This window comes from Nymphalis io, chromosome 8, assembly GCF_905147045.1.
Source record: "Nymphalis io chromosome 8, ilAglIoxx1.1, whole genome shotgun sequence".
NCBI classification, from domain to species: Eukaryota; Metazoa; Arthropoda; class Insecta; order Lepidoptera; family Nymphalidae; genus Nymphalis; species Nymphalis io.
The window spans coordinates 6181782-6250040 of record NC_065895.1 but is presented as its reverse complement, the minus strand read 5'-3'; the positions used below and the strand labels follow the sequence as shown (position 1 = coordinate 6250040).

General features: G+C 34.5%; 1 protein-coding gene across 1 annotated transcript; it reads left to right on the top strand.

Annotated features, from left to right (window-relative positions):
* The first annotated feature begins 21452 nt into the window (after positions 1 to 21452).
* Positions 21453 to 47271, top strand: LOC126770306 (G-protein coupled receptor dmsr-1-like). The gene is made up of 4 exons (XM_050489664.1): positions 21453 to 21671; positions 35985 to 36860; positions 37924 to 38101; positions 46660 to 47271. The coding sequence occupies exons 2-4, from the start codon at positions 36063 to 36065 to the stop codon at positions 46830 to 46832; spliced, it is 1149 nt and encodes a 382-aa protein (XP_050345621.1). The 5' UTR covers positions 21453 to 21671; positions 35985 to 36062; the 3' UTR covers positions 46833 to 47271.
* Positions 47272 to 68259: the final 20988 nt, after the last annotated feature.

Here is a 68259-nt window from a genome sequence, read left to right as displayed (position 1 = left end):
CACGTACTAAGATTGAAATACAGCAGTATTTAGTTGCTTACGACTAGTAAGTTTAAACCATGTTGATACATTGACGTTCATAAATTTCAATACAATCAAATATTTAAAATAAGGCAAAATAATATTTTCGTCTGTCAATCCGCCTATGCATTCGTAGATTTATTTAATCAATTTAAGCTTTTACGTATTATTAATATACCTAATTAAAAGTTTGCATGATATAATTTGTGATTAAATATCTACAAGTAAAATTTTAGTAGAAGCCATTTTATTATTTATAAATTTAATTAAATCAGCGACGCATTCCAACATCGCACATGTTTAATAAAGTTTTTAAAATATTATATTGCTCTCCTTTTTTTTGAATTCACGCAAAAATACTAAGATATAAGACCTACAGTTTAGCAATAAAAGTGCAATAAAATAATCTAGATAAATCCATTAATGTTATTCCATTAGACTTAAGACGTTAAGTAATCTTTAGTTTATGTTTGCATGACATATATGTAATATGAAATTAATCACATTTTTTCATCTTGCAACAATCCTTCCTTTTTTAAGTAGTTGTGTTGTTACTAAAATCAAAAAATTCTCAAAGCATGCATTATTCATGGCAAGATAATTCGTGGTTTCATTATCCTCTTTCTCCAAAGAGGAATCACAAATACAGAACTCTGTTTTGTATTTCTGTCAGTAATATATATAACAAGCCCATAAGCATAGTAATCCTTATTATTTTTTATTTTTTTCTCGCAGTGGAAACCTTCAGAAAGGTACCCGGGTTCTATGGGGGTGAAACCGGGTTATGTGGGATTCTTACCCACTAAAACCACTGCGATGGCCGTCCTCAGCACGGATCGGAGAGGCTGCGGGATCGTGTTGATATAACGCATCCGCAGCCTCTCCCGTGCTTTGCTCCACTCGTGGCTTGGCGGAGCTCTCATCAGGCACTCCTCGCTAGTGCGTACGGCAGCGCGAGGCTATCACGGCTGCCGTCCTCCACAGGGCCGTCTGAAATAGGACACGTGAGGCCCCCACCTCACGCATCCACGCCCCCCGAGTTACGCCCTATCTTTTAAGCCCCGGGCGTCTGGGCTATGGGAGGGCCGAGATAACGCCGTCGTCGTCTCCGCCGAGCAGGATCGGCCCTTTCCCGTTCCCGCTCCGCCGTCTCCTTCTGAACCATGACGGTCTCACAGAAGGAAGCTACGGCCCTCCACGCCGATTCCCTGCGAAGCATTGCTGACACGATTGCTCGCAGGGACAGGTCTTGTCCAACTTCACGGAACAGGATCTCCCTCTCCGCACTCCACGCGGGGCACAAGTACAAGTATAGTATATAGTACAAGTATAATATATAGTACAAGCATAGTAACCCTATTCTAACCTAGCAAAGGTTTTCATGAAGCGAATATCTATTTTATTACTCGTAAAAACGTGTATTCTCTATAACATATTGCGTATGGTTGACAATCAGTCGGTTTAAATTATAATGACAATATTCAAGTAATCACTAATGATTGATGAAATTGGCAGTCAATTGCATGACTGTGTATAGCAGTTGGCGAAGACCTGTGCCAATTGAGAAATCAGTTCTTTTCTAAATTTTTTTTTTCTGTTTCTCATTTTCTAGTTTCTCAATTTGATCAATAATTGAATCATAATTCTGTGACAAAAATCAACAGACGCCTGAATTTCGTTATTTTGTCTCAAGATTTCATCCACCGCTGAGGATATTTTCTCAATTTTTTTATTCTGCCCATGTTTAAATGATTCTAATATGTCCTTTATTTCGCACATGAAAGAGGCAAATCGTTCGCCAACATCGTCGCCGCTTATGACGGTAAGTGTTATTTGGTGTTTGGGATACATTTTCTTGAGACGCGTTTTTATTAGGATTAATTCTGAGGTTTGTGCAGAAGCCAATGAAGCTGGAGGTGAAGTTCGCTTTAGTGGCATGGTTCTTGTTAAATAAAAAGTTCCCAATATATATATATAAATTCTGCTAGGAGTTGGATTTGAACTCGGATGTATTAGAAGTTAGCGAAGGCACAATACGTCGTACGCCTTACAGAGACGTTCAGTACCCGGTCATTGGATGACAGGAATATATGAATATCAGTTTAATGACCCGGTCATTAAACTCTTGAATCTATTGAACACAAACTGTTGAGTTTTGCAAACCTGGCCATTATATTATTCATTATTAATGAATTTAGCACAGTAATATTTATGCAGACTTCAATAAACTTTACACTTTTTTACCACTGATTACTTTAGCTTTGTAGCAGTGAAAGATATATACGAAAATATGCACTTTTTATAGTATTACTAAGATTATTCTAGCGGAGCAACAAAAGATATGCGTTCACTTGTCGAGTGTCATGAGGGGGGGGGGGGGAATAATTTATAATTCATCTCGCACTTGACGGTGAAGGAAAACATCGTGAGGAAACCTGCATGTGTCTAATTTCACTGAAATTCTGTCACATGTGTATTTCACCAACCCGTAGTGGCGTGGTGGAATAAGCTCCAAATCTTCTCCTCAAAAAGGAGAAGGGGCCTAAGCCTAGCAGTGGGACATTCACAGGCTGTTACTTTAATTCATTTGTAGGTGTTTTTTTTTAATCAATATGATATTTTTGTAAATATAATTAGACAACAAATATTGTGTAATAGATAGTTACAAATGATTATCATATTTTTTGCGAAGTATTAGCATTTTGACAGTTATTCACATCGGGTCTCATAATTGTTAGTATCATAAAAGTAAAACTTATATTTTAAAATAAAGTTATATTTATTTTAATTTATATACAATCTTCTCAGAATACAAAATCAAAAGTCCAATTTTATTCTTGTGATTAGAATCCATCTAAAAATTATGAGAAATCGTTCTCGGATAAATTCAGCAGATGATTATAATCCATTTTCGCATGCTGGACAAGACATAAAGGAGACTTGTATGTTTTGCAGTTTTAATTGAATAACAAGTTGGAGATGTGACTTGATTAAAGAATGTTAAATTCTCACAATTTTCTGAGAAAATGATTTATTTTTGAGCTACTTATTATGCATTACAGCAGCATAAATATTAGGCTGAAGTGTAAGAAAAAATCTTATCTTTAATTTGTTATTTTTATTGTTTATGAATAAAGTTCTAAAAGATCGGATTTACTACTTAACTCGTCAACTCTTTATCGAATTGATTAAATGAAGATAATATAATTGACATTTTACTAGGTTTATCACTCATCAGATATTCTACAGCAAAACAGCAGTACTTGGTATTGTTGTGTTCCGGTTTGAAGGGTGAGTGAGCTAGTGTAATGACAGGCACAAGGGACATAACATCTTAGTTCCTAAGGTTTGTGGCGTATTGGTGATGTAAGCGATGTTTAACATTTCTCACAATGCCAATGTCTGTGGGCGTTGGTGACCACTTACCATCAGGTGGCCCATACGCTCGCCCGCCTTCTTATTTTATAATATATATATATATATTCATATTTTTAATTAACATATCAATTTTATGATCATTTAGGCTTTGTGCAAGCCAGTCTTGGTAGGCACCTCATCAAATATTTTATGTTGATAGCAATACAGCCGCTTGCCAGTCTGCCTACCTAATACAATACATATAAAAACTAAACAAATATGTTAATTATTAATTAATGTATAATTAGTAACTTAATTAAGTTATAGAATATAAATAAAACGTAAACGTAATATAATATTTGGTAATATTACAAGCTATTTACTCACTGTGGAGGTTTAACATAATGACATTAATTTCGAACATGATGTAACTATGTTGGTGTTCCACTCATCAAACTTCGTTCGTAGAAAACGGAGCCTTTGAATTACTAGACGATATACGACGCCGCTTGAGATTAACAAGTAAGTTATTATAGTAATCAGCCACATAATGTACGTAAGAAAAATGTTACACATATATTTTAAATATATTTGTTACGTATAAATCTCAGAAGATATATCTATGTAAATTAATTGCTGTGTGACTTTTTGTTCGCATAAATAATAAGGTACTAAAAAAGAAAATTAGAAAAAACCCAAAAGAACAGTAGAAAATCGAAGAATTGAAATTGGTAATTTTGTATGGATATCTATCCATAATGAATTTAATCCATCCAATCCAAAATGAATAAATTAAGTCGCTGGCGAAAGCTGATTCCACAGAGTGGTTTCGCGAGGCAGGAAATACCTCAAAAATAACGCTGTTGTGGATTTCCAGATCTCGAGGTGATCCGAATGGAATTTCAAGTTGTGGTGCGATGTCCAATGGTGAAATTCAGCAGCCGGAACTAATCCAAACAATTCTTCAGGACTATCCCGTGATATATGCGATAGAGGATGCAGAGATCGAGAGGTGACAGAAATTCCCTAAGACAGTCTTAGCGAGAGACCAAAATGCGCGTGTTCCCGAAGGATGACGCACCAATCTCTCACCAATCTTGTCAATGTTCTCAGTCTTTGCCTTGGCAATAAAACTTTTGAAAGACACAGAGGCAGAGTTGTATTCCTTTTTAAATGCTTTGGTATTTACATCACGAGATGCAAGAGCATTCTAGCTTTTGGCGTGATGCCATTTTGCAGAAGCAACCATATCAGGGCTGGAATCTGCCGCCGATGGGTATTGCAGAGTACGGAATGAAGAGTTACAATGAAGATCCACATAAGCGACCGAATCAGCAACGACATCTGAATCATCCGGAGAAACAAATCCGCCCCCATGGATAGGATGCAAAGAAAGACCGCATCCCATCACAGTCTGCTGACCTGTAGTGCCACACATGGTGGCAACCCCCGAACCGAAGCCGTGAAGGGCGTGTAATCGTCACTGTACTCCGGATAAGACAGTGGTCCAATGAGCCAAGTGGAGGCTCGACGGAAACTTGGTGTCCGTCCGGATGAAAGGTTAGCAGAAGGTCTAACAGGGAAGGTGTACGATCCTCCACATCTAGAATTCGCGTTGACGAGGTAACCAGTTGCATCAGATCATATGCCAAGGCGAAATCAACAACATATCTCCCCGCATGATCGGTGGTACGTGATCCAAGTCATTCGGCATGTTGGGCGTTAAAATCATTAAGAATAACGAGATAAGCGGTCTGCTGCAGCACGGAATCTGTAACTATTTGGATGTGCTTAACAAGCCGGTCAGTTTCAGCATTACCGCTATGGGACCTATATAGGCACGCATAGATTCGCGTATGATCATCGCAGTCTACGCGCAGCCAGAGAATGGATAGGTCCCTCCCTTCAAGGCTGGCGAGGCGATGGAAACAGGTATCCTCTCTGACATAAACACACACCCCAGCCCGCGGTACAAAGGAATGTTCCAACTTATACCCCGGGTAGGAGAGAAATGAGGTATCAGCCGGAGAGGATATTTGGATCTCGGTTAGAAAGAGCAAGCCAGCTTTGCCGTCTCAAGATGGAAGTGAACGGCGTTCAAGTTAGAATTCAGTCCCCTTATGTTGCAGAAGTCCACATCGAGGGTGGAAGGGGTTGCCTTAAGATGCCTGCTCCTGCCCTGACCATTAACGAGCGTTAAATTGCCCCCCTCCCAGAATTCAGAGGGCAGCCTGGGCATCCTCAGGTGGTGTTCCTCCTGAACCAGATAGGGATTCTCCACCGCAATCGCTAATGGTACCCTCATGGGGTAGCAAAAATGAATTCTGCACGATCATCAAGTTAGTGGAGTGTGGGGGGATTGGGCCTCCGGGACTTTCACAAACCGAAACGAGAGAGTGATACTTCCCCGCGCGTGACGTCCCATTCGGCTGTAACCTGAAAGCATGCAGCGTGGCACTACCACTAGGAAACTCGTTTTTCCGGTCGTTACCATGCGGGCCATAATCAGGCCATTTGAGAGAAAGTATAAGTAAATAATATAAGTTACATCGATAGGAGGATCAAAAGGAGCTTAACCTTATATAAATACATATTTTTTTATTCCTTTTTTAAAAAATCTACGAATGAAAGTCTTATTAACACATATATATGTAAATAGGTACCTGCTTTTTATATACCCGAATGGTACTTACTTAATTACATAGAAACAATTATCTCGAAATATAAAATGTGTTATCATAATATTATTTATATTTCGTTATTGTTGAGAAGCGTATACGCGGCATTAATATACGCCCTGCAGGAGCGCCACACCTCGGCCGTGAAATCTTCCGGAACTTTTGATTATATTTTTTCAATCATTTTACCAATATTTTTAAGTCCTCTCATTTTTGTTCTACGGGTAGCTAGGACCATAAGGACGTATGTGCAAACGTTCGTAAAAGTGGCGTCCGATATGCGGACGTCAAAAAGCAGGTGGACGTCACTTTAAATGCAAATTTCTTTTCAGCGGCTGCCTGTTTGTTTCCATATAATTCGTTCTTTTACTACTACTTAACATTATTTTTATTTAAGTCTAGACTTTTTTATGTTCATAAGCGCTAACCGCTCCAGCTATACACGGCTAGAATAAGTATTTACATGAAACGTTTATGTCACAATACATGCATATAACTGTTTTTATTTCAATCAGCGTGATTTTTGATTATTCAATAACACCTTTATATTTCAACCGATTTACACAAAACTCTAATGAATTATACAGTTAAACTTTCCTCACGAATCACTCCGACCTTTAGTGAAAACCATGTGAAAATCCGTTAGGTACTTTTTGAGTTTATCGCGTTCAGACAGAAATACATAATATCTAATGATAAGTATAGCATATATTAAATCGATGCACATATACGTACCATAAAGCTATGACGATAAAAAATATATATTCTAAGAAAAAAAATGTTCGTGCTAGAAAAAGGTGTTGTATCAATATATCGCGACACTTCTTCATGGCACGCGTCGCATCATTCATATTACGTAACGTACCATTTGAATACGATGCCCTACTTGACTTATTAATACGACGACGCATCTAAAGAAATGAATTTAAGCAACTAGTAACAAATTGTTGACTAATTTCCGCCCGCGTGTGAAGGGGTGGGGATTCAGGTGACAGGTACCCTATGTCGTCTCTGTACTCCTAACAACGTGTATTCAAATTTTATGATGACTGGTTAAGTATTTAAGACGTGATAATGTATTAATAAATAAACAAACTCGTCTTCGCTTTATAAATGCTAATATTAGTTCGGGTTACTGGGCGCATTTACATACGTATTTACTATACTTATTTTTTGGCGATTTATTATTTATATATTTGATTAATAAATAATTCATTAGTATATGATATTAAAGAATATAAATAAAGGAAAATTTTCCAGTTATTATTAATACAATAAGTAAAACATTATTTACAGATTAATTCGAATCTCAACGTGTTTTCTCTAAAGCAGTTTGCTTTTTAGAGAAAACACTCGACAGATAGGATTAATTCTAAATATAGATTTAATTGATTTTGGAAAATGCCAATACTGTTATCTACACTGGCCTCCAAAAAAATCGACCCACCTACATTTTTTGTAAAAAAGCTATCGTATGGTTTTAAACTACCACATATTTATATTTTTAAGATTGATAATGAAAAAATGCAATTGTAGGATTGTACAAAAACAGAAATAGTGCGCAAAAAATAGGTTTTTAGGTAAATATGTGACAAAACACGAAAACACAAAATTTTACGCAATTTTATTTTTTTGTGTACAAAACGATTATGCCGTTTGTTTTTAAATTTGGGTGCCTAAATCTTACTTTAATAGGGAGTGTTTCCTCCTCTTGACCTAATCACTGCCTGCATACGCCTATTAAGTGACCTGATTAGCTTTTTAATGTCTTCCTGTGGGGTCCGTTGCCATTCTTCAGTTAGGGCAGCTTACAGTTGATTCAGGGTTTCTGGAATTGGATTTCGTGCTCGAACCGTACGTTTTAACTGGTCCCAGAGGTGCTCTATCGGGTTTAAGTCCGGACTATTGGCTGGCCACTGCATAACTGGAATTTCGACTTCCCTGAGATAGTCTTTAACAATTCTAGCGACGTAAGGTCGTGCGTTGTCGTGCATAAGTTGGAAATTATCCCCAATATATCCAGCGTAAGGCATCACATGAGGATCCAGAATGTCCGTTATGTAAGTTTCAGCATTAACAGCACGATTACGGAAAAAAACCAGCTCTGTGCGTCCCGTCAAAGAAATACCTCCCCAAAACATTGTAGAGCCTCCACCAAATCGGGCTGTTTCTCGAATGCAACACTGAGAGTAGCGTTCTCCTGGCCTTCGCATGACGTTACGTCGTCCAGCAGAGCCTACTAGAGACATTCGGCTTTCATCACTGAACAATACTGTCTCCCATTGGTCCAGTGTCCAATCGACGTGCTGCCTAGCAAATTGTAGTCTTGCTTGTCGATGGGATGCTGTGAGTTTTGGTCCTGTTGCTGGCTTGTGAGGGGTTAAGTTTTGCTCTCGAAGTCTTCTTCTTACAGTATTTTCACTCACAGACACTCCACGACTTTCTCGGAGTCTACCTTGAACGTCAACAGCCGAAAGATGTCGGTTTCTTAAAGACGTCAAACCAATAAAACGGTCATCGGTCGGGTTCGTGACACGCCCCCTGCCAGATCCTGGTCTCCGGCGATACTCCCCAGTCTCCAAGTAGCGTTTGTACACTCTTCGCACCGCTGAACGACTTAATTTTAGTGTTCTAGCCACATTTCGCTGACTTAACCCCTCATGAATAAGAGCTACGACTTGAGCAGCTTCTGCTTCAGTAGTATCCATTTTTTATGTTTAAACTTATTAAAATTATTGTTTCAACAAAATTTCATACACTTAATCAATAATAAACATCGAACCGAGATGACTCCGCGTTAAGAACTGGAAATAAACTAACCATGCACTTTGTGCACAAAGTAACGTTTTCTTATCAATACTTTAAAAATATTCCAAATATCCTTAATAACACTTACAACTCCTCCAAATCAATATCAAGTGGGTAATAAAATGTTAAATGTATGTCCCATAAGTAAAACAATCCACCTAGGTCGTCGCATAGTTAAGATAACAACTTTGTAAGTAAAAAAATACGGGTGGGTCGATTTTTTTGGCGGCCAGTGTATTTAGCTTTTGTCAAAATTGGATGTGTTTATTATCTGAGTAAATAAATTCGTAGTTTTTCACATTTGAAACATAAAATAAAAAATAAAGTGGCAGCCTTTAAATGTCCCACTGCTGAGCTAAGGCCTCCTCTTCCGTTTGAGGTGAGAGTTTGGAAGTTATAGCCACTGGGCCATCTCGACTCGTAGCTTTAAATCTAATTTATATTATAAAATAAAGTTTGTAAAGTTTTTTAAAGCAAAAACTGCACTCTCCGCAGCGCCGGTAGTATTTTATCATTATTAATAGTACCCATTTTGTTCTAGGTTATAACACTTTTTCTTAATTTTCTCGAAAGCATTTCGATCACTCGCATTTATCGCATTCTTCTATCATCAAACGTTTTTACTCATCTTGTTATTATCAGAGACCAAGTAATACAGCCAGGGACTTTTCCCACTGATTTAAGATCGCCTTTTAAGATTTAAGAAGATAAGAGAAAACTACCCTGCTCATATGCATGTTGATAGATATGTGAGCTATTCATATCATTAAAAATATATGTCATGACATTATATTGAATTATTACAATAGAAAAAAAAACATGTTTTGGAAATTTAACGTTTTTTTAATGTACATATACAATGCCTTTATAAATAATATCTTAATATTATATTTTTCTCCTTTCCTAGAAAATGTGAAACAGTACAATATACGGGTCGTTTTTTTGTTGAACTAAAGACCATTTTTGTCTACTACATCTACATGTATAAGCATTGCTTTGTTGGTGCATGTCATAGATCTTATGAAGCACTTCTTTGTCACGAACAGTTGCAACGGAGGTCTATAAGCTTGTTAAAAGCTAGATTTACATTTTCTTCGAGATGAATTCATTTTCTTTAAAATGAACATTAAATTTCCTCTTAATCCCTTTGTTCAAGATGGAAACCAACTACTCAAGTAAAAGTAATAATGGATCTAAGCTAGTAGGTTGTGCCTACGTATTTAAGGCAAAATGTAATTATTATTAAGATCTAAAGTCACGTTCTATGTTCTTAGTTTTGACTTTAAATTTATATGTGTTATTTATAGATAACACTTAGTAATTATCTATAACACTTGATGTTGTCAATTAAAAAAAATTGAATTTCATTCAAAGTCCAAAGTCTCTACGACAAACTTAGCGATTTTGCGACGCTGACTCATTTCATTTAATTGTGATAAGATTTAATAATATATCAATGTTTTATATAAACTCTGTATTAAATAAACTCAGGACGATGTAGAAATTAGCCGCTAATTATTTACATTCAAAACAGTATTTTAATGTAAATTACTAATGTTATTTATTACTTTATAAATGTGAAATGAGTTTGTTTGTTACGCTTTCACTTTTTAATTACTATAATAATTATATTTAGTAAAGATGTTGTCACAGGCACAGAAAAGTACATACCCAACACCTGCCTCACATTAAGTGTTTTAGGTATAATATTTTAGAGTTTTCATATCCATTGGTGTTACAAAACGATTAAAAATATATTATTTGAAAATAAAAAATCGTTGTCAAATAAAGATATTTCTTGCGAGGTTTGCCTAGACGGTTGTTAGGTTTTTGAATGAGTACACGTTTACGAGTCCTTTCGACTCAAATAATCTACCAGAATTTAACTTCATAACGGTAATATTTATTATATAAAGGAACTTTGTTGTACAAATACGTCGGACGCAAAAAGAGCCTGGTCAAATGACTTAGTAGAGCTTTCTCCAACATTTTTACATTAATCGTGATATTGCAGAGACCTGAAAGTCTGTGTCTAATTTAAAACCCTTATTTTTTACAAACTTGCAGCGATGAAAAGCAAAAACATAGCAGTAAAACAAAAACGATTTCTATGGAACTGAAATTTAATTACAATTGTTATGAAACATGAGCAAATTGTGTACCGAAATGTTTAGAAGCCCTCTAACAATATGAACATGTCGATAGCCAATCCAAGTACCTACATAGAGATTTGTGATTCAGAATGATTATGTTAAAATGAACAAAGAAAAAAATAATTAATTAGTTGCACTTAAACGCAAATTATACACTCAAAACTAATATAATATTCCATAAAAGTTTGTGTTATCTATTAGTTGTCCTAGCATTTTTGCCAAAGGCGTAAAGATGGATCGTTCACATGGGAATCACTCTTCTACTGGCGAGTTATCTTAAGCTTTTTGTATTTACTGGAGTAGGTCAAGTGGGGTAGCTTTGCATAATTCTCCGTCTTTAACATCCGATCTAAAAAGCACTTGAGGATTTACGCAACCAATTATGATCCTAATTTCCTGAAAGAAAGAATTATACATCCATCATTTTTTCACAAACGAAAGTTTTGATTAATTTTTGCCGTAACTACATTCATGACTTTATCGTCTTACTTCATTTGTCATAAATTCAAATATTTTAAAAAAAGATACAGATTATAACTCCTCATACATCAAAATCAACTGTAAAAGGGCGGACTGTAATGGATTTTATGAATAGTTTTATAACTTTAAATTTGGAAATTGGCAATTAAATATACTGAATATATTTATACTTATATTTTATTAATTATATTTATACTATTGAGAAAGTAGACATCATACTTAGCAACCTTTCTGTCATTACGATGACAGACTCGAGTTAAATGCTAGTACTTCTTACAGCTCGCACTATATTGTGTTTAGTAGGCGTATTTTCGAAAATAATAATAATAACATGTATTATTATATATTGTAATAATAATAATAATGTACCCATTACAGTATTTTCAAAACAATAATTGTAATGATTATTAAAAATATATTAAATATAAATTATTGTGTTTACTAAACTTATTTGCGCATGCTTCTTGTTTATGCTGAGTAATGGTATGGAAAACTCGGCCAGCCGAGAGAGTAAAAATATAATCAGACAAATGTATTTCGAATGACCTGTTAAATTACGCTTTTCGTTTTTTTATCGCTGACTTTATTACGTTGCGATTTCGTAATAATTATTATTTACGGTGAATATAAATACTTATAAGTGACAACGGGGCTTCGCTCGCAGAGTTAAAAAAATGTTATTGCTTTTCCAGCGCGACATATTAACTTAATCCCAAAAACGTATATATGCCCATATTTATTCGTTTAGGTTACTAAAAAGGATAACAGTTTGGGTGATAGGATGAAGTTGGATATGAGGGTCAACACTGCCTTTTTTAAACTAACATTCTAACTTTAACGTTCTGAAGACGAAGAAAATCAAATACCTGGCTCTGAGTATTACAGTACAGTCAGTCATCACTTTGGAGATATTTTTGCGTTTGCAATAGTGCACCAACAGCAGATAAATATATAAACAAATACTTATTGTTTGTCGTTTTATTTTCAAAGGTATTTTGTCTATTAAAATTATTATTCAAAAATAAAATTATCAAGCAATCAGTAAAAAAATCTGTCTAAAGATACCAAAGTAATTCATTTTATATAAGTAACCGATAGGAGCAATATCAAAAATAGATTTCAAATATATATTAGGGTATAATAAGTCTTTATTCTGTGCAGCTCAAAATCAGTGAATAAAATGTCTGCTTTTTTGTTATTTTCGTTTCCCGGGAGTCATAACGAGTCGATAGGTCGAAATAAGAACTACAATTATGAGCTTATTTGTCTTAGTAGAGCTTATTTTTGTGTATTTTCACAACTATGACCCGTGGTAATGCAGGGCCGGAATGTAAGCATCGTGGATTTTCACTGTTTCCAAGATTATTTTGAAACATATGCTTACTAGCCCCATAGCCACTAGGAGCATAATTTTTATAATACAAATTATCCATATAAAAGTTTTTAAATGCCAAATAAACTACTTGAATATGTACCTAATCAGTTTTAAACAGGACGGAGGAACCGACAGGCCTGTAACTGACCTTTAATAGTTTGCTACCTACTCCCTCTCTCTTCGTTTGGGATCTATTGTGGCTATCGCTGTCGCCTGGTCTATGCTCCCTGGATTTTTATGAAGCCATCCTTAATTATAAGTGTAAAAAAACCTATTGCAACATTAGACACTTCAGCGAATTCAAGATTAGGGTAAAAAAATAAACTGTGCAGGTTAAAGTGGCTGATAAAAGATATTTCATTAAAAGGTGCTGAGCATGACCTTATTAAGCAGAGGAGGCTCTACTTCTTAAGAGTGATTTCCTTATGAGTTAGAATGCTATGCATATATGAATAAACAAGCCTTCAAAATGGAAATAATAATTTGTTATAGACATATCTTCAATATGGCTTTGAAAACTTTATACTATATATTATTGTAGGTAGAAACGGATACAATACTTGGCGGGTTGTAACGTGTCACTATCAACGTGTAATTATCAAGCAATCAGTAAAAAATCTGTCTAAAGATACCAAAGTAATTCATTTTATATAAGTAACCGATAGGAGCAATATCAAAAATAGATTTCAAATATATATTAGGGTATAATAAGTCTTTATTCTGTGCAGCTCAAAATCAGTGAATAAAATGTCTGCTTTTTTGTTATTTTCGTTTCCCGGGAGTCATAACGAGTCGATAGGTCGAAATAAGAACTACAATTATGAGCTTATTTGTCTTAGTAGAGCTTATTTTTGTGTATTTTCACAACTATGACCCGTGGTAATGCAGGGCCGGAATGTAAGCATCGTGGATTTTCACTGTTTCCAAGATTATTTTGAAACATATGCTTACTAGCCCCATAGCCACTAGGAGCATAATTTTTATAATACAAATTATCCATATAAAAGTTTTTAAATGCCAAATAAACTACTTGAATATGTACCTAATCAGTTTTAAACAGGACGGAGGAACCGACAGGCTTGTAACTGACCTTTAATAGTTTGCTACCTACTCCCTCTCTCTTCGTTTGGGATCTATTGTGGCTATCGCTGTCGCCTGGTCTATGCTCCCTGGATTTTTATGAAGCCATCCTTAATTATAAGTGTAAAAAAACCTATTGCAACATTAGACACTTCAGCGAATTCAAGATTAGGGTAAAAAAATAAACTGTGCAGGTTAAAGTGGCTGATAAAAGATATTCCATTAAAAGGTGCTGAGCATGACCTTATTAAGCAGAGGAGGCTCTACTTCTTAAGAGTGATTTCCTTATGAGTTAGAATGCTATGCATATATGAATAAACAAGCCTTCAAAATGGAAATAATAATTTGTTATAGACATATCTTCAATATGGCTTTGAAAACTTTATACTATATATTATTGTAGGTAGAAACGGATACAATACTTGGCGGGTTGTAACGTGTCACTAATCTCAAAATTGAAAAATTATTACTCGATTCCCGTTTATGAACACCCAATTATTATGCTTGGTTCAAATACCGTTTTCAAGTATCTAGTTGGTCTAGTGGCTAGATGTGAGGCCGCGGACCCGGAGGCCCTGGGTTCAAATCCCAGGCTGGGTCAATAAAAAGTTATTGCGTTTTTCTGTCGAAAAAATTCTTAGTAGCTGCCCGAAGGCTGGAAGTTGGAAGTGTGTACACTCCCGTGCCTCAGAAAGCACTTAAAGCCGTTGGTCCTGCGCCTTTTTCCAGTCGTGTCAGATTACCATCCCATCGGATTATGAGTTAGGGCATAGAGAGTGCACCTGTTTTTGCGCACACACTTGTGCACTATAATATGTCCTGCGCAGTTGACTAATCTCTCTCGAGATTGGCCGCCGAGGCCGAAATCGTTCTGAATGACATCATCATCAATCACATCATATAAAAAAAGTCTTTATATAAAAGTAATTACTTTTTGTACGCTGCCATATTTTATATTGCAAGGGTGTTACTACTATTTGAAGTAGCTATTATGTATATACTAATGTATGCTAATATTATAAATGCGAAAGTAACTCTGTCTGTCTAGCTTTTACGGCTAAAACTCTGAACCGATTTCGATAAAATTGGGTTTTATACCCAAGCTCGAAGAAAAGACATAGGCTACTTTTTTATGTGTAACATCTGTTACCCCCTCCTATTAGGTGAGCGAAGCCGCAGGCGTAAAACAAGTACTCAAGTACTAGTATATATACCAAAACCGATGTCAACTGTCTCTAGTCAGTCACTGTTGTCATTTGATTTCTTCTTCGTATAAGATGATTAAAGCCCAAATTAAACTATTCTCATGAGACCGCCGCTGTTTTTGTTTTCTTATATGATAAACAAATAAAATTCTTACTTTTACATGGTCGCGTGCCCATTAGTATTTTCAATTGTTACAACGATTTAACAATATTCCATTATGCTGTAATCTTGAGATTAATCCTAATCTAAAGGGTTATTAATCAAAATGAAGATTTTAATCTACGAAGTTAAATTACCAGATTAAAAATATACGAAGTTATATTAATGTATTTAATTATTGTTTTTATTAAAAACAAGCTTTTCTCGCGGCTAAAATGGAATTCTTTACCAGCTCACGTGTTCCCCTCCTCTTAGAACCCGGGTTACAAGGCCGTCAGGGCGGGGGCGGCTAGTGCAGAACATTCTTCCCGACTGTAATACAAATACTAATAGCCGTCGTCGCGTTTGGACTCTGCCAACACTTACTCAGGTGCAGTAGAGTCATTTGCCTTCCCGGCAAAAATAAAAAAGGCTATTACAGGACTTAAGAAATGGAGTATGAGATTGTTTTTACTATTCTCTGGTCATACATAAATACAGATAAATAACCGTTATTATTGATCAAGTTTCATTATAGTTAATTTTGCAGTTTCCGCATTAATGATAATAAGTTATCATTAAAATTTCGAAGGCGCGTTTTGTATTTTGTATAACCAAACATAAGTACTATCTCATTCTATTCTCTTTCTCACTTTCATAATGAAATGAGATGACAATCTGATAAAGTCAAGCGCAGGAACAACGTCGTTACTTGTTTTCCGAGCCGCAAGCCGCATAACACATATAAAAGAGATAAAAGTAGGTGAGTACTAATAGAACTGTATTACTACTAATTATAGACGATTAAGTTAAAACGTTCTACACGAAGCAATTTTAATTAAGAAAGTGTAGACATAATTGAACATGGGCAACTGTAACTCTTTGATTTTCTGTAGTTGAAATATGAATATTATAATGTCGTCATATACTGATGTCAGTTACGTAAAGAGAAGTGTTTTGATTGTAAAAAAGGGTTTTATTAACGAATTTATAGTAAATCACATGTAAATTGAAGGATCTAAAAACCATTAACTATTTATTTAAATTATCAACCAACAATATATTTACCAAAATGTACTAAAGGTAATGTTCACAAAAAAGGTTATAAGGTATTATTTAATATATTCTAATAATATACTATCCTACAATTAGCATGTGTAATTATAATTATTGTCTATTTTGAAAATAGCATAACACAGGGATTAATAGGTTCTTATTAAATATGCTATAAACCTTGCAGGGTGTTTTACCCCTATATTATACAAATCAAAATCAAATCAACAGCCAATCGTTGTCCACTGCTGAACATAGGCCTCTCCCAAGGTGCGCCAAAGCTCCCTGTCCTCCGCTTTCCGCATCCAGTTGGTGCCCGCCACCTTTTTAAGGTCGTCGGTCCACCTGGCTGGAGGGCGCCCTACGCTGCGCTTGCCGATTCGCGGTCTCCACTCTAGGACTCGTCTGCTCCAACGGCCATCGGTCCTACGACATACGTGACCAGCCCACTGCCACTTCAGCCTGCTAATTTTGCAAGCTCCGGTTCTTTTCCGGATAATCTCATTTCTGATCTTATCCTTCAAAGATACTCCGAGCATAGCTCGCTCCATAGCACGCTGAGCGACTTTGAATTTGTGAACTAGTCCCGCAGTTAGTGTCCACGTTTCGGCACCGTATGTCATAGCAGGTAAGACGCATTGGTTCAAGACTTTCGTCTTCAAACATTGCGGTATAGACGACTTGAGGACTTGACGAAGGTTGCCAAATGCTGCCCATCCCAAGCGAATTCTTCGATCGGCTTCCTTCTCGAAGTTGTTCCTACCGACTTGTATTATCTGTCCTAGGTCTGTCTAGGTCCGACGTATATCGGTCCCGGCACGACATGCCTATTGAACATGACCTTGTTCTTGTCCAAGTTTATACCGAGACCGACACACCGGGAAGACTCGCCTAGGCTACGCAGCATTCCGGTGAGTTGTTCCAGCGACTCTGCTATGATGACGATATCGTCGGCAAATTGAAGGTGTGAGATGTACTCGCCGTTTACATTGACTCTATACTCAGTCCAATCCAGCGTCTTGAAAACGTCTTCCAACGCGTTGGTGAACAGTTTCGGGGATATTACATCCCCCTGTCTCACCCCTCTGCGCAGTTGGATCGCCTTCGTCTTACAGTCCTGGATGTGGACAGTCATTGTAGCGGCGTTGTACAGACATCTCAGTACTTCGATATATTTCCAGTCGATATGATATCTCTGCAATGAGTCGAGCACTGCCCAGGTTTCGATGGAGTCGAAGACTAGGCCTAGAGGTGACGAACCCACCATTTTCAGTTTTAAGTTTTGTCAGACGCGGCCTCCCAAACTTGCGAGCGAATACTTTCGATCCCCGATTTTGCTCAATCGCAGCCTTGATGGCACGGGTATTGGAGCGTCGGAGATCGCGTCGCGTTAGCATTTTTATTGTTCGGTTTAAGGCCTTATCTGACAAAAACTATGGTAGTTCTCGTCATTTTCTTATTAGCTCGAGTGTCTCAGCAGAGAGTTGTGGTGTCTTGTCTCTTCTCTGTGGCGGAAAACACTTGCGGGATGTGTTTTGCAGTATTTTGACCAGCGTGTCGGTTTTCTCATCAATGCTCTTACTTACTATTCTGCTTACGGTTTCCAACGAGGTGAATTGATTTTGAAGTTCCATTTGGAACTTTTCGGAGCCTTGAGCAGCTTGGACCATGGTAGGTCGGAGAGTAGACCTCATCATTCTCGATCTTTCGGCTTTGAAGTCGATATTTAGAGTGCCTCGAACCAAGCGGTGATCACTTCCGGTATTAAACCTGTTGATCACTGAAACATCTCCAAATATGTGCCTTTTATTCGAAATGATAAAGTCTATCTCGTTCCTGGTCACGTTATCGGGGCTTCGCCAGGTCCACCTCCTCTGAGGCTTCTTTTGAAAGAAAGAATTCATCAAAAAGAGCCCCTGCGTTTCGAGAAAGTTAACCAGCATTTGCCCCCTGTGATTTCTGCAGCCCAAGCCGTAAGGTCCGACTTTCGATTCACCGCTATCTTGTACTCCCTTTTTAGCATTAAAGTCTCCCATAACAACATTGTAGGCCTTCGAGGTGTCGTTGAGGGCCTTTGCGATGTCCTCGTACATCGCTTCGACCACATCATCAGAGTATCTCGAAGTTGGCGCATATACCTGTACGACCTTCAGGGAGTACCTGTCGGAAAGTTTTAGGACAAGGTACGCTACCCGGTTCGACACACTACTGATTTCCACAATGCTGCTAATGAGATGCCCAGCGCGGCGAGTATGGGCAAACCCTCCCGTTTGCCCATACTCGCCGCGCTGGGCAGGCGTATATTATACATAAATTGTCAACTTCAATGGAATACGTACATTTTTACTAAATTGTAAAAGTATAAGAGATTTGTTTAGTTCGCCAATTAAACTTTGAATAGCGTTGAGCTTTCTTTAGGGCTTTACGAATGGATAAGGAATTAGGGCATCTGATCCTCGTCTGCGTCCTTTTTTATTATTTTGAAAATAGGGATCGATTACTTAAACTTAAATTTCTGGAAACATTATGTTTATTTTTCTTATAGTATTTTTGTTAAATTAACGTTGTATATTTTTAGGAACGATTTTATAAAACTCATACAATCGCAGCACTATACGTGTGTATGTAGTTAACAATTCTATGGATAAAATAAAGGGATTCGAATTCCCATGCCGTAGATCATATATATGGAGGTTTAGAGCATCGTTCATGTTATTGAGTATTATTATTCGAGAAACCGAATCGGGGATAATTGACCACGCGATTGAGGTATGTTTAGCAAATGGATTGCGTTGTCCTGTGTTTTGTTGTGTAATATCGACTAATTAATTAGTTGGCGCTTTTATGCTATATATATATATTAAAGCACAACACATATATAATTACATGACTAACTAAATATTTCCTCAACGAAGCCCACAGTGACATAACTTGTATTTTGACGAAAAGAAATACTTTTAATAATATATATATATAGAGTCAATGTAAACGGCGAGTACATCTCACACCTTCAATTTGCCGACGATATCGTCATCATAGCAGAGTCGCTGGAACAACTCACCGGAATGCTGCGTAGCCTAGGCGAGTCTTCCCGGTGTGTCGGTCTCGGTATAAACTTGGACAAGAACAAGGTCATGTTCAATAGGCATGTCGTGCCGGGACCGATATACGTCGGACCTAGACAGACCTAGGACAGATAATACAAGTCGGTAGGAACAACTTCGAGAAGGAAGCCGATCGAAGAATTCGCTTGGGATGGGCAGCATTTGGCAACCTTCGTCAAGTCCTCAAGTCGTCTATACCGCAATGTTTGAAGACGAAAGTCTTGAACCAATGCGTCTTACCTGCTATGACATACGGTGCCGAAACGTGGACACTAACTGCGGGACTAGTCCACAAATTCAAAGTCGCTCAGCGTGCTATGGAGCGAGCTATGCTCGGAGTATCTTTGAAGGATAAGATCAGAAATGAGATTATCCGGAAAAGAACCGGAGCTTGCAAAATTAGCAGGCTGAAGTGGCAGTGGGCTGGTCACGTATGTCGTAGGACCGATGGCCGTTGGAGCAGACGAGTCCTAGAGTGGAGACCGCGAATCGGCAAGCGCAGCGTAGGGCGCCCTCCAGCCAGGTGGACCGACGACCTTAAAAAGGTGGCGGGCACCAACTGGATGCGGAAAGCGGAGGACAGGGAGCTTTGGCGCACCTTGGGAGAGGCCTATGTTCAGCAGTGGACAACGATTGGCTGTTGATTTGATTTTGATTTGTATAATATAGGGGTAAAACACCCTGCAAGGTTTATAGCATATTTAATAAGAATATATATATATATATATATATATATATATATATATATATATATATATATATATTATATGTTCAAAAGTTGCCTCCAATTAAATCGCTGGCTTATTGATCGTAACCTTATACTATATATTAACTTCACCTAATATTTACATTATGAAATGAATAAATTTACTTATAACTTATTACAAACAACATCCTCAAACATGTTCGGAGTATAAATAATATTTATATTATGTAAATCTCCTTATACATTAGCTTATAATAAATATTCCAAGAACATTATTAATAAAGACCATTATTTTATATTATAATTCATTTCTTAGTTCGAGTATAATCTAATTGAAACGCGATTAGAATACCTCGATATAAATATTTTAGTTTCACTATTTACAACTGTATAAAACTTGTAGCCCGTGCTACCCTTTGTTAATTTAATTTGCGTCCTGAGTTTTGGAGAAAGAAAAAAGGAAAGGACAAGAACATTGTAGAAATTTCAGTGCACAATCATATTTACATAGATCTTACTTTCGGTGGCGTTGGGTACGCGTACGTTTTTGAGAATAAGAAAATATTTCCATTACAATAGTTTCATAAAATACTTAAAACAATAATAATAATAAAATGTTACGATATTATTCGTTATATTTATTACAATTAAAATGATTGAAAACTTTAATATGACCATCGGTTTTGCATTGTTAAATTAAAAATACGATAAGGATCTTTTTAATTTCAAATGACTGTGTATTTTGTATGCTACTCGCTGAGGTTACTGATAAATATCCTAATACATTATTAGGTAGATTTTAATTTATAATTAAAATAAGGAAAAAGCTTGCTATAGAAGAAACTTTCATTCGAAGATTATGGAGTTAAAAAGGGTTTCCATTGTTTATACACTGTAATGCGACTTATGGCGATATACTATTTTAATGCGTGCATTCCTGAAATGTTATTATAGTCAATGTCAATGTCGCAAATCACTTTCTGACATTTCACGACCGTTTTCTGCGGTGAGCGGTTTGAGTTTTTTCTTAAAGAATGGCCCTACTGTTCACTAGTCACTAATACAGAATACATATATAAATATAAAGATTGTTTTTTCCTTTCTTTATTTAAATGTAAATAAGGAATTGCAAGTAAATGTTGTATTTATATTTCAAATTTCAATATTGCAAGGTAGCAGGTGTATATTGTGTTTCGTCGCGTCTCCAAGCGGTTTCAGTTGCGGACATTTCAATGCAGGCGCTCGCAGAATTCTAACAGTTACAATGAAAGCGGCCCTGGCGGAGCACGCTCGTGCCGCCCTCACGGCGCTCTGTCACTCATTCGATACGGACGCGTAAATAATTCTAGACACGAACTTTGTCCGCACGAAAATCTTGATGAATTATTATCCTTGCAACTTTATCTCGTACTCTCGTTAGGATTCGGTATAGCATTTCTTATCAGTTATTTTTGTTCGTTGTGATGTGATGAGACGTGATTTTTTATTTGAGGTTGATATTTGTGTGACTTGGTAAGTATATTTTGTTAGCAAAAATATATGTTCTATTATTAGAAGTGTGTAGCATAAATATACATTTTAATTTTATTTTAAATATTGAATAATTGATTTTTCTTCGCATTGCTTACTATTTCTATTGTTATTTATTTCTAATATTAGTAATATTAAAAACTACACACCCTATTAGCCTGCCTATTTAGCTTAGTGTTTTGAAATTAAATTCCCTATGGTATTTCGTTATTTAAAAATATATTTTGGATTAAATTAATGTTCGATGTCCGTGAAGTTTTATCCATCTACAAATATTTTTGGAAGTCATTTAATTATGATTATATTGTACTTATTACGTTATACATTTTTAAGAACAGTAATACTAAAGTCGAAATTTTATCAAAAAAAATTGACGTCTGTTAAGAAATTTAAAAATAACTTTCCTAATTTTTGCTTATTAACAGCAATTAAATTAATACTGTGAAATACACTTCTTATAACGACTGTCTAAAGCTCTTCACAAATCTATTTAAGCTGTTGAAAGTATGAAGGTTCCAATTGGTCCACTGGATCTTCATACTTTAAACAGAATGTGGAAATTATAATAAAATAAAATTTTGTATTAAAATATTACTATATAAAGTTTTCTAAAAATGATGTCTCTTATTTATTTTATTTCTTAAAGTATATAACTCTAAGTAGAAATAGGTATAAGCTGTTCATTGGACTTTTACAAGCAATTTTGATGCGTCCTTAATTTAATTTGTCATTTTTTAACCGTAAAATCCATTACAGAATGTACTTATGAAATAGGCTAATGCTTTCTCAAAAGTTCATTTTGGAATGATATTTAAATCACGGATGTGTTTTAATTTTTATTGAGGATTTCTTGTCGTTGTGTGTATAGTAATTCGAAATGCTACCGTCGTATAAGAAATAATACTATGTTGGTTTCATTTTTCGGTGAAAGAATAAGTAAGGCACTGTAATTACGAGCAAAGAAAACATCTTATGCCATATTTGCCAGTTTTTGTTGAAAGCGAACTTTGTGGAAAAAAATAAATTGGACTCTATGCACATTTGTATTTTAATATACTTACATTTTATAATTTATCTTATAATATAAAAATAAGGACATGATTCTAAACATCATTAGAATTTATTGAGCATTTATGAACACAGTATTTTGATTCAAAGTTTACCCAAGGGCTAAGACACAACTTCTCATTAAATAATATTATAGGAAATTTGTATTTATATTATTGTGATCTCCTACTCAAAAGGAGAGGAGGTCTTAGTCCTTCCGTAGGATATTTGTAGGCTCTGATACACACTGATACAGTTTTTGTATTAAAAATAATATACTATTTCTATATGTTCATATAATACCATGTCAATAATTCAGAATCACCTTCTGTTTTGATTTTGGTTTAAAAAGTTAATGTATTCTGTATATGAACATATGTTATATATATATATATATTAGTTATATGAACATATTGAGCATTTATATCTATTAGTAAAATTTTACAAGTAATTTTGAACAAGCTCCCATCTGTGCAGCGGAAATTTTGCTCATCCTTTTGGGGCCGGTGACTGTATATTCTAGAACATATTAGAAGGTTTTACTAACTTAGATTACTTAACGGTTGTGATAAAAAATACATAACAACATTGGACAATCGATACAAGAATTACGAAAGTAAGGATTTTTTAATTTAATTATATACATAGGAAAATAAAATATAATATAATGCTAGTAATTAGCCCTAGTTTAGCTCTCGTGGATTTTTCTTTTTTCCTGAATAAATTAAAACTGTCTCCAGTTAATATAGACGTACATAATTGTATAAAACAAAAATGTGGTGTGTGATATATCAATGTTATACAATATAACTAATGTTAAAAAATCGATAAGATGTTTCGGACGAGCTATGGACTGCAAATATACTTTGCTCTAAAGTCTAAAGTGTATAAGACATGATACAATTATTTATTTCAAATAATTATACGCTGTTTTCACTCAATAATAGGTTTTGTTGTCGTCGGAAACTAGGTGTTAAAGCCTATTTGTACTTTATTACTGTAAAATCAAGAATGAATATTCATCAAGCATCATATTTTATCATCACAGAGCTCTAAGACTTTTGACTTTAACATTAAATAAGCTTTTTAGATACATGTTAACAGGGTTTGTCATCGATATGGTTAATTATTTGGAAAGGTTTTTTATAAAGGTATGATATAAGGGTGGTTTTTACGAACACACTAAGCCATGTATCATATTATATATATGTATATAGGTAAGAAAAATAAAATAAGATATTTCAATATATTTTAGCTTTTTTATTACGTGTACATACAAAGTCATTGACACTCACTTAAAAGTCTAGCCCAAAAATAGAAACAGCTTTGTAGTAAGAAATTGAGTTAGTTGGTGACATATTGAGTTTCTCTATATTGAACATTGACATGAAAAAAGTTTTTCGTTTACATCTACGATACTACGATATATATACGATTTGACGATAATACGAAAATTCATGCGAAATTGGGAACTTCTGAGTATTATTTAACTACCATCGCTCGAAATGTGCGACGAGGTTTGAAAACTTATGAATATGTTTCAATCATTGAAAGCACTTTGGTATATTATATGTAGTTATGTTGCTTCGAAAGCGATTTAAATTACCAGAATCAATTCTTGAATCTTGTAAATATTATTTATATCATGCAAGCGATCCAAGTGAAAACGAAATTTATATGTTTATGTTTAATTGACCAGATTTACATTTGCCAAACGTTGTGTTGAAAGTTCATTGAATACGCAACAGTGGTTTACGCCCTTGTGGGTTTCGGTGTTCGGTACCCTATGTCTTTTTTGTACCTTTGGCAAAAAGTATGCAAAATGTCATTGTGATTGGTTGTTTAATTTTTAATTTTAAGCGTACAGCTTATGTTAAGTGTGAGAACAAAAATAACAGGGGGTCAGGATCGAACCTGCATCATCAGGATCGACTTTTACATCGCGAGGTAGCATATTGTCATTATATCATTGCGCTATTGACGCTTTTTTAATATAACTTAGAATTATTTAGATAATGAAACATTGTGAATTTAGTATTCGTTTGTTATTATATAGGATTTATAAATGTAATTGTATACTTACCATCAGATGGAGTAGAGTCGTTTGCTCTTCCAAATTTACAAAAACATTATATATTTAAATTAGATAAATGTATTTTAATTAAGCAGACTAGAAATTATATTTTTTTTCGGTTGGAATCAACATTTTGAACCACTATTTGCATTAATTTAACTAATCTTTTAATATGACCGTTCAAAAGTTAGAAGTTTCTTGAGTATATATTGGTACCGTATTTATTGAGTTCGCTTGCTTATTCAGCGGTTTTAACTATGTCTGGGAACCCCTTTAATCCGGGTTTATAATGATACTATAATAGTTTTAAACGGTGTTGCTAGTGGAGATTTGATAAGTACGATAATAACGAAATTTTAAAAAAATGTGGCCCTATTTCTTATCATTGTTAAATTAATTATTCGAATGTCAAATCAATAATGTCAGAAAGAGCGAAATCAGTGTTTCATTAAATAGCCACTAAGCAACGTTAATAAGGAAGGCCGATAATATTTTTTAGCTGTAAATAAAAGTCAAAGTATTTGAATTACCATTTCCTTTTTTATGTTTGGACATGGCTCCGTCACTTTATTATGACATCAAATAATATTGTAGAATTCGTTTAAGACTTAATAGAAAACAAAATTTATTTCTTTTATTATTGTACCTACTTTTTGATATTGCATTTTAGTTGTGCCAGTGGGGCACAGATTATTTCGTCAATGTTACGTAGGAAATATATTATTTTAAGATTATCCTAAAACATTTTGATAAGAAGTTACCTAAGCAATATATACATACATAGATACGTAAATAGTATGCCATTAATGCGCTAACAAATTAAGTAAGAAATAATATTTTGTTTTAAAAAACTCATATACATCTATCTATCTAGCTATTTTTAGTTAATTTGTTATATAAAATACTAAATTATATAAAATAAATATAGTGTAAATAATTTATGTTAATAGAATGAAAGATTCAATATCTATAGCCATACATGAACATATAATGCTTTAAGTAAAAAAATTATAAAAACTTATAGTTTCTTGAGTATTGTTTAATCCAATTGAAATAGTTCTATTATTTTTAACTAGCTACTCGCCCCAGCTTCGCACAAGTAAAATAAGGGTCACATAAAATAAAATGATTATGTCGTAATACATCTGTAATTATAACTATTTTGGTTTACGCGTAAGCAGTAAAGCTCCCAGTCGCCTCAATGTTTACTGACATATTTAATAGTAATCAGTATATTTTAGCCAATTTACACAAAACCTTCCTCATGAGTCACTTCATCCTCTGGCGAAATCCGTATGAAAATCCGTTCGTTAGTTTTTGAGTTTATCACGTACAGACAGACAGACAGACGCGGCGGGGACTTAAGCTTTATAATATGAAGTTGTGCTCATTCATATAACCAAGTAAAATTGTAATAGTACACAAACACAATAAAAGTGTACATATATAACTCATGCCAACTTAATTTTAATTATAAGTGACTTTATAATTAATGTCGTCTATTCCCTTTTTACACCACGCCCGGCTAGACGAGTTCGAATGTAATTATAATTATTATGTATTATGAGATTATAATATGAAAATAATCATATTAAGATGTACTCGTGATGTATATTATCCATTATTTTTATTTAAAATGGATTTGACTATTAATTTGTAACATTTTACTTCATTTTAATAAGCGATGAGTATATTTTATAGTCATTTTTTTTTTTTATATTCGCCGGGAGGGCAAATGACTCTACTCCACCTGTTGGTAAGTGGTAGTAGAGTCCAAACGCGACGACGGCCAGTACAGACGGGAAAAACGTTCTGCACTAGCCGCCTTCGCCTTGCCGGCCCGCAAGATGCCTCTTCACGCCTCGTTTGAAGGAACCCGGGTTTTAAGAGGAGGGGAACACGTGAGCTGGTAAGGAATTCCATTTTTTGGAAGTGCGACAAAGAAATGAGATGCCAAATTTCTTTGTTCGCGATGGAATTGATGTCACAGTTAGTCGGTGACATCGAGAACCAGCTCGCGTGGACTTAAGAAGGAAGGGGGAAGCAGGAATTAGAGAGAATAATTCCTCAGAGCACTCGCCGTGATACAGTCGATAGAAAGCGCTCAGTGCTGCTATCTCACGACGCAATTGTAAAGGTTCAAGGGTGTTTGTGACCTTTACGTCGCCAATAATGCGTACGGCACGTCGCTGCAACCGGTCCAAGGCCTCAAGTAGGTACTTAGCGGAGCCATCCCAAAGGTGCGAGCAATATTCCACGCAAGACCGTACCTGTGTTTTGTACAGCAGGCACAGTTGTTGTGGCGTGAAAAAGCGCCGCACCTTGTTCAGAACTCCGAGTTTCCGTGAAGCTGTTTTTATAACAGCCTCGATGTAATCCCTTGGACTAAGGTCGCAGCGAACGTCAATCCCCAGCATGGCGATTTTGCTTTGCATCACCAGCGGAGTACCACAGAGGGAGGGAAGAGGGGAAAATGTTGACTTTTTCGCCGTGAGAGCGCATACCTGTGTTTTCTAGGCATTAAACTCAACAAGATTATCAGAGCCCCATTTGGCGATGAGCTCTAACGTCCTATTGAGTTCAATGACAAGATTCTTCCGCCTCTCCTCAATTTCCGCTCGCCCAGCCACTGCGCGTCCGTGGTATCCACCATGCACTGTACTATCGTCTGCATAGCAATGTATGTTCCCAAGAGAGAGCATATCATTGATATGCAAAAGAAAGAGTGTGGGAGATAGCACAGATCCCTGGGGGACCCCAGCATTCACTACATAGAATTGAGAAGCGCAACCATCAACTAAAACACGAAGGCTACGCTTGTGTAGGAAGCTGGCAATCCAGGTGCATAGCTGAGCAGGCAGACCATATGCCGGCAGCTTGGAGAGAAGACTTCTGTGCCAGACCCTGTCGAAAGCCTTGGAGATATCGAGGCTGACAACCAACGATTCTCCATGCTTGTCGATAGCTTCACCCCAGAGGTGCGTTACGTACCCTAGAAGATCAACTGTGGACCGTTTTGGTCGAAACCCGTATTGACGATCATTAATTAAAGAGTGATCTTCTAGGTAATGGATCAGTTGGTTGTTTAAAATCCGTTCCATCACCTTACAAAGTCCTGAGGTGATAGCTATTGGCCGATAATTTGCCGGGTCAGACCGATCCCCTTTTTTGGGAACCACTTGCACATTAGCTCTTCTCCAAGCCTCCGGCACACATCCCGAAGAGAGAGAAAGTTGGAACAGGCGCGTTAACACAGGAGACAGCTCCGCTGCGCACTTCTTCAGCACTGTGGCTGGTATTCCATCGGGACCGCCAGCTTTCCGTACATCAAGTGATTGCAGCTCCGCACGCACATCACGTTGCCTGATTTTAATGTCAGGCATCGTATGGCCACATGCAGGTATTGTAGGTGGCAGTGCACTACAATCATCGATGACGGAATTGTCGGCAAAGAGTTTAGCCAGGAGATCAGCTTGCTCTTGCGGACTGTGAGCTAGCGATCCATCCGGATTTCTGAGCGGTGGCAGCGAAGGTTGGCAGAAATTGTTTTGCACAGACTTGGTCAGACGCCAGAAGCTACGGGAGCCCCTAGGATGCGAAACAAGGTCATGACCAATCTGTACAATGCGCTGTGCATCCGTGTATGCCTTTCTACAGGACTTGGAATTTTTATTATAGTTTGCTTTCAGTGAGTCAATGTTAGATGCCCCGCTAATGCAGCCGTTGATCCACTTGCGATATGCCGCCTGCTTAGCTGATACAGCATCGGCACATTCACGAGTGAACCAACGGTTACGCGTACTCCTACTGACGAGATCTGAGCTAGGAATGTAGTATTCCATTCCCAGCATGATCTCGCCAGCAACAGCAGCGGCACTAGCTGTCGGGTCATTCCCACTGAAGCAACGTTCCTTCCAAGGGACCGACGCATAGTAATCGCGCATACCGTCCCAATCCGCCGACTTATAGTGCCAAACGCGACGTTTGCATACCGCTAGTGGCGGCAGCTTGGCCTGTGGCACTCTGGTAGAAATAAGGCTGTGATCCGAAGAGCCAAGAGGAGCCTGAACCACAACCTGATATTCCACCGGGTGAGAAGTCAGCAGAAGGTTCAGTAGAGAAGGTGTTTGCCCATCAATGTCTGGGATCCTGGTGGGCTGATCAACCAGTTGGGTCAAGTCATATGTGAGAGCAAAAGCATGAGCAGTCCTTCCAGCATGGTCAGTTTTGAGGGATTTCAACCAGGATTCGTGGTGAGCATTAAAATCCCCCAAAAACACGAATTCCGCGTTAGGAAATTGCTCTTGCGCAGCATCTGCCACCCGACTAAGATGGTCAAATAATCGGCTTGTCTCCAAGTCACCATTGTGGGATCTGTAGAGGCACACGTAGACTCGGCTCTGACGAACCAGGTCCACACGTACCACCAACATGGAGAAGGAGGGGTCCTCCAAGCAGCGCAGTCGGTGACAGCAAACATCCGTCCTGACGAACAAGCATACTCCGGCTTTCGCTTTGAAGGATTCTTCAAGCGTGTAGCCGGGATAATTAAGGTAGCTGGTATCGGCAGGACGGAGTATTTGTGTCTCCGTGAGAAACAACATTGCTGGCCGTGCTATCTCGAGATGGTGGTGGACAGCGTTGAGGTTAGTGTGGAGTCCTCGGATGTTAGAGAACTCGACCTCAAACAGCGAGGGTATGGTGGGGGTGTGCACCGCTGTACGACCGTTATTTCTGTTTTGTTGCGCCATTTGGGAAAAATAGAATGGAAAAGAGACGTGAAGCGAGCGATGTATTGCCACGATAGGGATGGGCAAAGCGTGGAGGCGTGTTTCCCCAAGTGGTTGCCAAAAGGAAAAATACACTGACCCGCCGGACGGAAGGGCCCCCGAACCCCCCCGGAAGTGGCCGCCGGGACCCCACCTACCGGTCACCAACCGGCACGACGGTCCACCCCGAGATTATGCGTGGCCTGGTGGGGCAGCCTCACGAGCTGGTTAGGCACGCTCGGGCCCCTGTACTATGCCACGGGCGGCCAGCGGAACAGCCGTTTCTTCGGGTCTCCCTATCCGGCAGGTCAATACAGTTTCCCCCGGCATTGGTTCAACAGCCGTCTCCAATTGGACCAACACCCATCGCGGCAATACTCGCTCGGGCTCTGGCTGTACGCTGGCTGACTTCGAAACGCGGCTGCAAGCCACTTCACGAGTTTTTCACCATGCGTACGGTGGTAACAAGCCAGGCGGATGTTAGCATCCTACCACCAGATGAGCAGATGGTCGCTCAGATATCCCTTAGTCGCCTCTTACGACACCCATGGGAAAGAGAGGGGCAGTGAAATGTATTCTTTCTCCGTCACTGCACGGATAAAAGTCATTGAAAGGACTTGTGATATTTGATACATAACATCACAAACTTTGCCTTCTTGTAAAAAATATTGATAAAGTTCGGAATATCATTAATTTCACTAATAGTAGGGTCCTGCCTTGACGTTTAGAAAGTTTAATTTAAACTGAAAATGGTTACGGCGCAATAAAGTATGTCTTGTAATTAATATATAATATTCTGAAATGTACCTGTTCTTTAATCCGAATAATTGTACAGCTGTTGTTGTTATTGTAAATAATTGTACAGCTAATAAGCCTTACTTTAAAGATTTTAATTATAATAAATATTATCATATTTAAGTTAGCTATAACTAACTAAGATATAAAATAACAGTTTTTAATTTCTATAATTAAAAATCAAATAATTATGTCGTTGTTTTAATACATTTTGAAAGAAATAGTTTATGTACGTCGAAATTAGGCTTAGACAACTTTCATGAAATAAATTTTATATCATGTTCTTATATAGAAATATCATTCGTTTTTAAAAGTATATAAGAATAAAAAAAAATATATCGATTTGATACTTAGTATTAGTTAATATTGTTGACGATCTACTTACATATTTAGTTTTGTCAAGTAAATGACAGCTGTAAGTACGTTCCTTTTGCCTAATTCGAGAGTTGATCGCCTTGTGGTATAACGATTATATTAAGAAATCATATGTATCGATACTAATCATGGCTCATACGGGGATATTCAATTCGAGTTAATGTGCTCAAAGCTAGATACGATTTCCTTCAGTATCGCGAATTGAGTATTACACATACTGCAGAGGGTAATTACTTTTTTAATTAGAAAATGAGTCATCAAAGAATTCCATCGTATTTCAAAATATCCGACTCACTAACTTAATATTTCTGTACGCTATGCAGTTCTAATGTAAATCATATTCAATCTCAAGTTTCAGTAAAATACTCGTACGGAATTTAATAATGTAGGTACTTTATTAATTTTTAATAAAAGTATATGTCAGTTGTTTCTGTACAACTATTCCCTGGACACATAGTCCTTACGATATTTTTTACTAGTTAAATAAAAAGCATTATTTTCCTTACAAACATAAAAGTTACAACAATAATACAAGTTAGTCTAATGCATATTAAAACTAAGAATTTACTACTAAATAAACCGTGAGTGTATAGTAAAGCTATAATTTATTATATAATCCAGTTTAATTTACATTATTTATCGAAGAGCCGACTCAGTAGCCGACGTGAGACGCGTTCATTTCATGATGGCAGTCTTTCCGAAACGTAGAGAACATTCCTCGGTCTAATTAACGTAAGTGAGATTTGATTTTATTATAATAACTGTCCTGATTGGTTTTTCAATGTTAGTTATTTCTGAATGTAACAATAAAAATATGTTTTGTTCAAGTGTACATAATCTTTTGTTAGGGGATCATTTTGTCATCTCGTCCCAAGCCACCGATAATTAATGTTCTTAGCTCCAGCTCAATTTCTTACGCGCTATTTTACTTTAGATTTATTTTTTCGGTAAATTTTATATACATTTTTTATAAAAATTAACCTTCGCATCATTTTCTTAAAATATTTTGATGGTATGTAAAACTCATGGGTATATAAATTTCTCTACCCAAAGCACTCGATCAAAATAACAAGGTTCTTCGAACAAAAGCAAAAGAAGATTATTTGTAAAGTATTTTTTTTAATAAAATGAATCGAGAAGTAATTTACCCTGGAGACTTAGATGTGAAAAAAATTTAATAGCTTTATTAATATTATGGTCGATTATTATTTCATCTTATTTGGTTATAAATTAAGCGATATTATTGGACCGATACGCAAAGGTATTCTAGATTTAGTTATATATGTTAGGTTAATACATACAGATATGTAAATTAAATGGGTGTTCCTACAGAATTCCCGCAACATTTAATTCAAATCACCCTCAACTGACAGGTCAACGAAGTGGAAATTAAGCTTAATTTACATAGTGCCTAACTTTGGCCTAAATGTTTTTTAAAGCTTTATTAGTAAGACAGTTTGTAACAGTTTTCGACAGTTACAGATATTAAGGGATTGTAACCATTTCGTTTGCAAAATAAGCTTATTTGGTTGACCTTATTATAATATTAGTCAGTGAATATCGAAAATTGTTATAGTGTACAATATTTGTTATGTTATGTTATAAAGAGAAGTAATATAAAACTCGTATTATTCGAAAGATACTAGGATGTGCACAAAAATTGGTTGATTTTGTCCAAAAAAAAATCATATTCAAATTTCGAACACATACTGATATAATAAATAGGTTTTTTATTTGCCATGCTAATTTAGGTTAGTTATTTTATAATTTTTTTCTTAGTATATATCACTTAAAACAATTATTATATATGTATATCACTCCATCACGGTGTCTTGTTGTAAGCAATTATGGTTGAATATCTGTATCTAAGAGGCCATAGTTGTAAGAACGCGTGAATCTTAAACGATCATCGTGGGTTCAAGCCTGGGCAAGTACCACTGAATTTTCATGTGCTTAATTTGTGATTAAATTGTGATCTTGTGCTTTACGGTGAAGGAAAACATCGTGAGGAAACTAAACTGCATGTGTCTAATTTCACTGAAATTTAGCCACACGTGTATTCCACCAACCCGCAATGGAGCAGCGTGGTGGAATAAGCTCCAAACCTTCTCTTAAAAAAGGGAGAAGAGGCCTTTAGCCCAGCAGTGGGACATGCACAGGCTGTTAGTGGATCTGTATTTCTTTAATGACATATGTGATAAAAATGTAACGTTCGCTGTTTGTGCAGGCTTCCTATTCATAATGTAATAAAAAATTAATACAATAAATTGTATTAAAAATATCGAACTACATAAGAAATCAAATATAAACTACTGAGAATAAAAATAACTATTTCAAATAAATACTTATGTATAATATGAAATTTGGTGCAAGGTGCACAAAAATGAATCTGATGATGTGTGGCAGACTGAAACATCTACAAAATTATTCTCACTTAAATTACTGGAAATAACTCGTGACTGTCTTTCTTTTAATTTCATTACATTTTTCTTATCTTACATTATTTTACAAGCGAAATAACTCAATAAATTAGCTGTTTCTCATTTGCTTTTGAAATACCTCATGCTTCTTACTCGAAATATATATTTGAAATGGAACTTTTGGTCTAATAATGATTAATAAATATGTGGGTATAATATTCTAGCAATATTAATCTAATAATGTAAAATTAAGATATTTTATATTTAAAACGTGGAGTATTATTTTCCATGACATTGTGTGGTTTGTATGGTGTGTCAAATATTCAAGATCAATTGACTCTCGGTTTGTATGGGGGCGAAACACAGTGGGTTGGGATGAAAGAAACATCGTTTCCGTTATAACGTGTGCAGGATTATGTGTTCGAAAACCGAATAAATCTTGCAGGCCGTCATGTGTGTTAAATAGAGATACTTTTTTGACTGAAATAAATGGACATAATAAATATATATGTCAGGAAATCGAATAAAGTGTTTTCGTAATAATTATTCTGAAATGCCGTACACCTACATTTTTGTGTTTATTCTGTAATATGTTTACAATATTTATTGCGGTTATTTTTGCGCAGCAAATTTTATGTAAAGACACACTTTGGAATTTTTAGGAGAGGATTAGATAAATAAAATTGTTAATGCCCAAACGATCTCGTCGATGGTAGACTGTTCCCAAGAGATTGAAAACAAATAATTCTTGTCCCAACGATACGACACTAACATTACCATTTGTATAGCCATCTTTATTATTAAAGAGTATTAAGTCGTTTCAACTTATTTAATATTGATATAGGTAATAAACTTATAAAAATATAAACGATAACTTGAGGCCACAAAAAATCCTTTACAATGTTTTATGCCGAAATCTAGCTTGATAGCCGAAAGTAGTATTGATATTTCTTTCAAAATTTTATACTCAATAAATGTGTAACAAAACAAAAATAAATATATCCATAAGGAAATCATTATTATAAAAAGGAGCTAAAGTCTAATTCCATAATTATAGTGATTATTAGTAAGAATATCTTTATTAGACTAAACCTACATTATCCTTATTTTTAATTTTTAAAATGAAATATTGTTTTTATTTTCAATAATAAGATAACACAAGGTTTACTTTTTTTTATTATATTGTAATAAGTATTTAAATAACGTATTTGTGCATCTGTTTATTTATATATTATAATTATATGTATAATTATATGGCTCTATAAGATTTCATGCGGTATTTAACCATTATTTGCATAATTTCTGTGATAAGGTTAATATGTAAAACATTTTTACAATAATACGTATTTTATTTGATAATAATTAAGATATTCTGCTATCAAGTGTTTAAAGGTTTAACAGAAATGTATGTCTAATTAACGTATCTCTTTGCTACGGAATCTTTTTAGGTTTTAGAAATGTCTTCAGCAGAAGAAAAACTGCGATCGTATGGATAGATTGTTTATATTCGTACATTAGTAACGTTATCCATTTTTACGTAAAACAATGTCAAAAATGAATTTCATTTTAATTTATTTACCTCATAGTATTTAAACCTTACCAAAATTTTGATTTTAAGATATATTACGAGATATTATCGATATGAAGAAGAGGCGTGGGCCGTACAGTATGATGGCCATCTGAAATAGGACATGCGAGGCCCCCACCTCACGCGTCTGCGGCCCCACAATTCCTATCTTTTAAGCTCCGGGCGTTGGGGCTGACCTTCAACTTAATCTAATCCCTCTAATTTTCATTCTTTTTATCACACCATTACAAATAAATATAATTGAATGTATATACTGAAAAAATGTTTTGATTCAATAAAAAACATAGACATATCTTACTTTGCATTTTGTGGGCGAAGTGGCGATGATTAGTCCTAGTTTAACAATATATTTAATGACATTATTAATTATTTAATAATTTATGAATTATGGATTAAATTTCAGAATAATAATTGTTTTAATTAACAAGACACTACTTTATATAGCTATACATATATGTACGCAAGCAGAATAATAGGTACAGTTCGCTATTGTCCCGGCCAAGCTAATGTTTAAACAATAAGCTTAGGACTTTAAGGACTTTTGGGTCAAATATTACATTAACCTTATCTCTGTAATTTACCATCTCTATTGAAAGTACAAACAATAAACTTATAATCCTCAAGCAAAAATTTTAACTTAAACATATACTTAATTAATTCTAAGAATATGTAAATGTCAGCGCTAAATGTTCTTCACATTTAATTTCTCAATTATATACTTATTTCGATTCTTCGTAAAGGAAAACTGCGGGCGTGCTAAGAAAGCTCGTGTAGGAGTTTGTAGTTGTATTTGAGAAAGTCGGACGAGAACTTTCACACACTTATCCAGTAATCTTGAAAATATGAGCGGTTTTAAGCTGTCAATAATGGAGGATGAAATATTTTGCTGTTCTTTGCCATATCGCGCTTTGTTTATTTACAATTTACTTTCTCACCCCAACTTTAACTGTTGCAAGATATAGTAATTTAATATTTACCTATAAACTTGAAATAAAGATTTAAATAAAAACAAGTTATCAGTAATTCTCCCATACGTGAATATTTGTTAATGTTATTAGGTAATCACAAGTTAAATATTATCCAAAGTATGGTTTAAGAGCAAATTAACATATAGAGGATATTACCTAAATAAACTATTTACAATAAGCGACCACGATTATCAATTTTTATATCAATTACGAAAATCTGACTTATTCAAGCGGCGTTAAATTTGTCTTTTTTTTTCAGAAAATGTGTACTAATCTGAAGAAAAGCAGATACTCTACTGCCAAATATTGTATATCATCAAAGCTGTAAACAAGAAAAATGTCCGGCTCAGAAGCAAATGGAGGTGATGCGATAGTGGCATACTGCGTGCCTGGTGGACCAAACTTCCAACGAGTCTACGTGAAAGTGCACGGCTATGTAGCGCTTATTATCTGCCTACTAGGCTCCGTCGCCAATTCTGTCAACATCGCTGTACTTAGCCGCAAGGAAATGACATCGACTACAAACTCCATCCTTACCGCACTCGCCGTCGCAGATCTCCTGGTGATGATAGATTATATACCTCTAGCACTTCATGTATACACAACAATTGCAGAAGAGCTCAACCGCAATTCGTATGCTTGGGCAGTTTTCGTGTACTTCCATTCTATATTTAGTCAAACTTTTCACACTATTTCTATCTGGCTTACTATAACATTAGCCGTTTGGAGATTCGTTGCTATTAAATTCCCTCAGAAAAACAAGACGTTTTGTAATAAAAGGAATACGAATATAGCGATTGCGGTTGCTTATGTCGTTTGTCCAATAGTGTGTCTACCAATTTATTTTGCAATGAAAATACAGGAGTTGCCGAATAAGGATAGTGTAAAAAATAATGTGACAATGAATGAAACTGAATTTGTGAATGTTTCCGCAGTCGGCGAACCAACATACGCGATATCAATGACGAATAATCAATATCTATTGACCTCTATCTTTTGGATTTACAGTGTTTTCTTAAAATTAATACCTTGTGTAGTGCTATCTATCCTGAGTGTGTGTCTTATATTGAAAATGAAGTCAAGTGATAGAAGACGACAAAAATTATTGAAAAAGTCTGCTGTTGCTACTAATGAGGTAATACTAAAATAAATGCATATACTTATAGCGATAGTTTAATTCCTATTATGCTTACTTTGTTTACTTAGTAGTTTTAATCATGGTAGCTAATAAGTCCAAATTTAGATTTAAAAATTATAAATCAAAAAATTATCATAAAAATACAAAGGACTTTTTACTCTTTATAAGAAGTTGAAAATATAATCATTCGCAACTTTTGAATATTTTGTGTTTGGTTTTACTAAATTTTCGCCGTTAGTGTAGTATTTAGATATTTTTTTAAAGTAAAATTACACTAACAATATTCTATTATTATATAATTATATATCTTTCTTATTGTTTAGTAATTTAGCGCAAGAATTTCAATGTATCGCATTAAATAGAGCAAAGATTTAACAAAATTGCTCTTCATGAAACATGCGATTTGGAATGAGCGTACATAATTTTTTATACCATACTAAATCGCGTCTTTGCAATCGCCCACGAGCATTTCTATTTTCATAGTCATCACATAAACACGGTGAAATGTTAGGACATTTATGCATGGTATGACATGAGTTACCTCTCAGTAAGTGGTATTTTATGTGAAGAGAAATTATAACTATAATAATGTGACAAGCAGAGGTATTTTTTATATATTCCTCCTATCACTTTTATATATACTATATAACGAACAATCGGCTATAGATAGATTTTTTTCTCATTGTATAGCGAAATCGTTAGTCGTTTACGAATGTGTATCTAATATTATAAGATGATATAAGATTCACTTGACACATGCATGCATCTAACATTATAAGCAACATATTATATTAGCAATACTAGTACATTAGGTTGTGGTTGGAGAAATTTTAAGTATAGTAATTATACAAACAAGATCATAATTTAACGATTATAGTTTAATAAACCATGATTGCAATCAACGTAACGTATGTAGAAAATTTCATTAATAAAAAAATAATAGGGAAACATTATTTACTTTCGTTTAGAATTTTAAATTGATTCTAGTCTAGAGTATCCATTCTATTAATTCAAAATGTGTTGATGTAGTATAATTTTAACATTGTGTTGTTTTCTATAGGGAGAAAAGACTCGTCTAAACGAAGATGGCGGTAAGAGGGGTGGTCGTACAGATCGCACAACGCGCATGTTGGTGGCGTTGCTCGGACTGTTTCTGGCTACAGAATTACCGCAGGCTCTGTTTGGCCTGCTTACTGCAATCGCTCCGCATCTATTTGGGATATGCTACTATGCCTTTGGTTAGTAAGATTTTGTAATTAATATTTTTTAATTATTTTGTTAATGTCCCAATGCTGGGCTAAAGGCCTCCTCTCCCTTTTTTGAGGAGAAGGTTCGGAGCTTATTCCACCACGCTGCTCCAGTGTGGGTTGGTGGAATACACATGTGTTTCCTCACCATGTTTTCCTTCACGTTAATAATCTATTACTTTTATATGCATAATATATCATAACATTGACGACTTAAGTCAATATGTATAAACCAAAACATAATAAAATAAATATAATTATACAATAAATAATAAAAATAGCTACTGTAAGTCATGACCACGTAGAATGGCAGCAAGAAAGTTATAATTAATGCAGTATTAATTGGTGTCATCGATTGTGTGACGAATTGTTTTTCAAGTTTCAAATTCAAAGTCCCGTTTCAGCTATTTCTACAACTTATTTCGTAGCTCCATGTAATAGAGGCTTTATCACATTTAATCGATTAAATTTATTCGAAGGAGTAGCGTCAAAATCATTTGAACTTGTCGTTATATCTGTTGGAAGGTCGGCATTGAGCTTTAGATTTAAGTTACTTTTATATATACATATATGTTTTTATTTATTTTAAAGTACAATTGGTAAAAATATAAATTAGTTTTTATCATATAAGTATTTTTGAGGTCGGCTCTTTTTTATCACATAGGAATGAAGAACCATTTTTATGAACTTTCCTTTTCATTTAAGAACAATGAATTATATGTTTAAATATATAAATATTATGAAAATAATTAACTGAACACAATTTTATTATGTATACACATTTAAAGCCAAAATCTCATGAATGTAAATTGAGGTTAAAAGAAAAATAAATTTCAAAGGCTTTCATTTAGATGTCGAAAATCCACATTTATGTTTGCGTTCAAAATGACTTCCTCCCCGTAAATTTTGCAATGGTAACTTTAAGATTCATGATTTTAATTACTACTGAATTTAAATTATAATTTAATGTGTTATATTTATAAAAAAAAAGATTTATACGGACAATTCGATTTTTAGAAGTATAACAAATTCGTTTTTTTCTATTTTCTGTCTCATTTTAAATTAATGTTAATGAATCTGTGAAAAGATTATACATAGTAGAAGACTAATATTTAAGGATAGGGTACACTAAATCAATAAAAAATCAAATGAACAAACCTTATTTATTTTAACAGATTAATTCGATTTATAATATAATATATGATTGAAATATTTTTCATAAATTTTTCGGGTGTTATATTAATATGGCTGCTCGTCAACTCGACTATTTTTGCAAGTAAAAGTGTCGAGAGAATAATTAAAAAACTTTACATATACCATGCACTTATGTCTATGCTAAGTTCATAGAAACACAATGACATAAAAAAATGAGATTTATATAACTTATTTCTCTAGTTTGATTAAGCGATTTTTCGATACACTCGATTACACTCATTTACGTATATGTTTGAAAGAACTCAAACAAAAATGTACATGAAGGATTGCTTAGAATATATATGAATAAAACTAATAATGGTAAATGACACAAAAATCGGCGCATCAGTAGACAGGCATTAGGTAAATCCATTTTATTATATAATTCAAACGTAAGTAAAATTAACGGTGATCCATCGAAGACGTTTAACCATGAGATGGCTGCCCGTTTGAAGTCCAACAATATATATAAAAGATTCAAGGAAAACTATATAACTAACTTCGCAAAAAAATTGCGATATTTGGAAACTTGCAATATTTGGACCACTGATTCTGAGAGTAATCATTATAAATTTCGAGAAAATAAAAAATAAAATAAAATTTGCAAATAAGAATTAAAATCCTTCTGCTTTTAAATGAGTTATACATATATGTAAATAGATGTCAAATTATATGTATTGACCAGCTTTTTAACGTACATTTAAATATTGTATTTGTTACTGTACGATTATCACAGTTGATAACATAGATGTACACGATCTCTTCCAGGCAACCTTTGGGCAGAGGACTGGAAAGGGCTACAATATACTTTTTAAACATTTTGTAGGCCGAAACGACAGATTAATATAATTATTAAAGATTTGCTTTAAATACCTAGACAATTAGACTATCTTGCACTCTAAATTATGATCTTATTTTAGAAATTCCTAATTTGTTTTAAATCAGTATGATTTTCGTCTAAGATATACCATGTAAATAATACATTACTATTCCATTATATTATGGAAGATTAAAATATACTGATATATCAACAACTTAAGAAGTATGGCTTATTAAATAGAAGTTAGTAAATTAGTACCTAAGTTACAGTTAAGCATTAATACATGTCTTCTCTGAGTCTCTGAACCTTTTATGGCCAGCTATAGGATCTAAGAAGAATACAGCGATATAACGAATACTTTTTACAACATAACGACTGTTGGTAGGGCTTTGTGCAAGCTCGTCTGGGTAGGTACCACCCACTCATCAGATATTCTACCGCAAAACAGCAGTACTTGGTATTGTTGTGTTCCGGTTTGATGTGTGAATGAGCCAATGTAACTACAGGAACAATTAATGGTCATTACATCTTAGTTCCCAAGTTGGTGGCGCATTGGTGCTGAAGCGACCGTCAGTTGGCTGTCTACCTATACTATAAAAAAGATTTTTCTATATTGTCGTATAATAATTTACTGTGTTGTTCATTTGAGTGTATAATTTAACTTATTAGTTTTGAAATTAAATCATTATATAATACACAAATGAGAAAATTCCACTTACGTCACATATTTTTATAAACATTTTTAAATGGGGTTTGTTTTAACGAATCAATCAAGTACATTTAAGTAATAATAATGTATATGTATTCAAACATTTAATTATTAATAGCTTCAAACCGCGTCTCAGACCGCGTGTCTGGGGGAGGAGGTGTTAGGTCTTTTTGTTAAGTCAATATATAAGCTATCTCTATTTCAAATTTATCCAAATCCATATGGCCGCATTCGGGTGATTAAGTAATAAACATACAAACTTGCACATTTATAATATTACTAATTTCCACACGCGGCTTCGCCTGCGTTATAGGGGTGGGGGGAGATGTAAGATCTCGGTCCTTTTTTGTTTCCCTTTTGACAACGTATGCAAAATATCATGATGCTTGTTTGAGAAGTTATGACGTGAAGCGTCATTAACAAAACAACAAACAAATATACAAATCACTTTCGCATTTATAATATTAGTAGGATAGTCAAATTGTAGTACCTATCGATAAATTATATTACGCATAACTTTATTATTATAGATAGGCCCTCACCTATTGCAGTTTTCTTTGACAATTTTCCAGTGGGGGATGTTATATGCAAATAAAGTTAAGCGACTCTATTAACTTTATTGATCGTAGCTGAACTGTCCCTATTTCAACTCTCGCCAGTATGTGCAATAACGTGCTGGAATCGAAGTTCATTATACGTTATACATGATATGCTTGCGGCTTACTGGTAAATATCGAGTTCTGTATATTATATAATCATTCTAAAATCAATTTGAATTTATTCAATTTCAATTCACTTGGTGATAAAGCTTTACCCGTCTAAGTTCTCGCCCACTCATTAAATATTCTACCATTAAACGAAATGAAACTTAGAATTGTTAATATTTCTTATAGTGCCAATGTCTTTATGCGGTGGTGATAATTTTCCACCGGGTGGCCCATTTGCTAGTCTGCCTACCTATTAAAAATAATAAAAATAAAACCAAAGAAAAAGGAAACACATATTAGATGTCATCTAACATAGTAATATCAAATTCGGTATACGTTTTAAGACCTATTTTTATCGTTATTTAAGTAGTGTCATAAAATGTCACGAAATTCCCTGAGGTCATGATTGAATTCTATAAATTTTACGATACTTGACCCGTAGACACGTCATAGAAACACTTAAATAATATTACTGGTTCAAAAGTTTTACGTGAACAAGATACTTCGTACTTTCCATGTCTATTGGGATTAAGAACACTATGCATGTTTCCCGAATTTGAAAACAAAGAAACTTGCGTTAAGCTTCTTTGATATCCCTACTAGCTACCGTCGCGATTCTATGCACGGATAATATTTTATAAATGTATATTTCACCTCATTATTTTTCTTCAGAAATTGTATATAATAATAAAACGAGATACGTTATCAGAAATATATACCCTCAACATATTATTTGTGCGATGACAAAGCTTATACGTTAGATAATATGTTCATTGATAAATCGCAAATGGATTGTCTAGCTAAATTACGGGCCAACACCGTTAATTAATATTGACTCTTTTTGTTCAACTTCCCCGATTTCTTATTGATGAAAATCGAACATTGCTCGAGAGAATTTCACACAAGAAATTGGAAAAATATAGGTTTTCTACTTTCTTTTTAGCACGACTATGAATTTGTAAGGTACAAACAGGTAAGGCGTCATTAATATACCCTCATTAGTTATTTAATTGATTTTTTTTACGAAATGGAAGGTTATTTTATTTCCTATTCAACAGTATTAGGTTAAAGTATTAGGTCCCTTAGCACAGGGCAACCTAGTTTGGGCTCCTGTCTCCCACATATAACTGTATTATAATATCTTTTTATTATAATATCTTAATGTATATAATTCTTCTGCACGTGTGTTTGATCCCCTAAACGGCTAGAGCGATTTGGATGAAATTTATGAATATATTTGAATGAGTTACTGAATTAAACCCGGTAGATGGCACTGCTGTCGGTAATGAAAAGATATCTATACGGCAAGACGACGCTTGCCGGGTCCGCTAGTAAATATTATAAAATAATAATAATAATAATAAATTTACTAAAATAATGTTATGATATAAATATGAATACAAGGAAAAATAAATAAATTACGAGGGATTATAAAGAAAGCTGGCATTTAATCTCTTGAAAGCGAGGTTAATCCTAAACTGTCAGCATTCAGTCCCTAAAGAACTTTAAGTGGATGAATTGAAGAGTACTTAAAAATTGAGCCTCGTTGCTTCGAAAAATTGAAATTTCAAACAGTTTTAAAGTTTTTTCATAACAAATATTTTAATAACTTAACAATAGTGTCAGTGTATAATTTTAAAAGAATAAGCGGTAATTATTATTTAATGAACAAGAAAAGTAAAAGCAACCTTGTAATATTAATTGTAGAATTAGCTCGCTGAAGCGGAAGTGGGCTGGTCATGTCTCCAGGCGCATTGATGGCCGATGGAGCCGACAATGTGTTAGAGAGGACAAAAAAAAAATATTAGGGCTTTTCTGTAAGAAACAACCAAAGGTCATTGCGGAATACGATCGTGAAATACCAGACAGTGATCGCATACTAGTGTATGAAATTTCATTATTTAAGTATTATAATTACTTATTTATCTATTAAATAGTATCAAAATCATCATCGAAAGTCGGTGTAAAACAATAATTCACAAGTGAATTTGAAGTGAGTTTTTTTTTTTTTTTTTATAGAATAGGAAGGTGGACGAGCATATGGGCCACCTGATGGTAAGTGGTCACCAAACGCCCTTAGACATTGGCATTGTAAGAAATGTCAACCATCGCTTATAGCCAATGCGCCACCAACCTTGGGAACTAAGATTTTATGTCCCTTGTGCCTGTAATTACACTGGCTCACTCACCCTTCAAACCGGAACACAACAATATCAAGTATTGCTGTTTTGCGGTAGAATATCTGATGAGTGGGTGGTACCTACCCAGACGGGCTAGCACAAAGCCCTACCACCAGTAGGGTTCCTACAGAGCTGAGTTGCTTGCCTTTTTTCAATTTGGAAAAATCTATTTAATCATGTAACATTAAAAAGTGCTCATAGGCGCCTGAAATTGAGCAAATTTTTTGATGAGACACGAGAGAGGGTTCGTTGTCAGTTTTGTCATAGTCACTGCTTTAAGTGATGACTGCTATAAGGATGATATCGTTTGATGTAATAAAAATTTCAGGGCTTATATTAAAACCCTTATTTTTAGGGTATGATGTTAATTAAATTGCCAAACACGCATTTTTCATACGAAATCAATTTACAGTAAATATTCTCTAGGCAATAAGTTCATTTGAAACGGACATAGGGTTTTGTGCAAGCCCGTCCGGGTAGGCACCAATGGTAGGTATGAATGGGTATTCATCAGATATACTACCGTCAAACAGCAATACTTAGTATTGTTGTGTTCCAGTTTGAAGGATGAGTGAGCAAGTGTAATTACAGGCACAAGAGACATAACACCTTCGTTCCTAAGGTTGGTGGCGCGTTAGCGATGTAAAGAATGGATAATACTTCTTAAATTTCCAGTATCTATGGGTGGTGGTGACCTATAGCCTAAAAAAAAATAGTTCATATGGATATAATAAAACCTTTTAACAACCAAACTATTACCTAACACATTGTTTTTAGAAGTTTTTTTCTCAACATAGTAATCATAATGCCAATGTTAGCTTTTCTTTTATTATCTCGACTCTTATTCTTTTTATCTCGAGCGAAAACGTATATGCTCTGTAAACATTGCTTATTACTGACGATGAGTCGGATTGAGTGTCGATATAATTGTAATTTTTAAATTACAAAAAAGTAAGAGGTTACATATACGTCCCAGGCTTTTTCATTAGAAAAAAACACGAAGCGCACGGATTATACTGGAATACTGCTAGACCAATTTGGATAACTTAAACCTTATTCCAATCTGGTATTATTTCCCAAAGTTTTTATTTTGTCAATCAAAAATGAGCGCGGTGCTTCTACATTGTATACAGACTTTTTAGTTTTTTATAATTCTGGCATATCAGATAGCTTTGTCATTTTTCATAGCGTAGTGATATTTTGTTATTTTTTAATTCGATAAATGTATATTTTTTCATTCGTTGACTGATAGAATTTTTTTAAGCATAAGCTTGTACAAATATCAACCATCAACCAATTAAATTTAATCCATTTAACCTTTCATAATTATGTTTGAACGACGACGGGTAGATAAACTTATATAAATCCTTTGATTCAAAATTTTTAGGAATAATTGAAAATATTTTATTGATTGTGATAAAACTTTAAAAGTTACGGGAATAATCATATTATGGTATTTTTAAATTTTTTGTATACACTTTAAATTTATAATAATTTTGCGATAATTCTTTGATGTCGAAACATAAAAGAGCGATAGCTTTTTTTTTAACTGATGATTGAGTAAGAAGAAAATCATTCATGATTGAGTTTCTCGAACTTCGCCGAAGTAATAAATATTTATTCTCGTCAAATCCAAAAATACATTAGCATGATATACGATATGCAACTGTTACTGTTCACAAAATAGAAATGCCTTGCATAAATTTTTTTAATTTATAAATTTAATTTAACATTTTGTTTGATGTTTACGATTTTTTTTAAAAATAGCTTTTATTGTTATTTTATTTCTTATCGTAAAAGGGTAAGGCCCACAGATATCTTCTGGCTGATATCTATACACCCTCCAATTTAAAAAGGTATGAGTCATCTAAATCTTTTTGGGTCAAAGGTGCTATTCTTAAGTGCTCGTTAGGAGGAAGGCAAAATTCACGTAAGTTGCAAGTTCAGTACAAATAAGCTGTTAACGTTCTGCTCTTTATTCCTTTTTTTTTCTCATTGTAGTTTAACCGTAACCGTAACAGCCTGTGAATGTCCCACTGCTGGGCTAAAGGCCTCCTCTCCTCTTTTTGAGGAGAAGGTTTGGAGCTTATTCCACCACGCTGCTCCAATGCGGGTTGGTAGAATTCACATGTGGCAGAATTTCAGTGAAATTAGACACATGCAGGTTTCCTCTCGATGTTTTCCTTCACCGTAAAGCACGAGATGAATTATAATCACAAATTAAGCACATGAAAATTCAGTGGTGCTTGCCCGGGTTTGAACCCACTATCATCGGTTAAGATTCACGCGTTCTTACCACCGGGCCATCTCGGCTTTTTGGGGGTCCTGGTATCCTCGGTAAGTCGTATATCTGTGTTAAAACGTAGATACGACATGAGATGATTTCACTTTGACCAAGTCATTGTAGTTTAAAAGAGAAAAATTGTATTAAAGAGAAAATTGTTTGTGTACCTTATCCGTTTGGTTACGAAACGTTTTTATTTATTTGTAATAGTTCGATTTGATTATAAACTTGGAACATTCGTCACAGCAGTGAACTTCATTTGCTAATGTGTTTTAATATAAATTCTGATCATATTATGTAAAACCGTCATTTTGTAAAGAATGTAAGTCATATGTATGATAACACATCAAAAAGAAAAGCATACCTGCAAGATTTGACTAATATGTTCATTTCCAAACCTTTTCCTAAAAATCAGCGTTCTAGAGAATCAGAAAAACTTCTTAACTTTAGATTAAATATTTACATAGATTTCGTTGTAATCGAGTATAATCGAGATGGTTTGTGTAAGTACTAACACAGGATCTCTCAGGGCTACTTTATCAGTAGTACCAATGGTTACGCTGCTTTATAAGTAGGTATTTATTTTCACCTATTCAACTTTATTGGTAGTACTAACGAAGATAGAGCTGCTAATGATAATTTATTTTGTTGACAGGCGAGGTGATGGACCTCATGGCGTTGGTTGGCTCTGCCGTGAACTTCGTGTTGTACTGTAGTATGAGTCGTCAGTTCCGTTCCACTTTCACACGGCTTGCTGGGAAACTGCTACCGCCATTGGTTCACCATGACAGCGAGCGTGTGACCACCACCACTACAGTTAAGGCGTAGCGATCGCGGTCCGCGGTCAATACGACTGCGCAACTTTAAAAACGTAAACAGTGAAAGAGTGATTTAATTCAAATAAAAAGTTTTTTAATTTATTGAATGTGTTTTAGGATTATGCGTTTCGATTAAAGTTATATTTTAAGTTTCTGTATATTTTAAGTGTCTTCATGCGCTCGAAATTGGTTTATTTTCAAGCAATTTCGTACCAAAAGGGATACGACAGCGAACTTTAACAATTCAAGTTTTCTAAGAGTGATACTGAAATCGAAAGTTATACTTTGAGATTGACTTTCATGAAACGTAGGAATATATGTATAGTAAATAGGACCTTTATAATAAGATATTATACGAACATATGACTATATTTCTTAAATAAATATTATTTACATTACAAGATAGCTTGGACAAACAAAAAAGTCAATAAAAAAATGATCAAGTTATTGTACGCATCAATGTGTTAGAAGTAGATATTTATTGTTATTTAATATTTTTGTTCATCTAGTCAGACTTATTTTAAAATTATTTTTGTAAGTGTACATTTAATATAATAAGTATATGATGCTTAGTTATTTTAGTTTGAGGTACAACATAATACCAATTATTATTTAGTAAAAGTAATTGTACTCTGTACCATTTGTAGAATTTATTTTTTGTTAAACGTAGGCAGACAGGCGATTGGGCCGCCTGATAGCAAATTATCACCACCGCAGATAGACATTGGCGATGTATAAAATATTAACCATTCTAACTAAGACGTTATGTCCCTTGTGGCTGTACATACACTAGCTCATTCACTCTTCATACCGGAACGAAACAATACAGAGTATTGCTGTTTAGCGGTAGGATCTGATGATGTTACATTCTAAATGAAATTTATATTAAAAGCCATCGAAGAAATTACTCTTTAAGGCCATTATAACAAGTTTTGTGTATTGATAACGATGAATGTTGTACAGAAATTTAGTTTTTTGTGTAAGTATAAGCGTAATTTAAAGTAAAAAAACAAACAATTTACATCCAATATATAGAGTTAACAATGTGTATTTATAAGAACTAATAGTTTTTTTTAATATCATACAGTTAAATAACAAATATTTGCTTAGTGGTAAATATTTCTATGAATCACTTAGTGATAGATCGTTTAGTTTAACACCAATATTTTATGAATAACTTTTATTTATGATTCGTGTTGTTCTCGGCCCTGAGAGAAAACATTATAGGGATAATTGTATATGTGCCAACTTGTAGTGGAGTATTGTGGCGAATAAATTTTAAATACTGTTTTCTATCATGATAGGATACCCTCCTCCGAGACGAGCTGTTATTTATTACAATATTTTTAGCAGAAAAATCGCAAAATAATAACATTTTTTTAAGACACTGCGGTGTACGAGTACATCAATATGAATTAATCTATATTCATTTTATAAAACTTGATGGTTAGTATGATTGAATGCTCTTGAGATTGATAGTCTGACTTGCACAATATTTTTTAATTTCCATCTTACCTTGAACTTTATGAAACATGAAAATATGTGATCTAAATTTAATACACTCGAAACCAGAAGACACAAATAGGTAATGTAAACAAAGAAAAATCTTAAAAAATATGTGTCATCATGGGGTTTATTTATGTTACAATAATATACTAATAACAATCGACTATTAATAAAGTATAAAGCCATTAATAAAGTTTTATTACAAAGTTATGTTTCGAGGAACGACGAAAACGCTTTTAATTAGCAAAGTCCATTGTGATCTGGGTCGGATAGCTGTGTCACATTATTGACATATTAATAAGACCTGTATGAAGTAAACTTTATACCTATTCTATGTACTGTGTAATTTAATAATATTATCGATGTTATAAAAAAAATCGAATCGTGTTCTATTCACGAATATTTCAAATTATAGATGAAATATGTATCGTATACTTAAAATTACAATAAAAAAAATTGTTGCATTTGTATATGATTTAATGTAGTCTTTACCTAGGTAGCAGCGCACCTAAATTAGAATAATATAGAATAAATAATTGTGACGGTTCATTATTTAATATAAATTATCACTGGTTTGACTATTAATGTATTTATCAATTAATAATAAACCAGTAATTATTTATATTTATTAACTAAGCAAACGAATGAAACGAATGTTACTGTAATTAAGAGCTAACGTCGTTTTAAAATGTCAGTAGTTTTTGAAGTTAAAACATAATTTGTTACTTTAAAAGATTAGACACTTGTTTTAATATTATGGTTGTAGTGGATTTCGTTCCGTACTAGCATGTAAGTATTGCATTATTGCGAAAATGACTACATAAGTCTGCGGACGTCATAATTATAAATTAAATACACTTTACATATTTATGTCCATAAAGATAATATATATTAATGTTTAAAGAACTAAGTATGTTTGCTAGGAGTGTTATTAAGTGTAAATATAAACGAAATGAGACTTAATAGTGACATGTAGTAGGTTGTAAATGTAATCTATAGCTGGTCAAACTTTTGTATAGACCATTAAATTGTATGTTATTAACTAATAAATAATTCAGTCAATTATAATTTGTATGAATTTGTCTTCCAACTCTTTGATCTTCGAGTAAATTATAATTACTACCGTAACCGTAACAGCCTGTGAATGTCCCACTGCTGGGCTAAAGGCCTCCTCTCCTCTTTTTGATGAGAAGGTTTGGAGCTTATTCCACCACGCTGCTCCAATGCGGGTTGGTAGAATTCACATGTGGCAGAATTTCAATGAAATTAGACACATGCAGGTTTCCTCACGATGTTTTCCTTCACCGTAAAGCACGAGATGAATTATAATCACAAATTAAGCACATGAAAATTCAGTGGTGCTTGCCCGGGTTTGAACCCACGATCATCGGTTAAGATTCACGCGTTCTTACCACTGGGCCATCTCGGCTTTTTTCTTCTCGGATAATTACTAATACAATTATAATTTCAAATGTTATGAAGGATTATCTCCTTTATAATATAATATAATAATATATATCCTGGGACATTTTTCACACACGGCCATCTGATCCCAAATTAAGCTTGTACAAAGCTTGTGCTATGGAAACCTGACAACTGATATACTACATATACTACTTTTCTTTTGTAAATACATACTTATATAGATAATTACACCCAGACTCAGGACGAACATACATGTTCATACGCACAAATGTCTGTCCTGGGTGGGAATCGAACCCACAACCTTCGGCGTGAAAGGCAAGTATCTACCAACCACGCCGACCGACTCGTCAAGTCCTTTTTTCAATCAATATGATTTGTAAAATATGTTTTTATGATATGTATGTTCGCGTTGTTGTCGAAATTCGATCACAATGCTTATTTAAATTTTGAGGAAAACATAATATATGTTTCGAACATTTGATACTTTTATTTCCAAATTGTCTTTGTTAAAACGCTAAAATTCATCAATAATACGCGCAAAACAAAAAAGTGAAAGAAAATCGGTTGACATACAAAGGAGATTAAAGTTATTGATAGATATAGCGTTTATAGATTTGGGATATATCTGTATATTGATAAATACCACGAACGACGAAATATTCTAATTTATTTAAAGACGTTATTTCAGTAGGAGCGATATAATTACTTCAAGTTGTAAAACCGTCTAAGGAACATAAAAACCGACTGCTCGTAAATTTCACAGCTCCTTTAATTTTATTGCTGCCTGGATAAGAGTTATGTCACAACTGATCAGATAAGGTTGTAAATAGCTTACAAGAAGAATTATTTGTAGGAAGGATAATATTCCTTCCTTTTATTCATGTGGATTTTAACAAAATTCTTTTATTCATGAAAATTTAATAAAATACTATACAAGCAACAAGATATTATATAAGTTATTCGAAAACAATATTAAGTAAATAGGGTGGAACGATTTCGTCTTTATAAATATTTCAGAACCACGACGGCTGTCAGAACCTTGTCCAATTATTTATGAAGTTGAATTTCAATTAATGAACAACCCTTTATTAAGGATGTTTGGTTTTTAATCTTTTAAACAAAATACATATATTTTAATATATATTTATACATATCTTTATATTATAAAAAAAATAGCAAAAATATATCACAACACTAGACACAGGACAAAGTAAAAACGATATTAAATATAATGTGTATGTATATTATATGTTTGTGAAGCGGGCGATATGAAACGACGCAAGACATCGATGTCAAAGGTCGGCCAAATCTGGTAATAAACCAGGTTAAATAGCTGTCATATAATATTACATGAACACATCTCACATTCTATATTAAGTACATATACGTATACATTACATATATAGCATTCATTAATTATAACACCTACCGTTTTCATTTTAGTGAAAACTTATAAAATCTAATCATGTGCTTTAATTATATAGATTACTGCTGATAAACAGGTTGGGATTGTTTGTAATTTTAGGTCATGTAAAACTACGTTTTCATATGTTTGTTAATGAAATTGCTGCTGATTTTATTATGTCTAGTAATTGGGGTCTATTAAAAGATCAACCGCTAAGTGTGTAAACGACAATTACAATGTATTATTATTTTGCATAATTCAACAATTTTAATTATAATAAATGACGTAAAATATACATACACAAAATATTATGAATCTAATGATTTTACCAATTGTAATTTTTTATAAATAAAAAAGTACAAGTAATTTCTTTTAATTCATTCTCCACCTATTATAAAAAAATTATAATAGGTGGAGAATGAAACTTGCATATGTTATTTAAAAGGTATATGTCATATTTTTATATTTAATGTTTTCATATTTTTATTTCAAATTTCATATAAACATTTACTACGATCATAGACAATATAAGTAAATATAAAACTACGTAACTATGAGTGGCATTGTGTCGTAAGTCGTATCTAGAAATATTCCAGGAATGCAACAATCGTGACCCAGCAAAGCGAGCCGCGGCAGCAATAAATAAAGTTAATATAAAAATACTTGCCGACTCTATTTTTCTATCTACCAGTGAAAGGGTTCATTCTCACTGTTATAATAAAAGCATTAAAATAGATAATTAAAAGTACGCTGGTGATGCCCAACCGACAGCTAAATACTTCCTCTTCTCTTAAGAAAAACGAAACACTATGACACTTACAGATTTTAATACATTTTTTCTCCGCCACCTGAGCACGAGATGAATTATGAATAAAGCTAAGTTCATGAACACTCAGTAGAGATTGCCTGAATTTGAACTTGCGACTTAACTATTAAGATACTTATTCTATCCATTGGGCTTAGTCGGCTCTGTTACAAATATAATTATGAAATAAATTTTAAATTCTATGATGCGATATTAAAGTTTATTGAATTCGATTTCATACTGAAATATAATTATTTATTATTCTCATTATATTTATCATACTTATTAGTAAAACTTGTGCAATAACATTTTAATTAGTTTTTATTGAATACGATGAAACTGCCTGAATATAAAAAATATAGTCAATTTATATATAAAAGAGAAATAAGAATAATATACTTAAAACGTCTTATAAAAGGATTTTATTTAAATTTACATTATTCATTTTTATTATTTTAGTCAAATTTTAAAATAGTCCCTCCCGATTCCCACCCGACGCAAAGCTGCCCATAATGCAGGCCGCATTTCCGCGTTGTATGGCAATGGACAACCTTTGTGCCAAGTGTGACCCGGAGCGACTGTCAAATCCCCTCTCTCTAAGGCGACAGCCAATTTCCCTTATTAAACTGAGGGCATCCGACCCCCAACATCCCGACGTCTCAACCGCTAGTGGCACAAATAAATAATTTTTTAAAAAGGGGGCATACTTCTCCCGTTTTTTCGCTGCTGCACTCTCAGCAGCCGCCCCAGCCGTCCGTGTTGTGTGGGCCAGGTGAGAGGCCGCGAAGGTATTGACACAGGTAGCATCCCATATCAAACTTCTTCCCCTTTGCCATGGGACCAGTGTCAAGCCATCCGGTCTCTTGCCATCGGAGCGACTGAGACCTGGTGGTTCCAGGACGCATGGGACATTCGCCGAAACCAAGGCTCTCCGGACAATGTCGTTTAGAGCGTGGTGTCGGGGAAATCTCCCCGAGCATCGTCCGCAACTCAATGCGTGATGACCGTTGGCACCCACCATGGATCCGCAGATGCATCGGTGTGGTTGACAAACATCGCAGCCAAGGCGGAGAGCCACAGCCACACGCAAAGAGTCACTGTCGAGAAGAGTCCCAAAGTAGGGGGAAGGCAAAGCCTGCAACCAAGCTCCAGACTCCGTCCTCGACACCGCTCTGAGTCTGGCCAAATCCGCTCCCCCAGCCGCACTGACAAGTCGGTCGAGCTCAGACTTGTACCCCACATCGTCCCAAGAACGCTGCCTTTCTGGAAATCCAGGAAGGGGTGCATTCGGGAAGAGCGTCTCCCACTTCGCTACTCCCTCAGCAGCAAAAGGTATGATAGTCCTGCCTCCAACGGACGATAAAATTTTAGAGACCAGACTAACAACCCCATGCGCCGATGCGAGAAAGGCAGGCAGACACACATCCCTCACTCGTCGCACACCTAGACCCCCAGACCGTACAGGCAAAGAGGCTTGGCTCCACTGAGTTTCATTCAATGACACATTCAAAATACTTTCCACCGTACACTTTAAGGAGCTATCAAAGGAAGATATATCTTGAGGGAACAACCAGACAGGAGACGTCCTTAAAAGATAGGTAATCTTTGGTACCGCAAAACACATTCTCAACAGAACCAAGGCTACATGCGCAGAGATCCCAGTGAGACGGTTCTGAGCAAGTAAAAGATGACGTCTCCCGACTTCAATAGCTTCGGGAACAGCCTCCGGAAAAATAGGTGAACCCAGAAGATTAAAGGTTTCACGAGACAGCTCCTTGAGGCCAGGTAGAATGGAAGAGAAAAGGGAGAATTTATTAAAGGGGCCGGCTCCACATTGAAAAAACTCGCACTTATCCGAGTTAATCTCTAACCCTAAGTCTTTAAAGAGGGGAATCAAAGTAAGGATATCTTGCCTCACGTCTTCTGGCTTTCCCCCAATAGTGCCATCATCTAGTAGGTAGGTAGGTAGATATATTAAGAGGAGATTTTAAGGACAAGATTGCCTTATGGATTGCAAGGCTGAAAGTAAGTGGTCCAAGCGGATCCCCCTGCTGTGCACCAACTTGGGAAAGTATTAGGGAATTTTCGAAGAAGAGCTTAGAAGGGAACTGATAGACCTGTTGAAGAAATGGATAAAGAGAAGGAATGTTTCTACTGACCTCAACAAGGAGTACGTCCCTTTCCACTGAGTTGAACGCGTTCTTAAGATCTAATTTTATCACTACACAATCTGCGTTCCCTGGCTCTGTTACAAATGTACGTGTTGCGTGTATTGCTCCCTCACACCCCATTTGGGTTCCGAACCCCAACTGGTGCGGCTGGAGGTATTTGGCCATATCCTCTCTAATAGCACGACACCCTAGCTTAGCCACTAAACGACGAAAGATGCTCCCCACTGCAATTGGTCTAATGCCCCCATCTTTTTTTGACAGCGCGCACAGACTCGCCCCGTACATATATGGACAAACTTCCGGATTTAATTGCCCACTAAGAAGGAAGTTACACAAATCAACCAAAGATTCAAGCAAACGTTGCCCGTTGTCCCCTGCAGAATTCGTGATCAGCTCTTTTAAATGAACTGGACGAATACCATCCAAACCGCCCGCTGAACCATTATGAAAACTGCCTAGAGCCTGGACTACGTCTTCCTTTTTGACTTTTAAGATTTGAATGGATCGATCCGGCGCCAGAGGAAAAGCTAATGGACGCGATGGGGATGGATGTTTGGACCTCAAGGAAGCTAGAGTTTCGGGACCAGGCGGTGCTATTGCATCATCAGACATTAACAAGCGCACTGCCCCCCTCAAGTCACCCTCAAACACCTTTGACTCGATCGCCTTTTGGACTGAAGATGCTCTATAGGACATTTATCGACATCATCGGGTGCGCCACAGGATATTATGTTGGCCTTCACTTTGGACGTAAGGTTACCCGAGCCCTGCAGAAGTGGTAATTTAAGCGCAGTATAAGAAAATGTGAGCAGTGTACACCAATCTGTTGTTCCATTGGTCTCAATACACCTTCTTATAATGTCGCACAATCTACCGGCCGCTAGGTTCCTCACTCCCTTAGGAACATGCCTTAGCACCCTTACAGATCTCCTGAGTGACGCTAGACCATCAAGGACATTGATAGGAGGCTGTGAACCCAGAGATGGTGCACTTATACCGTCGTCGTCGGGTTGAAGGGACTGCTGCGCGCTAGCGGTCCCGACAGGGAAACGAGCCACATCCTTATTTTTATGCCCAATATGTATTTTAAGCCCATGCGAGTTAAACGTTCGCGCCGAACTGGGGCAATGAGGACATGTTAACCTTAGAAAAGGGGAACTCATGTTTTACAATATAATAATGATATCATTGATTTTGAATGGCTTATAAAATAATATTAATATATATCGAATAAATAATATTGTCTTCTTTCTTCGAATTAAATTGTTAAGTCAGTAGATTTTTTTTTCATAACTAACTTTTTATAAAGTTCATTTTATAAAACCAATATTTATTTACAGAAACATTAGTATTACATCATAATAAAATCTCGGTGCCTCTATATCCCATTTCACCAAATGCAGGGTAAGCGTGTAATTGTAAGCTGATTAATTAATTTCTTTATTGGTATCTTGTGGGTGTTAAAAATATGTTCTGATTATATATATTTAGAAGTTCTCAGTTCATTTTGAGAATTAGTTTGTTAGCTATACCAACTTTTACCAAATTTTATTTTTTATTTATTAATATTATATATTAAACGCGAAAGTAACTCTGTATGTCTGTCACGCTTTCACGGCTAAACTACATAATCGATTTTGATGAAATTTGGTACGCACCAAGCTGGAACACAAGGACAAGGACGGACATAGGCTATTAACACTTGCCCCTTCCTTCCCCCGTTAAATGTAGGCGAAGCCGCGGCCAAAAACTAGTTAACGTGACCATCGACGGAATTTCGGCACAGTGGTTAATCTCAAAGACAATACAACAAAAGCAAACTTACTTTTTCGAAACTCTCATAATCTGATAGAATAAAATAGGTTATATCTTTTCAGACGTGTCATCATAGTAGACGCAGGACTAACGGTTTTGTACTTTTCAAGACAAGTTAACTAAATTTCAGGCTGATCGGTGAAATGACAGATTTGAACTAGGGATCTGCAGTTTTATAAGCTCACTGGTTATCATATAACAGTTATATGTTATCACCTTGGATCATAGGTATCAATCAATCAATCAATCAACAGCCAATCGTTGTTCACTGCTGAACATAGGCCTCTCCCAAGGTGCGCCAAAGCTCCCTGTCCTCCGCCTTCCGCATCCAGTTGGTGCCCGCCACCTTCTTAAGGTCGTCGGTCCACCTGTCCACCGGGGAAAAGGGGGGATGGGCAGCAGCGTCCCCCCTCCCATAAACATCTTACCCCCCTACTGCGCTCGCCAACACGCCTGCCCAGCGCGGCGAGTATGGGCTAACCCCTCCCTTAATGGCAGATGCGCCCAAAAAAAGGATCATAGGTATAGATTGTTACATTTAATATTATAAGGATTCACATTATATGTACGATTTTCGTGAATCTGAGTAAGAATAGAAATTTGAATGCGTAAACAACATCTTGAAAGATAAATTTACCAAATTCGAGTCTCAGGTCAGGTAATCCAAACATGAAAATATACGTTCGTAAAGGATATCGGATATCTTCATATTTTCATATTTATGTTTCCGTACCGAAACAATCTGTAAACTTGATTACGAGAGTAGAGAGAAGGCACGTGTCAGTTTGATTGCCACATTAATTGCCTATCTATGTAGCCTATGGATATATCGATTTTGGCGTGGATAGAGTTCTAATCAATAATTGTTTTTACTTTATTATTGTTTCATTTTCGGATAGTTAAAGTACACTATATAGTTACTAAGAATCATTTGGAGTTTAATTTTGTAAAATTATATACTTTTTATATTGCAATTAATAATTATTAGTAAAATAACTTCATAGTCATATTTTGGTTAGTAATTTAATTGTCTTGCTGTAAAGTTTTTTTTTTGTATTGAAATGTAAAGTAGCTCTTTGATTATGTAGGTTAACTTTCTTTCGATTTCGATTCTTTCTTTAGATATATTTACAGGTTATAAATATTTAGATTAAATAATATAATATTATAGACAAAAACCGTACCATAGCAAAAAAAAAAAAACAAAAATGTTTGATAAATTTTTAAGATATATTACGTCAACAACGTCGAAGAGAAAATTGTCGACTTGGGCGCTTTCCAAGCGAACGTTGCGGAAACTATAACAGGTCTACGAAATGTCTACGGAAAAGTCCTTTGCAGCATTATTTTAAATATATACTCGTAAATTGGAGAACTCATTTATTTGTGTTATATATATATATATATATATATATATATATATATATATATTTGTCATTCAAACGATAACGTGATAACGGTCATAAACGATAGCCTTAAGTGGTAGCTTCCCTAGTTGGTTTTTGGTTGACTTTTATCCCATCGAAAAAATGTCAACCTAGTTAACTAAAGTTTTTATTCAAAATATAAGTATTTATTTATTGATTACACTTATTTATTGATTTTTAAAAGAACTACGTGACCGGAGATTTTTTTGTTTTTTCCAATTTCCATGTTTATATTTGATACGGCCTGGAGGCGATCTTTATATTCCCTAGGTCCTATCATATAAGAAATTAATAGTTTTATACTATCCGTTAATACATAAACGTTTCTTAACGATTTTATTGAATTGCAATTGAATATAAACGTTTTCTGAGATAAAAAGTCTAGAGTTCACTTACTCATATTTGTTAATAATTGTTTACATGCAACTTATTCTGTTTCGTAAAGCACATTAGTCGTTAATTAAACACATTAGTGTTAATTATTCTAATCTCGTGTATTACACGACTAGCTAAAGTGGTCACAAAATAAATTATCACAAAGTGCAAAGTAAGACGACTTCAGAAGTAAGTAGATCTATTTAAGTTTTAATAAAATATAAAAATGTAGATATTTATTTATAAATATTTTATTTTACGATAGCTTTAAGGGTAAACAAACTGTCTGATCGAAAGAAATAATGTTTTGACTACCAATATTTTTGTTTCCTTTTATGGAAAAAAATATGTCTCATGGTTTTTTAGTAAAGGGATCAATGAACTACCTATGAGATGGCAAAAGTGCATAGATAACAACGGTGCATACTTTGATTAATTAAATATATTGTATAAAAAAAATTGACTTTATATTCCTTCCTTACAAATCGCCAATTTCATATGTAAGGACCTAATATTTGTAAAAGGAATTATACACGGTTTTACGTAACATAACATTCAAGAGACTTCTACATCTTGTCGCATATATTACTCTCGACGCATCACAATTTTGTAGAAAACAATGCTAGTTTGCATTTTCCTTGTATAGGAGATGCTCGAACTGAATCGACTCGTTAGCTGTGCATACACTTATCATTTTGTTGGAAATGTCAATTGGTAGTTGGCACAGCGTTTCATTTGTCGCATATAAATGTTTTGATAATATAATTTATTGTCAGAGTTTATTTCATCAAATTAAATAAATATACAAAAGAATGAAAACTCTATTAAGAATTTTTTCAAAAGTATTTATATTAAGATATGTTATTATTGGGATGGTTGGCGTTCTATGGGGGAGGCTTTCGTCCAGCAGTGGACGGGAAAAGGCTGAAAAAAAAGAAAAGTTATTTTTCTCATTACAATTATTAATTGTTTCCATTTTTCTAACTTGTGGGAAGTAATTATAATCAGATTATTGATTGATACATCATACACATATCAATACATTTTACATGCAACTCTGTAATTTTTAGACATAGTGCATAAGCGTATGTTTGCATAGTAAAATGTTTGATCCAAGTTAAAAATTGGCACTTCTTTCGTTTACTTTCTTATGTCACTGAGCCATATCGTGCAAAAAAGAATAACAATTTTGATAGAGAATGATTCGTATATGTGACACGAAAAATAGTAAAGTTATTAGGAATATAAAAAAACGTGGTCATAAAATACCAAAATCCATTTCAAAGTTATAATAGTCAAAACATCAAAGATTCAGCTTCAAATTTGACAAAAATGTGCCTTCCTTATTCATTGCTGAAAGACTTTGTTAATTTCATTAAGCTTAAATGTGGACTACGTTTATAGTATAACAAGTATTCTGGGATCTAGTCCATACGAAATGTTTCTGCTCTGGGTATCAACGAAAACGATGCTTTGGAGTCTAGAGTTAACACAAAATCTGCGGCTTAGTCAGAGCAAATCTGCAAATTTATAAAATTGGTTGTAGATTATAGCAAGATTATCGAAAATAAAACGCAAAAGCATTTTCTTGTTTAAGTAATTGGATTTAATAGCGAAGAGCCGAAAGTGAAATTCAGAATAACGAAAACAACTACCGAGCCATCTTATTTTTGTTTGAATAAATTCTTACGACATAATCCGATTCACGTGATGATGTATTGGATAAAAAATAGCTTTATAATTTAGTTCCTATGTAGTCCTATGTACTGTTCAATTAGATAACGAAAATTTTATTTGGTAAGTTAATAAAAACCAGTGTTGATTTTCTATCCCTTGAATTTCAGAAAATTACGTATTATGAAATTAATTATTTATGGTTAATAAAGGGTCAGTAGGTAACTAATAATGAGTTTTAGAGCAATTGTGTAAAGTTGATTAGGCAGGTTCTTCAAGTTAAAGACAAATCAAAATGCTGCTACCCCTACAAGACCACGCACGTGTCCCTTTGGCCATAGGGTAAATACGCCACTAATTAAAATTGAAATTGGTTGCAAATGTGTTATGTTACAGTATGGAGAATGCAATATTATTATATATAAACCAATTTAAAGATTTTTTTTAGTCTAAGTCTTAACTTTAACTAAGAAAAGTAGAAGAGGCTTTGTTTTCGTAGGATATCTAATCCTGTATAAATTTAAATTAGCAAATGAATATGAAGTCTCTATGATTTGAATTAATATAAATATTTACGTCGTTGTCTTTTTAAAAAGATAAGGATAAGATTAAAATAAATTTAATTTTTTTTATTAATTGGAGAGCAATTTTTCTCGCTCGATAGTTTCTACGAGCTATTTACTAAAAACTCCTATTTCTATTTAGGGTTTTCGTGTAAAACAAAGTAGTAGTAGCAGCTCTTAATTAATTTTATAATTAAAAGGGCCTTTTTCCTTATCAGTAACAGTAACAGTAATAGTAACAGCCTGTTAATGTCCCACTGCTGGGCTAAGGCCTCCTCTCCCTTTTGAGGAGAAGGTTTGGAGCTTATTCCACCACGCTGCTCCAATGCGGGTTGGTAGAATACACATGTGGCAGAATTTCATTGAAATTAGACACATGCAGGTTTCCTCACGATGTTTTCCTTCACCGTTAAGCACGAGATGAATTATAAACACAAATTAAGCACATGAAAATTTTCCTTATCAATATTACATATTAATTTCACTGGTGGTAGGGCTTTGTGCAAGCTCGTCTGGGTAGGTACCACCCACTCATCAGATATTCTACCGCAAAACAACAATACTTGATATTGTAGTGTTCCGCTTTGAAGGGTGAGTGAGCCCGTGTAATTACAGGCACAAAGGACATAAAATCTTAGTTCCCAAGGTTGGTGGCGCATTGGCTATGTAAGCGATGGTTGACATTTCTTACAATGCCAATGTCTAAGGGCGTTTGGTGACCTTTATGGTTATGCTCGTCCGCCTTCCTATTCTATAAAAAAAAATACAAAATAGTCTATTTTTTGGCTTATTTTTATTCTCGCAATCAGTTTTTAATTAATAAAATAAGTTACGTATATAAATATACCTTTCTAATGGAGTAATAACTAGGATATAGGAGGTAATTAATCATTGAGCAATTTGACGCATCGTTGAAACTTTGACATGGGTCCTCAGATCATTACAGGATGAGACAGCATCCAGCTTTCCTTATTTATTCACTGTGAATTAAAGTTGGCATTAAGCTAATAAATATATTATTACGAATTATGACGAAATACATTCTTTTGTTCTTTTATAAAATATGTAGATGGGCTGGCAAATGGGTCTCCTGATGGTAAGTTGTCACCACATTGGAGCTTTAAGAAATATAAACGATACTTTACTTCGCCAATGCGTTTCCAACCTTGGAAACAACTATGTTAAGTCCCTTGTGCCTGTAATTATACTAGCTCGCTTACCATTCAAACATGAACACAACAATATTTAGTATTGTTGTTTAGCGATAGAATATCTTATGAGCTGGTAAAATATACATATATGTAATTGGTTCATGTGTTGTTATATATTATGAGTAACAGCCTGTTAATGTACCACTGTTGGGCTAAGGCCTCCTTTTCCTTTTGAGGAGAAGGTTTGGAGCATATTCCCCCACGCTGCTCCAATTCGGGTAGAATACATATGTGGCAGAATTTTAATGAAATTAGACACATGCAAGTTTCCTCACGATGTTTTCCTTCACCGTCTATAATTGATATCGTGCTTAAATATATTACGTTATATATTATGTAATAATATTAAGTAAAGCATACATATTTTATGTCACAAGTTTATGTTTTTTTAGAGGCGTATCAGTTGCAAAACAAACAAAAGGAACACGGTTAATATTTCATCATTAAAAGTTTCACCAACCTGTAATAATAAAACTTTCTTTCATCTTGTTACACAAAGGACTAGTACTTTAAAAGATTTATCATACAATACCGTAACAGCCTGTGAATGTCCCACTGCTGGGCTAAAGGCCTCCTCTCCTCTTTTTGAGGAGAAGGTTTGGAGCTTATTCCACCACGCTGCTCCAATGCGGGTTGGTAGAATTCACATGTGGCAGAACTTCAGTGAAATTAGACACATGCAGGTTTCCTCACGATGTTTTCCTTCACCGTAAAGCAAGAGATGAATTATAATCACAAATTAAGCACATGAAAATTCAGTGGTGCTTGCCCGGGTTTGAACCCACGATCATCGGTTAAGATTCACGCGTTCTTACCACAGGGCCATCTCGGCTTTTACAATAACTTAGTTAATATTGTAGGAATTTAAAAACATAAAATTTATGAGATGTAATTTTCATATTTTAACACAATCGTACTCATTGTGCCAAGTGAAGCGTTTGTTGATGTTATTATTGTTTAAAAAGTGATTCCAAACTTATTTAATCGCCGAACCGATATATTTTTAATTGAAAAATCTAAATGCTTATAAAAATGTAATCACATTTTTTTCGCATTATGAACAAAAAACAGGTTTCGATCTGTTTTTTGTCTAACATTAATTAAATAATAATATTGCCGGCTACATTTATCTTTGGGTATCGCAACGCATAAGTCTTGATGAAAATGGAAACTAATTAGTGAGCTGCACTTTATCACGGACCAAGCTGAAACAAATTTCAGCCATGAATTTTATCAAAGTACCCAACGAGAGTCATAGCATTTATTAACCTGAAAGAGCAAATTTAATCGTGTTATTTTATTACTTACGTTTCATATTTTATGATTTCGTTTTTTTATAGTTTGTTTAAATTGTTACATAAATGTATATCTTTATTATGATTACATATGATTAAGAAATTGATTAAATCGAGTTAAAAAAATTAATTGATTTGCATTTGTTTTGTCAATAGACGTTTTAAGGTCATTTTCATTTTTTTATTTCACTTTATTTTCTATAGCAACCAATTATATCTGGTAATATAAACATATTTTCAAATATGTGATAAATGTTGGAAATATATTTGACGGATTTGTGTTTGCTTATATAAACAATAAATATTATTTAAATAACAAAAAAACAGCATTATTTTTCGGTTATTTGTTTTAATACAATATTAAAAGACAGGACGATAAAAACAAGAGAGTGAATAAAATGCTATATATAAACTGTTAATAATCGCTGTCTGTCTGGAAGATATATGAGTAAAACTTTAATCAACGCAATACAACCCAAAATAATGATTGTTAGAATTTTTGTCTGTTTGTCTGCTTATGAGTTTGTCTGTGCCTTTGTGTGTGCTAATCTAAGAAACGGCTTAACTGATGTGGGTGCGGTTTTCACCCAATATATTGCATCAAACTTCACTTAAAACTTAGTGTTTGTTTTATTTGTATCGGTTTATAAATAAAAAAAAAACTATGTCTATTTAAAGAATCACGTCGAACATTTATTTGATTCAGAGATATAGATACACCAAAGAGATGAGCTCAGATCTATATGATCAATCATATTGAGTGGGGTTCAGCTATACGTGTATGTAAAGCGCACAGATTGCCGCGCTGTTGCCTATTGCATTAAGTTATTTGCAGCGAACGCACGTATGTCGGAGACGCACGGCGCTACCTGGTAACAGATCTGTTTTCGTTTGTACTATATTTTGTTAGATTAGAATAGTAGCTTATCTTCACGGTAGCATGCGCAAGCGATCCCGTGGCGCTCATCGGTAAGACGGAAAGGCTGCCGCTGGTTTTTTAGTGGGTATTCAGATGTTCGGGGCGCACTCGGCGCCTTGGACACCGGCGAGTCCCATATACCCACATAGTTGCCGTGGCGCAAACGCGTAATGCGTTTTTATAGCGTTAAAAAGGGTATTAGCTTATTAAAAAAACTCTACATATTACGGATTAAAAAAATATAACGATATATGTAATACACATTTCTTTTGTTTTTCGATACTATATATTAAACTTCCTATTGCCTGCAGCTTCGCTCGCTCGTAAGTATAGGTAAAGAATAAATGGTTGTATACAAGTCTGTGGTTTTAAAGTAAGAAGCATGAAATGTCATTCTGGTTAGAAAACAAAACAATTTTACACACGGGAACAATTTATTTCTTTTGAGAGCTTCCGTTGCGTGCGCTGCGTAAACGCTTAAAGTTACACAAAAAGCATCTATGACGGAATTATTCCTCTTCTATAAAAAGTCCGCAATATCATGTGTCTATCTTTTAAGGTTGACTCATTATAATCTTTTGTATGGTAATCCAATTTGTTCTAAAATAATACTTTACTTGCGAAGTCGTTTTTATAAACATGGCATTAATTCTTATGAAAGATATCAAGATCATAGACAGTTTTTAGTTCTTTTTACAGTTTTGACATATTTCAACATGCAGTTGAGTAGGTTGCTTTAACCAATAAATACTAATATTCCACGAAAATAAAACTAAACATGTTGTATATTCTGAAATATTATTAGTCTGCTCATAGTTATTTCTTTAAGTTATACGCGGGTGAAACTGCGGGCACAGCTAGTGCAGAATATTTTTGAAAAACTTTACCAGGTTTTGGGAATTATTTGTTGCAAAAAATAATGTATGGAAAGAAAAACCTTTTCACATCACGACGGCTTGTACTCGTATATAAACTGAACAATGGTGATTGACATATTGACGTTAACATAATCACAAGGCAAGTCACGCAAAAATCGTTTGTAGTTAAGCCAACACAAATGTAGTCATTTTGTTTGTTACATCTGGTAGGTACATTTGTTTGCTTTTGTATAATTTTGAAACTCGTTACCATATAAGACATATTTCATTATATTTATAGCAAGATATTTCTTTTGGAGTTTAGAGTATTTATAGAGTTTAGATACTTATTTGGAGGGCGGCGACGCTTCTTGCCAGTGATTTGCCCCGGGGCACGCGAAAGAGAGACGAATAATGGTTTTAGCCCAGTAAGCCTTGCTGGGGTTTTACTGGTGGGGCTTACTGGATATGACATAGTGAGGCGGGGGAATGCCTTTGACATGCAGTGTTCTGGAGTGTGCTGCGTCTGGCCAAAAGCATTCTTGAGAGGTGCTGGATGGAGATTTAGCCAGAGTGTTATGTTGCAGCAGTAGGTGCGGAGAAGCCATCGGTGACATATGGATCTTTCCTGCGCTGATCTTCCTTTCTATATAAGATATATATATATTAATTTCTTATATATATCTTATATTTTATATATTTACATATATATTAATTAATATGAGGAAAGTTAATAGAGGTCAAGTTGTCATCTTGACTTCTTATTAATTAATAACTTTCCTCATATTAATTTCTTCATATTGTCCATAACGTTATTGTCATATTCACAGTGGGCGTCGTGGGACTGTGAACAGATCCGATTTCATATCATCTCTTTTGACTAAAACAAACAAACGAAACAACTCTAAAGACAGACATTCCTTTCAGACATTCCTTTCTATTACTCGACGCCACATTTTTTTATCTTTTAATATTCTTGAACCTACCCTAGCGGTTTTTGCCAGTAGCCATCCACCAAGCAGCATCAAACACTTGAAAAAATTAATTAAGCCCGCGGCACAATTTCTTAAGTTACTTGTGGATCGTCTTTTTAAAAGAGTACTTTTTCACGATGTCGTTAATAATTATGATATTTTATTTTATATTATTTTCCTCATTCAACTATTTAAATTGTTTTTATTGTGTCTATATCAAATCATTTGCAAATTATCACCAATCTAAAACTTTGTTGAATGAATATGATTGTGAAATTTTCAAGAAATTTTTTCTCGTTTCCGCATCTTAATAAACGTACTTAATTGTTTTCAATCAGTAACTGATAAGAATGTTTAATTAATGAAGATAATAGCTCTGTCAATATTAATTTGATAAGACTACGATCGATAACTTCGAAAGATAGTATGGCTATCGTGTACCTACTATGATAATAAAAGTTATAATCGTCTAGTGGGCGCTTAAATTATTTTTAATTACCTCTAAGTTTAAAGTTTTAAAGCAAATAATTTTAGTGTATGAATTATTTCATCTAAAATATATTGCAAAAAAAAATCTTATGCTTTTAATTTATATATAAAACAGCAATACTTGATATTGTTGTGTTCCGGTTTGAAGGGTGAGTGAGCCAGTATAATTACAGGCACAAGGGACATAAAATCTTAGTTCCCAAGGTTGGTGGCGCATTGGCTATAAGCGATGGTTGACATTTCTTACAATGCCAATGTCTAAGGGCGTTTGGTGACCACTTACCATCAGGTGGCCCATATGCTCGTCCGCCTTCCTATTCTATAAAATATATATATATATATATATTTTATATATATATAAATATAAATATATATATATATATATATATATATATATATATATATATATATATATATATATATATATATTGTATGTAGTGTTGTAAATGGAGAAGGTGGTAGTATACGAATAACAGATAATAAATGACCGATTCAAAATCACTCAACCGACTTGTTTTTTGCATGACGGCTATCAGTGAAAAAAAGACGCGATCGCAGATGCATAATTAATAACTGTTGATATTAAAGTTATAAATTATGGCTCTGTCAATTTGTCAATTTTCAATAAAATATAAAAAAATAATAATAATAGCATAATAGCATAAATTAAGTGTAAAAATCAATAAATATATATATGCATTTTTCTTTGTATCGAATAGAATATAATATTATCATTATATTCAATATATTTCAAATAATCTGAGATAGATAGATAGATATTTGTAACAATTCTAAATTTCTTGAAAATAAATTTGGTGATACAAGGATTTTTTGTACGTTTCTTTACTAACGCGTACGTATCGTCTTAAGGTATTAAGGCATGTTCGTGATCACATAAAAGAGCATTAGATTTTCGTAATCAAATTGAAGGGCATTGTTAGGCTGAAGGCTTTGAGGAGTGACTCGAGTCACGTGGGTCACAGCTGCCTCGGGATCACATAATCAATAACGTGTAATGTAAGCACGTTATACTTAGATTTCACAATGTAAATAAAAAGGTAAATTCTGACTAAAAAAATTTAAAAGTAAATGTCTGTAAATATCCAATTACTGGCTTAAGCCTCTTCTCTCTTTGGGAAGATAAAAGCTGATTCCACCACGTAGCTCTAATGTGGATTGGAACGCATGAAAATTCAAAAGTGCTTGACAGGATTTGAACTCCAATTTTTTATTAAGTTGAAGGTGAACAAACCACAAACGTATTCCTGTTCAGCAAAAAGCAAGCACTTAATTCTTTCTGATCTATATAATCTGTATAACGGTTTCTATCTATACATTTAATATAATGTATAAATAAATAATTCATTTGAAATAGTAGCTGTTGTTCGCCCGCTTCGTAAGTCACAACATCGTACGCGTGTCTTGTATGTTTTGTTGCGATTATCGCGATTTCTTAGCTTATTATTTGTTATTTGTGTGATTGACAACTTAGAAATTACATAAAAAATTGGCGGGAATAAAAGTATTTTTTGCGTTCTAAATTATTTATTTTTCCAGTTTGGCTGGTATGTTTATAATTGATACAAAAAATACTTATAAAACATTACGAGGTCATATATATGTCACGATTTGTTTTAAATATCTAAGTGTTAGACGTATTTATTTGAAAATATATCAAATAATTATGGCACGAGTGTTTCGAGCAATGAATAGTTTTAAATAAGATATTAAGCTGTATTTTTTTAATTATTTTTAAGCAGGTATATTATTTCCTTGCTAATAGTATAATTATAATAAGAAAATCTAGGGCTTCATAATTGTAGATAATTACTCACGGCACATTACACGCTAACCGTACTATATAGTTCTGGACTATCAGAATTTTTGATGTGGCATGAGGTCACTCTGTAGGGAGATAGGTTGGGGCAAAGGTTCAAGGTCAGGCTCAGGCCAAATATTTCGAATTTGGTATAGCTTAGATAATCAAAGCTCAGAGAGATGCTCTTATCCTATTAATTGCAACAGTAATAAATGAATATTACCATTACATGTTGTATACAGGATGTCAGCTTGAGACGGGATAGCAAGCGTAGATATAGTATAGGTTATTACTACAAAAAGCGGCCTTGACTAACTCGAAAGTCAATGAAGTCACGCGGCTGGAAAAACGACATTTTGTCCGAAACTTGTTTATGTTATTTGGCCCAGTTTCTTATCAAACATTTCCAAGTGACCAAATATGGTAAGGATATAGAAAACAGATTCCATAATACAATCCTTAATAAACATTTAAGTAAAAAATAAAACTAAATGACATTTTTATTAAAAAACAGCACCTGAAATAAGATAGAGGAAACAGTAATAAAATAAGACAAAAAAAAACAATTTCATCTTGTAATAATTATATATTAGGGATATTTTTTACTTAGAACAAATGTTGGTTGTACAAATTAACATCGTTGTACATGTAAACAATCACATTTAAGAATTAATTTTGGCTTTTTTGAACATGAAATAGGGTTTATC

Coding starts and splice junctions, on each gene's coding strand:
- LOC126770306 (XM_050489664.1), top strand. CDS start 36,063: ATGTCCGGCTCAGAAGCAAATGGAGGTGATGCGATAGTGGCATACTGC. Junction 36,861..37,923: donor CTGCTGTTGCTACTAATGAG/GTAATACTAAAA, acceptor TGTTTTCTATAG/GGAGAAAAGACTCGTCTAAA. Junction 38,102..46,659: donor GATATGCTACTATGCCTTTG/GTTAGTAAGATT, acceptor TTTTGTTGACAG/GCGAGGTGATGGACCTCATG.